The sequence below is a fragment of the Emydura macquarii genome, unplaced genomic scaffold (assembly GCF_026122565.2).
Source record: "Emydura macquarii macquarii isolate MOO-44397 ecotype Brisbane River unplaced genomic scaffold, CSIRO-AGI_Emac_v2 contig_3328, whole genome shotgun sequence".
Classification (NCBI taxonomy): domain Eukaryota; kingdom Metazoa; phylum Chordata; order Testudines; family Chelidae; genus Emydura; species Emydura macquarii.
In genome coordinates this window covers 7,844,330-7,909,831 of record NW_027133465.1, presented here as the reverse complement: position 1 = coordinate 7,909,831, position 65,502 = coordinate 7,844,330, and the positions used below count along the sequence as shown (strand labels likewise).

Sequence of the window (65,502 nt, the reverse complement as noted above, 5' to 3'; positions counted from 1 at the left end):
TCCCAAAATCTGAAAGGGCCATGCCATGTGACAAGGGTGAGCTGACCCGTAGTACCACTCCCTTTACAGGGACAGACTACCCTCCCAGTCCGTTTTAGGACTACTGCATAATGTCTTGACAAAACCTTGTGGGAGGGTTACATTCATCACATCCACGGTCGGTGGAGCCCTGAGAAACCCGTATGACGTTACCTACCCTGGTGCCAGCTCAGGAACAAGCTGCAGGCTAATTCACTCATATGCTAATAGAAATCAAAGGAGTGTCAAAAGGTACTGTAGTGTAATCAGGCCAATTCACTTGTGTGTTAGTTTAGTTCAGAGGAAATGTTAATGGTGTTGTCTTCACCTACCTGTAACCTGTTGATTTCTATCACATTACATTATGTATATCCTTGTAATTAGTTAACCCTTGATCAAAAGTGTGTGTTAGTGTTAAAATGAGAATGTGCTTGATGTGTTAACTTCAAGAAAACCAATGAAGGATTGTTGTTTTCTATTTCATTACACGATGCAAATGTATATCCCTGTAATTAAATTACCCATCAAACACGATTAGAGCCTTGGAAATGTAAATGAAGACAAAGCAAGGGCTGTTGTGTTTGATAATGGGAATTCACAGACTCAGTCTGCATTTCCTCCTCATCAAAACCCATGTGGGTAAAGACACTGTTCAGATTGTTTTCTGGAGAAGCTATAAAATAGATTTCAAGAAATGATCCTGTATCTCTCCAGCTGTTTGGACTCTTACAGGGAAGATACCAAATGCAAAGTGGAAATCCCCAGAAACATCTGGGTTCCCCAAAAAGACTTTTGGGAAACTGAGAGATTACCACATCTCTGCTATCATTCTGGACTTACAAACTTTGATTCACCCGTCAACGTATTTTACCTGCTTTAACCTCTCCATAACTCTCATTTCTTTTTCTTAGCTAATAAATCTTTAGTTAGTTTACTAGAGAATTGGCTGCCAGCATTGCTTTTGGTGTGAGAGCCAGAATGCCAACTGATCAGGGATAAGTGACTGATCCTTTGGGATTGGGAGTAACCTGATGTGGTGCGATTTGTGGTTTTAAGAACCTTTTATCACCATGTTCAGTTTGTCTAGCTGGCAAGATAGGCTGGAGTGCTGAAGCACTGTGGTAAGACTGATCCAGGAGTGCACGGTTGTGACTGGCTTGTTGAAATCCAATTATAGAATCTACCACCAGTTTGGGGTGCCTGCCTTGTTTTCTGACAATCTGACCTAAGATTGGCACTCAGAGCTGTGAGCCACTCTAGACTCTAGACAGCATGACAATTGGTGTAGTCGACACTGGATTCACATGCCACAGGTCAATTGGGCTGAAAGATCATAACCCAATGCTATTTCAAGTTTAAATTTGATATTGAGAGTTTTAAGGGTTAAAGATTAGTTGTAAGGGGTGAATCACAATCCTGTAGGGGTCTTGTCTCATAAGAACTTGAACGCTTTGTAAAGAAAGGGGGTATCTGTTAAGAAGAAAGTTCCAGAACAGGAACTGAGAGCTTTGCTCGTTGACTTTGACCAAAAAGCAGGGTCTCAGACCCCCTGCCCCCCTCCCCCGGTGCCCCAGATGCAGCAGAAATGGCCCGCCTGAGACACCTGGAAGCCGAGTAACAATGCAAGCATGAAAGAATGATGGTGGAACGCCGAATGAGGGAGAAGAAAGACACAGACAAAGCTGATGAAAGAGCCACTCCCTACAGCATGACAACCCCTTCCTCTGTTCCCTTCATTAATTGATGCTCCCCCATTCGTAGTCCCATAAGGCAATACTCCCGCCCCAAACACAGCCCGAGTCCCGTGTGACAATACAGTCTAGCGTCACCAGCCTCCACAAGGCCAAGCCTTCAAACCGCCAGTGCCCTGTCACCGCCCTGCTTCCACCACCCTGCCGCCCGGTGCTCGGTTTAGTTCTCCGTCAGTGAGGGGAGTTTCATAGCCCATAAGCAGGGAGTCACAAGAACTGACGCAGGAGGGAGCAGGATTTCCAAGTAAGTTTGAGTCTGTTTTGTGCCCTCTTCTTCAGGCCACATGCGCCCTCTATGAGATGATCTCGGTGACCAAGTTCAAAGATGCCACAAGCCGTCTCTATCCTCAGCTGCTAATGGCTCTTCTTGTCGAAGTCCATTTCAGCCTTGGACAGAGCCTACCAGGTGATAAGGTCTCTGGAAGGGGAAGCAGCCAGCAGACCGTCCACACCAGGTACTGTGCCTACTGTAAAGCCAAGACTCTAATTACATGGACAGTCATAGTTCTCGTCCAGCACTCCTGTGTACCCGACAGCTTTTCCATAACTGCATCTAATTCTGAGGAAGTTAGCCAGCAGGGCTCGGGTTGCAGGAGTGTCTCTGCATGGTAAATGATGTACCTACCTATGTATTGCAGAGCCATTGTGCAATTGTCGGTAGGATTTGCTCAGAACTCTTTATTCTCCTTCTTATGAAATTGTATTAGTATAGGGCCTAGGAACCCAGTCACGAACCTGTGCATTCCTGAGCTCTATTTAAACCATTCCGGTGTCTTTCCACACACTGGGTTTCCATCACATGGACCCATCATCACTCCCTGACAGAGCTGCTGTGAGTGGGGCTCCTGGCACTCAGTCACACTGGTATGTGGTTTGAATCTAGCTCTGCGGTGGAGGCGATCAAGATGCTGCTTCTCGGTGTGGGCTGCCATTTCGAGCTGACTGTTATGGAGAAGGAGCAAGGCTGGATCCTTCTACAAAGCCCCCAAGATCACCTCCGTGGTGTGAGCCTGCTGGCCAGGTAATACACAAGTGCTTTCCAGGCAGTCGGTCCAGCTCGTCGGGGCAATTCCAGAATGAAGCGTTACTCACTTCTGGGCTGCCGTGTGACCCCAAGGTGACATCCCCCCCTTGTTGCAGCCCATGCTTCTTCCCTTACTAACAAAGGCATTTCTGTTTTATGTCACAGAGCCATGTTGCACGATGCTTGCCCTGAGACCCCAAGGGTGCTAGACCTGGTGATCCCGCTCCTTGACAGAGGTGATGAGAAACACAGGCTGACCATGATGGCCTTTTTTGTAGAGGTAAGCTTCATGAGCTGATGAGAGCAATAGGGCCTTGGCTCCTAGATTAGTGGGCGGCTCCTTAAATCAACACTTGTAGCACAATAATGAGTCTAAACTATGAGCTTTATTGGTCATGTCAGTGTTGCCAGGAGTCCATGCAGCATAGATTAGCCTCCCCCGAGTCCTGTCCCAGCATGCACTGTGCTCAGTGTAAAATCTGAGATGGGGATCTCTAGGGGATCTTTCATTGCTCCAAAGTCGTGGTCGGGAGCCTGCTGGGGATAGCCAAGAAACTGGGGTTCTATAGAACAGCGTTAGCCTGGGCTCTCCCGAAGGGCAGTTTGACCTCCTGAAGGCATCAGCCTCTCTTCAGGTCTATGAGAAATTCCTTCCTGCAAAGTCACTAAGGAAAAGCAAAGATGGGCACTGAGAGGGAGTATGGAGGAGAGAGGATCATAGTAAAAGCTCTTGAACCCCCAGATGCAGGATCATTAGCTCTGGAGGTGGTGACCCATCTTTAACCTTCTCTATTGCATGTGTTAGCTAGCTGCAAGAGGCATGTCACCAAGAATGAGGTGGCTCTGTAGTATATCCAGACTAGGTTGTCTTCTTCTCCATTTCCATGGTTCCTGCCGGGCTAGTTCCTATTGACAGTGTTCCTGGTTTGCCTCCTCATCTAATTCATTAAGGAATGTGGATTAATTCTCTCCTCACCAATCCTGGGCCCACTGAAATCAATGGCAAAACTTCCCCTGCCTTCAGTGGGGTCAGGATTTCAACTCAGGGGTTTGATTTCTCAGATTTCCCCACCGTTCCCGTTCTCGCCGAGCTGCTTGTTCTGCTTCGCAGGTCACCACAAGGGGTTCAGCTGCTCTCGGCAAACCCCCAGACTCGTGCTCCTCCCAGCCAAGAGTCTGCCATCCAAACAGTCACTGAATGTTTTGTTGCCCCAGCTGTTCTCCGGGATAGTATCACACAAGCCGGGGCTGATGTATAGTAATAGACGGAACAGTAGGCAGGTTGTGTTGCCTCTCCAGAGAGCCAACACACAAATAAAGTTCTCTGGTAAGCACCATGCTGCTGATTTGCTTTTTGTTTTTTCAGCTTCTCCCTTATAAAGCGGCCGAGGAAGACACTCTGGACCGTCTCAAGGAGTGGACAAAACACCCCTGCCCCGTTTTCCGTTCACTTGGTTTAAGAGGACTCAGCATCCTGGCAACCCAGCCAGGGAAGGTGAGAGCCCGGGCTTGGTCAACTAGAAAATGATGAGGTGGCTGCGATCTAGTGGACTGAGTTCTGGGCTGGGAGTGAGGCACCGTGTTCTGAGCTGGGCAAGTCACTGACCATCTCTGTGCCTCCATTTCCCCAGCAGTAACAGGATAACAATGACCCCTCAAGCTGTCAGGCATGAAGTTCTTTCCTCTGGTATTAAGGTGCTGGATTTTGGTGGGGAGGTGTAGGCTGGCGATTCTGTCCAGCAGGGGCGTCACAGCCCTTCCTCGGGGCCAGGATCCAAGGAAGGCCACAGCGCCTTGCTACAGAGGGCAAGTTAGCGGGTTTGCAAGAGTCTATCGCCCCCGGCCCCCAGGCAGGGTGGAGCTGGCAAAGAGTCTGTAGACACGACACTTGGTATCCTCTGCGTCTGCAGGCCCAGAGGAGACAAGCACTCCCAGGGTGGCTAGGGAAGGGGTGAGGGGAACGCAGGCCCACCCGACTATACTGCGTCCCAGCCCAGGGCCCTACCAGTGGCGAGGGGTTCTGCCCCTGGGTCAGCGGGGCTCCAGCTGTAACGTGCTGACAGTGGTGCGTGTGCAAGCTCAGCCAGATTGTAATTGGCTGCCCCTTGGCTACTTCCTCCCACCTTGAACCCGGGTACCTGGAGCCAGGGGTCTTCCTCAAATTCTCCAGGTTAGATGGCAAGCAGGAGTCCCACCAGTCCCTCGTCATCAGCCAGTGGCAGGTCTGGGAACTCCTCAGGGCCGTCAGTGGAAGGCAGCTCGTCCAGGTCACAGGGCCCTGGTGGGTCCTCCGGCACAAAGGGCTCAGGCAGCTCCGGCGGGTCCCAGGCGACAAGCAGCTCCTCTATGCTGGCCTCAGGGGTTCCCTTCCCATCAGCGGTCTCCGGTAGCTCTTCCCAGTCACTAGGGCCCAGTAGCCCCAGCAGGCTCTTGAGGGTCCGGTCAGTGGAGGGCTCGCAGGGCCTGGGTCAGGCTCAGACTGCAGCCCAGGGAAGGTTCATCCTTCTCCTGTGGCACCTTCCCCCGACTGAGCTGCTAGGCCGGCCTTTTGTACTTCCCCTCCCTGTCTTGGTCCCGCCCCTCTGCTCCTGGGGTCTGAGGCCTGCAGTTCCCTGATCTGCCCAGCAGGGGTGTCGCAGCTCTTCCTAGGGCCCAGGCTCCGAGGAAGACCACAGCGCCGTGCTACAGAAGGACCCCCGGTGGGCCAGTCTCTATTCCACCTTGACCCCACGGCCCGCTGGGGACATCAGTTGGCGGCTCCTTCATGGAGCTGGGAGCACGGGCGTGTACTTGGCGCGGTTCACCCCTCTCCCCGACACCTGCCCCTTCTGCGGCATGAGGGAGACCCTGGCGCACACTTATCCGGAGTGCACCAGGCTGCAGCCCCTCTTCTGGCTCCTCCAGAACCTCCTGCTGAGGTTCTGGCTGCACTTCTCCCCGCACCTGTTCATCTATGCACACCCCATCCGTGACCCCACAAAGACGCGGGATCTCCTTGCCAACCTCATCCTAGCCCTGGCCAAAGTGGCCATCTATAACACCAGGGAGAGGAGGTTGGCTGGGGGGGGTGCTCTGCGACTGTGGTGCCTACTTCCGTTCCTCCGTCCGTTCACACCTCCGGGCAGAGTTCCTCTGGGCGGCGTCCTTGACACCTGGCTCCCTAGACACCTTCCAGGAGCAGTGGGCGCTGTCCGAGGTTCTCTGCTCGGTGTCCCTTTCTGGTTTCCTTCGTTTCAACCTGTGGCCCCCACGCCCGCTCCTTTTTTCATTAGTTGTCCACCGCACTTAGTTGTGTCCTGGGTCCAGTGACTCCTCCCCTAAAGGAGGAGGGGCCTTTAGCTGTGGGCAGGCTTGCGCCCGCCCACTTCCCAGGTTACAAATAGTACAGGAGGATTTTACTGCTTGGATTTCATGTGGATGTTATCATTCTCCCCCATGCAAATTACCCAGCAGCATTCCTGCTCCCTGCTTGGAAAAGACACTCCTGTGATGTCACAAAGGAAGAATCTGATTAGTCTAAAGATCTTAGCAAGCATGTCACACAAGGCCTTTGTCTCATAGCCCCCCTTTGCCCCCCCAGGTGGCAAGACCTGGCATTGCAGTACTGCCTCAGCTTTCCCCTCCTAGGCTCTTGAACAAGGACTTCACAAATTCCTCGTTTCAATAACACCCTGATTTGGGCTCATTTGTTAAGACAAACAAGCCTTTGATGTCCAAAGATAAAATCCTCAGACTCCAAATCTGACCACTAGAAATCATACCCAGAGGGTCTTGTGCCACTACCCAGGCTCCTCTCTGAGCTGACCTTCAATGAAGGTCTCACTTTGTCCTTACCAAACAGAAGAAAACTTAACTTCGGCCCCTTTCTGAGCACCCCTTCTGCGAGCTCTTTGCCCCTGCTCCCAGGCTCTGCAGAGTTCTTCTTTGCTCTTTCGGCAGAAGAAGGATGCTTCCCAGGACTTCTTCCTTGGAGGCCCTTTTTCCCCAGCAGGTTCCCCCTGCCTCCCCTCTCAAGGGACTCTCACAGCCACTCCCCGCTGCTCCTGCTTCCTCTTCCTTACTGAAGCCTGGATCCAAGCAGAGCATTCTCTTAAAGCGTGTTTCTGACCCTGCACAGAAGTGATATTTCAGTTCCTTACATTATCCCTTCCAAGTTTCTCAAACTTTGCAGAGGGTTCAGCTCTCCCCTAGGACTTCCCATGTGCCAGGTTTGATTTTTCAAAGTTTCACCATTGGGGGGATTATCTGCATGGAAAAAGAAGATGGTTGGAAGTTTTTTGTTGTTGAAAGTGGAAAAACTGCCCCACAGCTCAGAGACGGCTGAAGGGATTTTGCCTAATCTCCCCAGAAAAAAATCACAACCGACCTGGGGAGACAGCATGGAAAATTTCAATCTAAAAAGGAAATGTTTTGGAAAGTTAGAAGCATGTCAAAAGGAGCGACCAATAATGGAAACTGTGTACCACCCTTAACTATGGAGCTTGCTGCCAGCACCTGTTATCATAATAATTAATAATATCTTGTAGGAAAAAGAGTGGAACCAGAAATTGCCCTAAAGCAAATCACAGCTTTGTTCACACTAAACCGTAATGCTATGGGACTGGGTTAGGATTTGCCGATGGCCTCGTCAGGCATCCCCATCGAGTCTAAAGCACCATGAATCAAATAATGGAGAATGAACTGCTCTCCGACTTAGTGCTATGAGGCAGAATAAATGCAGCCCCGGGACTGTGGCTTGTAATGATTAGAATGCCGGGCGATCTGAGGAGCTCTGGGGTGTGTGTTGCGTGTAGGTGGAACAAGTCAAGACCTTGCTGCCAACCATGCTTTGGGGCGACGAGGAGATGGATGATGGGAGCGTTGTGGAGGCCATCGCTGCTGTTCACAGCCTTCTGCAGAGCCTGGATGGGAGTGAGCTCACCAGCGTGGCCAGAAAGCTAATTCCTTTATTCAGTGCCGTAAGTCAGGGGTTCTCGACCTGCCCACCCCCAAACACCCGGCGTTGTGACTCCGTGGTCCTAGTGGTGACATATCTGACCTGATCAGTCTCCTGTCATTGTAGAGGCCTCTGGCACTGGTGACACCTGCGTCTCTCGTGTTCTCTGCCTGTGGCATGCAATAGTTTGATCTCCTGAGGACAGAGATGCTAACCCAAGTTAATGGGCTCAATATAGACAGGGTAATGGGGTGAAATGTAATGGCCTGTGTCCTGCAGGACAGCGGGCCAGAAAATCTAAGGGTCTTTTCTGGCCTTCAATGCTATGACACTATGAAAGCGTTGAGCCCATTAAAGAAATCCTCCCAAGAGCCCTTCCTCGTGGGCGGATACAGCACTTACAGGAGGCCTCCGGGGAAATGTTAAAAACCACCGTCCTAGCCTGTGTGGTCTGCCCCACCACTCAAACCTTCCTGCAAAGGGGAGGCCTCTCGGTGGGTGGATCATGGAGTTATTAGCCAGATTGGCCCTCATCTGTGATTTGCATTGTGCTGAGATCACCCTGTAGGGAGAGTGTAAAGCTCCCTCGGTGACATCCCCTCGTGGTTGTGTGTCTGACCCAGGTAAGACCCCAGGTGCGCTCTGCTGCCATCACGCTCTTTACTGAGTTGCTCACCACAGTGAAGAGGAGACAGAAGCACCTATTGCAGGAGGAAGTGACCCGCAGCCTGGTCCCACTGCTCCTTCATTTACAGGATGAGGACCCTGACATGGGACAGGTGAGTCCCACTGCCGTTCGCTCCCTGGGGTAGTGGGCCCTGACTGTTCCCTCCAGCCCTCCTGCTAGATCCATCTCCAGAGCCACCTCCAAAAGTGCAAAATCTCAGCACCACCTGCTTGCCCAAGCAAGTCCCCTGCCTTCGATGGACACAAGTGGAGGTGTTGTACAGTTCCCAGCAGCCCCTTCCTAAATCACTGAGCTGCACTACTATGCAGATCAAATTCCAGCAGCCTCCATTAATAGGAACAAAGAGGCACCATGAGTCAACTGGATGCCATGTGATCCCCTTGCTCCTTTCCCTTCTTGGTCATTTCAGCTGGCTTTTCACTGCGGAGTGACAACAGATTCCAGCTCTTTTAATGATGGAAACCCTCCTTGTCCCATCTTGTGTTGCAGAGGTGTCAAAGAGCCTTGTCCAGGTGCTTTCAGCTCCTGGGATGGGCTGTGCCTAAGCAGATTAACAGCAAGAAGGCATGGCACGACCATCCCCAGGTGGTGGACAAAATCTGCCGGCAGTCCGTAAGTGAACAACCGGCTTCTCATTAGTGCTGCTTCTAGATTTGGGACCGGAAACATGTCCCCTCTCAGACTCACTGCTCAATTTCACTTTTAGTACTAGCACACTGCACTCTGGCTTCCTCTTAGAACTGCCCGTCCCTTCCCTCCAGTGCCGGTCAGACCTGGCAAGGAGTTGAACACAGAGGTGAAAGCCCAGAACACAAAGCATCAGCTGATAGCAAAAATGCCTTCTGAATCCTGCAGGAAACTGCATTTCCCCATTTTTCACCTTACCCCAGCCCGTTGGCCACTTCTGCACAGTAATTCGTACGCTCTGCACCCTCCCGAATGTCCCATCTCTTCCCCCGATGAAACCCAAACCAACCTGGTTTCAGTGTTCTCTAGTGCCAGGCTCCCGCCCTGCAGTGCCAGCAGCTCAGACACCAGCAGTGTTTCTGGTGACACTTTTAATGACCCCCTGGTACGTAGATTGTCTGATGGCAGGATACATGGAGATCAGAGCTGCGTTCTTCCCACCCCTCCAAGCCATGCAGCCACATGGAGAGGAAATGTCTCTTCTCCTCACCTTTCAGCCACAGCAACAAGAAGCTGTCTCACACATCCCTGGTTTCTATTCCTAGGTGCTGAAGCTCAAGAACGTCTCTGACATCTTGCTCCAATGTCTGGATCACCTCCAAAGCCCCCAGGCTCCAATTCGAAGGGCAGCAGCCATCTTTATCGGTAATCGCTGACTTTCTTTAGCAACTTCTATCTGAGACCTTGTCTCATGATCTGCTTGGAGGTCACTATCAGCAAGAATGAACCCCCCTGAGATCCTAGTGTCTCGATTCCCTGCCCTTGAGGGAGTTGGGCTGGGGATTATAGCAAAAGGCACGGAGCAAATTACAACCCTAAACTCCAGCTGCACTGACTGGAATCCCGGTGGGACTGTCGCAATATCATATGCATTGGCAGTCAGGCCCTCCACGTCTTCCAAGACTGGCGCCTCTTTGTCTTGGAGCTTGTGGGCTGGTCTGATTATCCCAGGGACCACTTGGAAGCTGTTCTGCTCGTTGGAGAGACTGCAGCTTTTTAAACGGCAGCACTAGGGGAGGCGAAAACTCCTGAGGGGTTCGTTTCGATTGTATGTTCTAGGTTGCACTGTTCAAAGTTCAGACCCCGCCACGGTCAGGCAAGAAAAAAGGGAGTTGATACTTCAGTGTAAGTAGATGCCTCCCGTCCACGGGTGCATGAGTCTGTCTGTGACGGTCTGTCTGTGTTCGTGTGTGGAAGAAAAGCTCGTGCTCCCCGTGAACCATTCCAGGAAAAAGAGCTGCCCTCCTGCCAAGCGGCTGCACTGAGCTAGATTTAGATGAGGTCGGAGGTTATTGTCCCATAGCTACTGAGAACGTGTGGACATCGGTCACGGCTTGGTTTCCTTTGGTGCCGGGGCCATCTCCAGCTGCCAGAAAGTGTGATAAGAAGACAGTAAATGCCAGGCAGGGTGAGAGGCACAGCATGTGTCAGGGAGACGGTGATGAGGAAGGGGCTGCCCCATGATGCAGTGGTAGATGGTGTTGAGGCAGCCAAGGCCCCTGGTTCCCTTGGGCAGATGTCACTGAGGACTAAGGGGTTATTGGATAGAGATGACGCTGCGGGTCCAGAGCATCTGGGAGGAGCTGCGGTGGGGAACACCGAGACCTGTTGTGCAGGCGGCCGGGTGTGCTAACCCGATATGGTTTGCACTCTGTGTTTTGACCTGAGCTTCCTCTCTCTGCCTCAGCTCTCGATGGCCTGCAGAAAGATCCAGATCCCTCTGTCCGTGCCAGTGCCTTACGGGCCATTCAGCAAGTCCGGGACGCTGGCAGAAACCAGTCACCTCAGACCGTAGGAGCCAGATTCAGAAACCTGCTCTACTGCTTGACTGGCCAGGAGGAGAGGGAAAATGCTCCTGATAGAGATCTCGGGGGGGTGCCGGGCCCTTCCCAAGCCCACCGATGGGACTCAGGAGCGGCTTGAGTTCCCACAGAAAAGCTGGTGACCAGAGGAGGTCAGCTGAGCCATCGCACCAGACTCGAAGCCAGTGCCTGCGTGATCCTGTGGTAATTACCTGCATTGTTTCCCATGAGATGTAGGCAGCTAGAGATGAGTTGAAGTTGCCCCAGCGAAACAAAAAGGTCACAAGACGGTTAGTATAAAACCAAAGGCATTTGCTCTCACGTCTCTGTCTTCCTCTCATGAGAAGGGCACGAGTGGCAAGATAGCTGCGCCGTTACATCAGCCCTGGCGTTAATGACCTTTTCCCTTTCTTTTGATTAGCCTCCGGTCTCTGATCAATTCTTTGTGACACTGGAGGAAAAGATGGAATCTGCGTATTAGCCCCCTCACGCTAAGGAGACACAGGGAGATTCGACAGCAGTAGTGGGCGCAGTGTGGACTAGTCTACTAGGGACCTGCCCTATGGTATGTTCGTCAGCTGAGCTGCAATCTCGTGCTTTGGCCCCCTCATGCAATCCACCCTTCTCCAGGTATTTATCCAGCTCTTCTCTATCCTCTTGTCCTACACAATCCAGCCCAAATAGGGATCATTCCCCTTCACCGTCCTTATTTTACATGATCCGACCTTTCTCTAGCCCAGTGCTTTCCAACCCGGGGCCCGTGGGCCAAAAGTGGCCCGGGGGGCTTTCAAAATGGCCCTCGCTCCCCTCCCGCTGGCTGCAGAAGGGAACTGCTGCCCGAGGACCCAGGTGGAGCACTTGCCACGGGGCTGAAAGACGGGTGTAGACTCCTTGCTGCAGCCAAGGGGATGGGAGATCCACACATCCCTCCCCTTGGCTGTAGGAGGGAGCACGACAAAGCGCTCTGCCTGGGTCCCTAGGCGCTGGGTCCCTGCTGGAGCCAGAGGGAGGGGAGCCCTGCTCCTCCGTCACCATGGCTGCAGAAGGGAGCCGCTGCCTCGGGACCCAGGTGGCGGGTCCCTGCTGCAGCCAGGAGGATGGGAGATCCTCCTCGCTGAACTCCTTCCCTCTGGCTGCAGTGGGGCAGGAGGGGGGCTGCTGGCAGAAACTGGTTGCCCTTCAGGGTTATAAAAATCATATATGCGGCCCTCGAGCCAAAAAGGTTGGGATCCACTGCTCTAGACAATCACCCTACATGACAGTTAAGTGCAAAGCTGTCTGTGAGGAGTCACAGAGGGATCTCACAAACCTGGGTCACTGGGCAACAGAATGGCAGATGAAATTCTATGCTGATAAATCAAAATTAATGCAAATTGGAACACATAATCCCTATGCAGAAACTGTGCATGCAACATGATGGGTTTTACATTAGCTGTTACCACTCTAGAAAGAACTTTGAGTCATCGTGGAAAACATCTGCTCAGTGTACATTGCCTGTCAAAAAAAAGCTAACAGAATGGTAGGAACCATTAGGAAAGAGATAGATAATAAGACAGAAAATGCCATAATGCCACTCTATAAATGCCCACACCTTGGATACTGTGTGCAGTTTTGGTTGCCCCATCTCAAAAATGATACATTAGATTTGGAAAAGGTACAGAGAAGGACAACAAAAATGATTAGGGGTATGGAACAGCTTCCGTATGAGGAGAGATTTAAAAAACTGGGCCTGTTCAGCTTGGAAAAGAGATGACTAAAGGGGGATGTGATAGAGGTCTATAAAATCAAGAATGATGTGGAGAAAGTGAATGAGGAAATGTTATTTACCCTTTATGTAACGTGAACCAGGGGTTAGCTAATGAAATTAATAGACAGCATGTTTAAAACAAGCATAAGGCAGGACTTTCTCACACAATGCACAGTCAACCTGTGGAACTTGTTGCCAGGAGATGTTGTGATGACCAAAGATATAACTGGGTTCAAAAAACAATTAGATACATTCATGGAGGATAATTTCATCAGTGGCTATTAGCCAAGATGGTCAGGGATACAACCCTGTGCTCTGCATGTCCCTAAATCTCCAACTGCCAGAAGCTGGGACTGGATGATGGGATGGATCACTCGATAAATTGCATTCTTCTGTTCATTTTCTGTGAAGCATCTGGCACCAGCCAGTGTCAGAAGACAGGACACTGGGCTAGATGGACCATTGGTCTGACCCAGTATGGCTGTTCTTATGATCCAGGCCTCTAGTTCCCCTATCACAGTTAAATAAAACCTCATCTCTCATCCATTTACATTATGTAATCTCACTTTTCTTTAGACACTTGGGCCAATGCTTCCAAACACGGATGTCAAAATAAATCCATACTCAGGCATCTAAATATATGGCCTGACCTTTCAGAAACGCTGAATACCAATAGCCTCCCACTCAAATCAGCCAAAGCAATGGCTGCTCAGCTCCTCCGAGAACCAGCCCACTTGTTTAGGTGCCTGAATATGAATTTTTGTGCCAGACTTTGGACAATGACGTATGAAGACATTGGCTTTAGCTTGCACACGGACCCTCATCCTACAATCCAGCCCCCCAATTGACACAGCTGAGCTCTGATTTTGAGCCATTCAGCTACTCTTGACCACGTCTAGATGCTCTAAGGGAATTAACCTCTAATGATAGGTAGATAGTACGTATAAACTACTCTTTCTACCACCTGTGCCCTAAGGATTTGCTCTGTAGAGCTTGCTGTCCCTGTTACCCATGGGTATTTATTTTCCAGAGCCCTGTTTCATTGTGCTGGCCATGGGAGAGGGAAGGATTTCATGCCCAATGCCCAAGCGAGGCAGGGAGAAGCACAGACTCACCCCAGTTGCCTCCTTTGCTGAGGTAAGTTTTGCTGACCAATTAATGATCTGAGATCCCATATTCTCACAACTGGCAGTGCTCCCTATGTATGTCCGGGGTCCCTAGCAACCTGATTTCTTGCCCTTTAAGTGGGGTAGACTAGGGTTTATGAAAAGGCAGGGATTGTGTTGAAACCATAATCATCCAGATACTTCAAAGGAAATCCCCCCGGAACAATGGAAATAGGGCAGCATTCGGCCATCTGTCCCTCCCTCAGGAATTTCCTAGGCCTCTGCCTCTTTCTCTTGGAGGTGTGACTTGTGTCTGATGTCCTGTGAGACAGCTTGAAGGCCACTCTCCATGCTGAGAGACTGAACCTCTGAAAGTTAGTCATCTTCTGTGTGATCCTGAACTCCCTTGACCAGATTCAGGGCTGCACTGCTAGCCTGCAGTGGCCATTAAACCAGTGGATCTGCCCAAAGGAGAGTTCCCCTCATGTTATGGGTGCTGCGGGCCTGTTGGAATGGCTGCAACCCCACCCTTCTCCCAGCGTCAGGAGAGGGGGTGTTCCCCAGGGAGAAGTGGTCTGGGGGCAGTGAGGCTGCTCTGCTTCATACAGGGAACTGGACCGGCGGCCAGATAGCCTTTGAATTGGTGGGGGTGGAGCATGAAAGCAGCTCTAAGGCATATTCACACACAACTGCCACGATCTGCGTTGATTAGGATTAGGATCCATGCCTCTGTCTGCAGCACCATTTCCCAGGCTGGCACTCAAGTCTAGGAGGTTGGCAGATCCTGCCCTGAGCAGCAGAGTTAAAGGATAAAGGCTGTATCCTGAGTCAGGATGCTTTTCTGCTGCTTCACCAATCAGAGGAGCGTGGTAGGTAAATTCAGTAGAATGAAGATACACCTGGTTAATGCAAAGTCTTTTAAGGGACACAGATGGAGCCCTGGAAGCCCATGTTTCCTGGTGTGATGCTGTCTGGATTAGGGGTGACCATTTATAATATTATTGAATACCAATATGACAAAATTGCAATTATTCTTACAAGATATGCCACGACAGGTACCATTAAATCATAGAACCATAGAAGATGAGGGTTGGAAGGGACCTCAGGAGGTATCTAGTCCAACCCGCTGCTCAAACCAGGACCAACCCTAAATAAATCATCCCAGCCAGGGCCCTTCAAAACTTCTAGGGATGGAGATTCCACCACCTCCCTAGGTAACCCATTCCAGTGCTTCACCCCCTCCTCGGGAAAAAGGTTTCCTAATATCCAACTTAGACCTCCCCCACTGCAACTTGAGACCATTGCTCCTACTTCTGTCATTTGGCACCACTGAGAACAGCCTAGCTCCATCCTCCCTGGAACCCCCCTTCAGGTAGTTGAAGGCTGCTATCAAATCCCCCCTCTCATTCTTCTCTTCTGCAGACTAAACAAGCCTAGTTCCCTCAGCCTCTCCTCATAAGTCACGTGCCCCAGCCCCCTAATCATTTTTGTTGCCCTCCGCTGGACTCCCTCTAATTTGTCCACATCCTTTCTGTACTGGGTGGCCCAAAACTGGACACAATACTCCAGATGTGGCCTCACCAGTGCGGAATAGAGGGGAACAATCACTTCCCTCGATCTGCTGGCAGTGCTCCTACTAATGCAGCCCAATATGCCGTTAGCCTTCTTGGCAACAAGGGCACACTGCTGACTCATATCCAGCTTCTTGTCCACTGTAACCCCCAGGTCCTTTTCTGCAGAACTGCTGCCTAGCCTGTCGATCCCCAGTCTGTAGCAGTGCATGGGATTCTTCCGTCCTTAAGTGCAGGACTCTGCACTTTTCCTTGTTGAACCTCATCAAATTTCTTTTCGCCCAAACCTCTAAGTCATCTAGATCACTCTGTATCCTATCCCTACTCTCCAGTGTATCCACCACTCCGCCTAGCTTAGTGTCATCTGCAAACTTGCTGAGGGTGCAATTTACTCCATCCTCCAGATCATTAATGAAGATGTTGAACAAAACCAGCCCCAGCACCGACTCTTGGGGCACTCTGCTTGTTAGCGACTGCTAACTAGACATCAAGCCATTGATTACCCACTGAGCCCGATGATCTAGTCAACTTTCTATCCACCTTATAGTCCATTCATCCAGCCCATAATTCTGTAACTTGTTGGCAGGAATACTGTGGGAGACCATATCAAAAGCTTTGCTAAAGTCAAGTCTTCCCTTGTTTTGAAGATGGGCGCTATATTTGCCTTTTTCCAATCGTCTTTAAAATGGGACCTGCTCCCCCAATCACCACGAGTTTTCAAAGATAATAGCCAGTGTCTCTGAAGTCACATTAGCCAACTCCCTCAGCACCCTTGGGTGCATTGCATCCAGCCCCATGGACTTGTGCATGTCCAGCCTTTCTAAATAGTCCTGAACCTGTTCTTGCACCACTGGGAGCTGCTCGCCTCCTCCCCATTCTGTGCTGCCCAGTGCAGTAGTCTGGGAGCTGACCTTGTCTGTGAAGACAGAGGCAAAAAGAGCATTGAGTACTTCAGCTTTCTCCACATCCTCCGTCACTAGGTTGCCGCCCCCATTCAGTAAAGGGCCACATTTTCCCTGTTCTTGTTGGTAACATACCTGTAGACACCCTTCTTGTTACCCTCCACGTCCCTTGCTAGCTGCAACTCCAATTGCACTTTGGCCTTCCTGATTTGACCCCTGCCTGCTCGAGCAGTATTTTTAATCCTCCTCTCTAGTCACCTGTCCAAGCTTCTACTTCGTCTACGCTTCCTTTTTGTGTTTAAGCTCTGTCCTCATGACTGAACTGGGCTAGTTCCACATAGACCTGGCAAATGGTCGGTGCTGATGCCTCCTTCTCCTGTATTATGCAGCAGCAAGAGTGTGACACACTACAGCGTAAGGAAATCAAAACTCTGCAGAGCTGGGGACCTGCGCCCTCCTCTCTTCCATTCGTACGGCAATTCTCACCCCCCCACGCACATTTACAGAGGAGACTCCAGAGAAAATATAGCACAGGGCAAAACAACTGGTCCCCAGAGGAGAGTTATGGGCAGGGAGTGCGGGAGCTGACGGCAAGGGAAAGGCCCAGAGGGAGTGTGGTCACAGTTATCAGTGAGCCTAAAGGAGTTATTCACACTCTCAGGTGGCAGGGACAATTGCTCCAAACCAAGACAGGAAAGATGGAGGCAGGAACGTGTTAGCCATTAAAGCAGCTGGGCATTGAAGACGCTTCCCCCAAGCAAGGCGGCGGGTGGATGCTTGGGAGAGATCCAAGAGCTCAAAAGTTAGTGAGACCGGGGTAGGAGGCAGACCTGAGAAATTCCTGCCTGACGCCCTGGTCTCCTCATGCTCAACTCTAAATCCTGCTCAGTCCTTGCATGGACAGTGTGAACTTTCCCTGTGCGAGGAGTCAGGATATGGGTCTCTAGGCCTCTAGGCTAATCTGTGGGTAAACGAAGTGATTTTCTATTTATATTGCGGTAGTGCCCAGCGGCCTCAATCAGGATCTGTTCCCCGTTGCGCCAGGGGCTATACAAACACCCTTGGTGCGACGTATATGGTTTCTCTCAATCTGTCTTGCTGCCTTGCTCCATTGCAGGGTTCTCTCATGTGCTGACAGCCCAGTGAGAGGGGCTAGGAGTGGGATGAGCGACATGCTGCCTGGGTCCCCTTTCCACCATGCACCGTGGCAGGGCCTGTGCGGTGCACCTGAGCTCTGAAAGATCGACTGGGCTGTGACTAACCGAGGCATTCAGCCTGCAGCGCTGACGCTTGTCGCAAAGACTAACGGGAGCCGGGGGAAGCCAGGACCCAGACCAGCAAGACAGAGGCTGCACCAGTGTCACTGTGGAGACCCTCCCTTGTCGCGCCCCGACTTGCAGGTCCTTCGGCTGGATCCCGCTGGCCATCCCCATTGTACAGACTCTGTCAGGACCCTGTGGTTGAACACTGTTTTTAAATGTGCTGGACAGCCTGCTGGTTTATTTGGGACAGGGCCAGCCCAGCTCTCCAGATCACTGACAGAGTAGTTCTCCTACAGTCGCTCTGTACTCTGGCTGCCCGTCCCACTGATTGTCCCACCGCAGCCACCATGCACACACAACCCAGGGCGATTCTGGGTTGTTTCTGAACAGCCGCTCCAGGGAGAAACTGACTGGCTGTGAAAGCACAGAGCACTAGAGAGCCAGCTGTGGCCATAATGTGTTTCAGCCTGTCAGCATATTGGATTCAGGCTAACTCTCAGGTTGAACTCTGTTTATACCAGGTACAGTCATTCCTTCCTACGCTAACATCACTCCGCTTTGGGGGACGGTAAGGACAAAGGCCACCGATCTCTAACTAGCAGAGATCTGTATGAGGCCTATCTGAGAGAAGAGATTACCCCACAGCTGCTACTGTGGAAGTCTTACACTTGCCTCTGAACCATATGGTGCTGGCCACTGTCAGAGACAGGGTCCCGGGCTGGATGGACCTCAGTTCTGATCCAGTCTGGACAGACTCAGGAGCGTGTTGGCTGAGGCTTTGAAATGATCCTGGCAATGAGAGAGGGGCTCAGACTGGAACCCCAAAACCCAGCACTTCGGGGAGCTGAGAGCTGGCTGCAAATCCAGAGCTGAATGATGTGGCCTGGGCCAGTGGCTGAGTCCAGTAACCCCCGGTGTGTAGCTGGGCTGTGTGTGTGCTGCTAGGTTCCCAACTGCAGGATTTTTCAACTGGCCTTTTTCAAAAAAGAAATGTTTTGAGGTGCACAAGGAACAGTGTGTCTCCCTGTCCCAGAGCCCGAGCTATTTCTTTAGGACAGGGGTCCCTTTAAGAACAGAGCACCCATCGACACACAGCAGCGAACCCAAAGAAAGCTTCCATTACCCGTAACAAATCCTCTCACTGGCCTCCTTCCATCCATCTGCTCTGTCGCGTAATGCACAAAGGCCTTCTCTACACTAGCAGCAGCGTGTAGGCAGGGCCGGATTAACTCTCCTGGGGGCCCGGGACAAGTCGACTTTTTAGGGTCCCGGTATACAAGCCTTTTTCCTAATTTCAAACAAAATGATCACAATTATGGCATCGAGCTATTCACGCTGTACTAAACTTGCCTTTTAATTAACATAAAGCCGTTCTGTGGTTACATTTCACTCTTAAAACATGTAGAACAGGGGTCAGCAACCCATGGGAGGGAAGGGGTGGGGCCGGGAGGGAGGAGCGGCCGCCACGCAGCACTGATTGGGGCCAGGAACAGGGTGCTGGGCCCACATCATGTGGGAGAGGGGCGGGGAGAAGGGGGCAGGGATTTATTTTTGTGGGGCCCCCCCTTAGCCCCTAAAGCCCTTGCGTTAATCCGGTCCTGCATGTAGGGTACACGTAGCTACAGTGAAAGGCTGTGCTGCGGAGGGCTGTAACAGGGAAAGGCCCTGGCAGAGGAGAAGCAGCAGGACGCTGCACTACTAAATATAGCAGCGCAGACATGGGAGGCATTGCGTGGGCGTGCATATCCAAAGGGTTCTGACATCCCTCCACTCGCCTGAGCTGTGCTGCACCATCCTCACTGCTATTTATACTCATGCAAGCCGGGTATAAATAGCCACAAGTGTCAACCTACCCAAAGTAACCCTTTCGGTTCCTGGCATCTTAACTGGCCGTGCTTGGAGGGGCTTGAGGATTGTAAAGGAAGGCAGGGATTGAGTTAAATCCCTAGCCCAACAAGCAGCCCCTCTGGTCGGAATTGTTCATGAACTCATGAATGAATTTCATGAGCAAGGAAATGGCTCCCGCTTAGGACGCTGTATTGCTCTTCCAAAAAATTGCTGCAGGGGGTTGGACTCGATGACCTCCTGTGGTCCCTTCCAACCCTACACTTCTATGGTTCTATGCTCCTTCGGGGAAGGAATAAACTAGTCATGTAAGCCCCTCACCACAAGGTGGTGCTGATGCTTTGCCTGCCCTAAATTTTGCTCCTATTTCCCTTTACAGCAGATCAGACTTTATCTGGGCCCTGTGCCCATTGACAAAATATGAGGAGCAGGAGCCATTCATCCTTGCAGTGACATGTTCTGTGTTTGCATACTTAATCCTTCCTCTCCCCATTCCAGGCTGGAAGGGCTTCCTGAGGAGTTGTTGCAGGACTAGCTAGGTAAGCACAGACATGGATTGAGGGCCATGTACTATAGCTATAGGAACACACCTGCCCACCTGTAACACTGCGGGAAGGGGCAAGAAACGTGGTCCTTTCAGGTAATAACGATGCTCTTTTTAATGTGAGTGTGGAGTGTTGAGGTACTATGGTTATGGGTGTGATCTGGATGGATGGAAACAGAGAGCGTTTAGACGATCAATATATAGCTGAAGATAATTGCTTTTACGGTGATTTTTTTCTCTTGTAGGAGCTCTTCCAAGCTTCACAAAAGCACGTTCCAGAGTTACTATTATATTAATGTTCCAGAGTTGTTTGTTGCACAATAAAGCTGCTGCTTATTTCCAAGTCTCTGCCGCCTGTGTTCCGCACTGTGTACGGGGCTGTGTGTAGCCGTGTGACTGAGATGTTGGCCTTCTCTTTTCTGTGCACTGCACCTTTAACTGAAGAAGAATCTTCCTGGCTGCAAGTATAGTAACTTTCTGGGAGGAGCCAAAGCAAGGCTGCCCACTGTAGTCTGATCAATGCCTGGAGCTTAAAGTGGCACCTGTTGGCTCACAGTGGATCAAGTACAGTCTTTGCTTTTGAATATTCAGTAGGGCATTTTAAAGGAGAAGAGCAGCTTTCTTCTTCCTTTCTTTCAAGTAATCACCTCTAGCTCTTATGGTTGTGGAGAAATGATTGAAAATGTGAATTCTAAAGGCTCAAAAACCAGAGAGCAAATCATTTATTTGGTTATTTTTAACCTCATGATTTTGGGAGGACATGACTTATGATTTTTGAACCCAGGGGGTTGGCCATACAGCCACCATGTCTAACCCTTGGCAGGGGAAAGGTGCTTCCTCCATGTGGCCTACAGCTATAGTTGCCAATTTTGGATGGACATATTCCTGGAGGTTCCATCACATGACATTATCTTTCATTAAAGATTAATGTTTAGTTCCTGGAGACTTCAGGACAAGCCTGGAGGGTTGACAACCCTACCTGCAGCACAAGCCGCTTTCTCTCAAGAAGAAACCCCAACCCTGCCCCGTCTCTGTTTTCTTGAGCTGTTTTATCATTGTCTTCATCACAAATCTCCCTTTCCCCTGCCCGGTGAATCATTCTATCTATTCCTCTTCCCTGCACCTCTCTCTCTCTCTCTCTCTCCATCTCTTTTCCTCATTCTCTGGTCCACCTGTCTCTTCCCCCAGCCTCCTTCCATCCCTTATTCTTTCCTCCATCTTCTGCTTTGCCCACCCTTGATTCATTTCCTACCTTGAAATTTGTCCAGCACTTTGAGGGTAACCCCCAGTGACCCCTCTGTATCTCAGTGTAGCACCCTGGAACCGCTGTATTCACCACTGTCTTATAATTACAACGTGTTTTGTAAAACATGTATCTTGGGAGGGTATCAGTTGAAAAGTCTTGATCTGTTGAACATGAATGTCCTGGTGGGTTGTATGTGCTGTCATTGTATGTGAAGCTGTGCACTAGTGCTATCTGTATTACTGAAATACGTTGTGTGGTTGGGAACACCCACCAAGAGCCTTTCAGTTATAACAAAGTCAGAAGGGTGGTTAATGGCTCATCAACACCCAATCCACTATCCCCAGAGACTTCTTGGAGAAAGCACTTACGCAATGGAGACTGCTTGGCCAATGGGGACTGCCTGACCCTCACGTCACAGCAAGGATCTTTCTAGCAGCTGGGAGAAGGTATAAAAAGAGAGACAGTGACATCACTTGGCTTCTCTCCCTGCCCCCACATCCCCCATCTCAACACCTGGAAGAACATCTGGAAGACAAAGACTTGGAACTAGGGAGATTGAGCCCAGGCTGCAAAGGAAGTCCAGTCTGTGTACTGAGGGACAAAAACCTGCTTGTGCCATCTGTCAGGGTGAGTCATGCTTGATTCAAATCCTGCTTAGTTTGTAGAACTCAGACTGCGTGTTTACTTTTTATTTTCTTAAGGTAACTAACTCTGACCTTTATGCCTACCACTTATAATCACTTAAAAGCTCTCTCCCTGTAGTTAATAAACCTGGTTTACATTTTACCTTAAACAGTGTGTTTTGGTTGAAGTGCTCTGGGAAATATCAGTTTGCTTTACAGAGGCCAGTGTGCGTCCACTCCACACTGAAGGGAGTGGCGAGCTAATGAACTTTCACTGCCCAAGGGACCCTTGAGCAGGGTAAGACGGCACAGGCCTGCTAGGGAGAATTGGCTGGAGTCTCTCTGTTGATGGTTCATAAATCATTCATGTAACTCAAATGAGTGTGGCCCTACCTGGGGATGTCTGTGCAAGTGCAGAGACTGTCAGAGGTTTGTAGCTTGACACACTGGACTACCAAGGGGGAGGAGGTGGGGGAAAGGCCAGGCCCCCAGGCGCCAACCTGGAGAGGGGCACTGGCCAGGCCCTTCTTGGAGGAGCCACCCCATCACAGGCAGCCCAGGAGGCCTCCTGGCCCCTCCGTCCCTGCACTTGGCGCAAGGAGGGAGCCACAGGGACCAGAGCCTGTCATGCCCAGCCACCCCCCACACCACCGGGCAGCCCCCACCGCCCCCACAGAGGGGAGAGAGTGGGAAACAGGCCCACAGACACCCCCAGGGGACATGGCCGACGTTGCTGCTGCTGCCACTGATGGGGGGGGAGTGGGGGAGAGACCCCCCACGGGATGCTGCTGCCGATGGGGGCGAGTGGGGGAGAGCAGGACACGGGCCCACAGACCCCCCCTCTCCCTCCACCGGGTGCTACTGACAGAGGGCGCCGATGTAAGTATGGTCCCCAGGCGCCGGAGACCCACGGTATGCCACTGGCTTGACATCAGCATCACAATGTCAGAGGCAGCCCAGGTTGGTGCACTTGGAGGGCTCAGTGGTCCTACAGCCCAGGTTGGTGCACTTGGAGGGCTCAGTGGTCCTACAGCCCAGGTTGCACCCCGGGGACCCTACCACACACCCCAATTCTGGGAAAAAGTGGCATAGGATCTTCAGCAACCACACCTGGTTGGGAATCTCAGGTTTACAGCTCCTCTAGTAGGTGGTCCAGCAGCACAGCCTCCCCTCCCCCGGCACCCTTGGCTCAGTACTGATGCCGGAGAAGCACCAACTCCTGCATCCTAAGCAGCATAGGATGGAAGGTTCATAATTGGCAGGAGAAATCAGAGCAAATCTGAATCCTATTTGATAAGGCAGTAAACAATCATGAATTAAAAGCTATTGCTAAAACAAATCCTCAAGTGCCTGAGGGTGTTCCTAGACACTGGCATTCTCTGACATCACCGCCTAGTCCTGTTCCTTTGTAGATAAAACCTGCTGACACGTGGAGCTCTTTATTTTCCTCTGCCCCATGAAGAGGCTGCATGATAAATGATCCACACCTCTGCTCGCTCCGCTGTGGGAAAAACACACCCACTCTGCATTGCTCAAGCCATGGGGTGACTCATGGGAGCGCAAAACGTTCTCGCTGACATCCTGAGAGGCACAGCGAACACACGGCTGTCTCTGGAAACAAACCGCCCAGGCTGTAGGTCACGGCAATTTTGGCTCCGGACCGTTATTTCACCTGCAAACTGTCGGTGACACAGGCAGCCCCAGAGCGAGTGCTACCAACATACCCACGGGTCAGCTGTGTGTCGACAAGAACAGTACAGGATGCGGACAATAACAGACCCATAGCTAGGTCTTGACACCACTGGTCCCTTAGTTCAAAGGTTTCTGGCTCTACGCATGGTACAGTTCAACTCTGTAATATATTGCTATTTATTTGGCGTTCAGCAGGGCTTAACAGCCCCATCCATTGGCCCAGGTGCTGTAGATGTGTTATTTGTATTATCCCGCCATCTAGGAGCCCCACTTATGGGCTAGGACCCCATTGTGCTAGGTGCTGATGTTATGCTGACTGACTCCAGTTGTCAGCAGGCAGGATTGAACCTGGGACCTCTGATGGTTAGGGTATGAGCCTCCACTGCATGACGTAAAAGCCCCATCGCTGAAGTGCACGCATCAATCACCCGTGGGCTAGGTGCCACTAGATGGGGCTAGAGCATGCAGTGTAACTCAGGCCTACTTGCTGTGGCAAACAGAACAAAAGACAGTCCCTGCCCCGCAGAGCTTACAATCTGTACATGGGAGACTCGCTTTGTGCACCCGAGCAAGTCCCCTAACCTCTCTGTGCTTCACTTTGCCAGCTGTACGGTGGAGCGAATAACCCTGCCTCCGAGGGGGCTGCGAGGCTGACAGGTACAGAGGTTTGTAAGCACCCTGTGGACATTGGATAGATGTCCCCTCAGAAATGCAAAGTAGTCTTAGCTTATTCATTCAGGAAAGCTTTGTGAGATACAGTGGTAAGACGGACGCTCCCTTATATCCGATTTATGAATATCACATAGGGCGCAAACTGTCGGGGGGAAGCTGAGAAAGAAAAAAAAGAGAACCAACATGCAGGCCATAAACGAGACGGGTGAACCTTCAAGTGACGAAACCTGGCCCCAGATTTGCACCACCAGAGCCAATACACCCTCCAGCAGGGGCCCGCCGGGAAGGGGCAGCTTTCTCCGAGCAGCAGAGAAGAGCCAATAACTGCTCCAGACCAGCTGCACAAATGGGATTGCATCTCTAAGGGACACCAGGTCAAATCCAGGCTAACATCACGACTGAACGTGGCTCAGAGATCCCAGGAGTTTGAGTAAACACCAGGAGTGAGGAATGGGCATGTCGGACGCTGACAAGCCAGCCACTGACCACCTGAGGTTAGGGAGAAACTTCTTCCCGGGACATGTTATTGCAGCCATTAGGGGAGAGAGGAAGGGGGGTAATACCTTCCACTGAAACCCCACTAGCCTCTGTCAGAGGTGGGCCACAGGCCATAGCGGGCCACTTCTCTGCTCGGGGATGGCTGTTTCTATGTGCCGAACCCTTTGGCTGGTATAAATCCACAGAGCGCCAGGGACTTCCTGGACCTCCCAGCTGAAACCAGCTGAGGCATCCAGCCCGTGACATTCACTAGAAAAAAGTGACATGCCGCTAAGCTCTGATAGGGCCCGTGGGGTTTAAACGATGCACCCTCTCTGCATGCAGAGCTGGCGTCTCCCGGGAATCCACGGCACGCAGCGGCGGGGAGTCTAGCTGCACCGCCCTGCAGAGCAAAGGGCCAGAGTTAAGTGCAGGACCTGGTAATGGATTTGTGGGTCTCTCTGCCGCTGAGCAGGAGAGGGCAGGCAGGTTGCCTGTGCCGATGCCCCACTCACTCTCCCTCTCTCTGAAGCAGCCTTAGCAGCTGACCCCCTGAGAAACCTGGACCGGAGGACGCAGGCACTAGCTCACCCCATGAGGAGGCCTCCTCCGGGGGGTGGACAGCAGGCCCCTGGATCCATAGGTTTGCTGGATGTCCACTTTTGGACCGGAAAGGGAACCTGGCAGTGTCCAGACAGCACGGCTGACCGGACGCTAACAGTGCGGCTACTAGTAACCAGCCTCTGCCCCCAAGGGGCAGGAAGAGCTGCACAGAGGCTGGACTGGGGGGCACCCTCCGGAAGTGCCTGGCTCCGACAGAGAGGGGTACCAGCGGCTCCCCCATCCTGCTGTCACCCCTCCCCTTGGCTCCCTGTCCTCCACCCTGCCCCAGTCACCCCCCTCATCCCCAGAGCACCTCTCCTTCGCCCATCTTGCCCCAGTCACACACCCCTGGAGCACCACCCTCCCTTGAACATCCTGCCCCACTCACCCCTGCACCCAAGAGCCCTGCTCAGCTGGCAGGGGGAGTGAGGTGGAGAAACCAGCAAGCGAGGGGTGGGGAGGGGAGCAGGGGCGGGGCCTCGGGGGAAGAGGCGGAGCAGGGGGAGGGGCCTCATGGGAACAGGGGAGGGGCCTCATGGGAACAGGCAGTGCAGGGGCAGGGCCCCGGGGGAAGAGGCGGAACAGGAGGCGGGGCCTCAGGGGAAGAGGTGGAGCAGGGGCGGTTGTGGAGCTGTGTGTCGGGTTTTGGCAAATCAGGAAGTTGGCCACCCTGGGTGGACGTGAGGCCTGAGTGAATGCGGTGGAGACCAGAGGAGGCTGGCTTGGCCCAAAGGGGGAGGTCTGACAATGCCTGACCCCTACTCTCCCCCTCCCACCCAGCAGCTAGTGCCACCCCCCTCCAGCCACAGGCACGATCTGTTCGCAGTGCCCCTGCTGCTGCCCCAGCGGCTCTGAGCCTGCCTGTCTGACACTGCTTCTGCTGCAGCTTCTGCCGGCCCTGGTCTCCTCCCCGGCTGGGCGTGCAGCTTCCAGGCCGCTTATTACCTTCCCTTCCTCTGCTCCAGCTCCCAGGATGCTGCGTCCCCTCACGGTCCTCTGGCTTCCTCCAGCCAGCCCGAGTCCTATACCCCCTGCCTTTTCCTCTTCCTTAGGCCATCACAGCACCTTCTAGAGGCTGAAATGGGTCCCTGCCCCTCCAGAACCGACCCATGGCTCAGTCCACTTGCCCCCAGCCCCTTACAGCCACAGTAATTTGCTCAGTCCAGAATGGGCCCGATTTCGAGGGCTCCCTCCCACAGTAACTCCTCCCAGGAAGCCCAAAATCCCATATTCCAGATGCCTCCCACCCACGCTCGGACTAGGGACAGCCCAGTGCCCCCGGCTGGGGCCTACGCTGCATTGTCTGACTCCTTCCCTCAGGTCCTGCTGCACTGAGTGAGGAAGGGGGAGCAACCGGGAAGAGAGGCCTGGAGGGGACGGCAGCGCTGTCCACGGGGAGTCCAGGCAAGCAGAGGGGCAACTGAGCGTCCCATTAGTGGCTGTTCTGCAGCCGTGGCAACTCCTCCTGGGTTCTCCCCATCACCACATGCAGGCGGAGCTCAATGTTCAGCCAGATTCCTCCTCCTCCAGCCCTCGGCTCCCGAGCCCAGCTTTGCAGATCTGTGCTCAGCCCCATAACTTGGACGCTGCTGTCTCTCCGCTGCGTCTCTCTCACCTTCAAGGAGACCAGGGTACAACCATCTCCGCCAAGCACAGTCACGTCTTTCAGTATCCAGAACACAGCCCTTCGCCGCTCCTCCTCCCTCCCCCCAAATCTCTCTTGAACACCCTCGTTGTTTGTGAACCCTTCCTACGCTGACTGGGGCGGGGATGGAGCCCTGGAACTGGGGTGACGTTCGGCTCTGGGTACTACGCCTTGCAGTCTGCTGTGTGCACGCAGGCAGCCATTTTGAGAGGCCGAATCTTCTTCAGTGTTCTGGGCACATGACAAATCTATTTGGTCAAAAAAGGTCAAACACACCTGGGCCTGTTTAGTCTTGAGAAGAGAAAACCGAGGGGGTGACCTAATAACAGTCTTCCACTCGGTTACGGGCCTTTGTGAAGAGGACGTAGATCAGATGTTCTCCGTGCACACTGAAGGAGGACAGGAAGAAACGGGCTTACCCTGCAGTGAGGGAGATTCAGGTTAGATGGGAGGAGAATTTTCTAACTAAGGGGACTTAAGCTCTGGGACAGGCTTCCAAGGGAGGCTGGGGAATCCCCGGCACGGGAGGCTTTTAAGAACAGACGGGACAAACCCGTCAGGGATGTTCTGCCTCAGTGCGGAGGGCTGGACTGGATGACTTGTCGAGGTCCTTTCCTGCCAAACATTTCTATGATTCTATGAGGTTCTACTGTACACGACTGGGTACATTTAGCCACTGGAAAAGGTAACGAAGCCACATTGGTCTTGTAACCAGCCATTTCGTGGTCACGAAGAAAATCCCTTCTAGAAACACCTGCATTTTTAAGCACCAGAAAGGTCCGTGCACCCCTGTCATTCTGATCCTCTCTAACCATGACCTGAGAACTACTCCTACAGGCCATATAACAAGTCAGCTGGGTCCTTAGCTGGTGGAAAGCAGTGTTGCTCGGATGAATTTGACCCCATATGTTTAGTTTTACAGGAAGACCGAACTTGGTACTTCTTTCCACCAAGAAGTTTCAACCTGCAGTCCACAAAAGCAATCAGCATTCTAGCGAAGTTTCATACTGCAACAGACTGGTTAGTGCATGTATGTGCACCACCGCCCTCTCCTGGATGGAATCAGAACTGCGCCAGTGTGTATCATAGGCCCTATATTGCTAACAAGTCCCTTTCAGCTACAGCTGTAGAAGCCTGTGCTTTTGGAATAGGAAGATCGGAGCTCTACCTCCGCTGTCCCAATGAAGTTCTGAGTAGCCATTGTGTGCAACAGAGCGATAATGGTGTGTGCTACATGGCCAGGGATTTATTAAAATGCAGAACAGTTCACGCAGTGCAGGGAACACAGCTTGGCTCACTGTGCCCTCAACCCCCGGGGCAGAGACCAGTGGGAGCTCCATGTTCTCAGCCCCACTCGAGATCACCCCCCCCCCCCTGAACATTTCCCCTTCTTCCAAATTTGTTCTCTAGCTGCTGCCCTGAGATTGCCATTAGACTTCAGGGCGCACATGCACAGCGATTGGCTGACCGGATGCGGAGGGACAAACTAAACAATCCGATTCGCTCAGCTGCCAGCCATTCCTTCTCTGCTAGAGGTATCTTGACAGAGGTCTCTCTCCACACTGAGGCCGGGTCACAGCACCAATGTTCTGGAGTCTAGGTGGAGACAGGAGGGGGTGCCCTCCCCTACTGCTCCCACCCAGGCCCCTCACTGTGTTGGACTCTGTGCTGAGCCGCGTGCACCAGGCAGCTGGATCTCCGCATCCCTTTATCTCGGATATCACATGGCATCCGGCATCACAATAATTGAGAACGTGTAGCGCCCCATGCACCTTCACACTGGAGCAAAGGATTGTGGGACACACGTAAGACCTTCCATTCGCTTGTCCCTGTGCCCTTTGGAGGAGGACGAGGTAGGCAGGAACTTTGCAACTGGCGCAGAGCAAGGCAGGACAGGGCCTGTCGGCGAGTGTCCAGAGCCGTCACACGACTATTCTGCGGCCTCTAAGATCTGGCTCTCTCTGCCCATGTGCAAGGCCACGCCTGCTAGTGTCCCTTTGCACTAAGCGTGTCCACGGGAGCAGGCTGGAGCCGTGCGTTGGCTCCTCCGAGAAGGGTTTGATTGGACCAGGGGAAAGGGCTCCTCCCGTCAAAGGAGGCAGACGCCCGCGGCTGCACACGTCCTTGCAACGGCGTCCCTGCCCGGCTCAGATCATAGACACCCTGTTCTTAATGTAGACGTGATAGGGATCGCTCCGCTTGTCCACCTTCCTGGACTTGGTGTAGCCCAGAATCAAACTCCCCACCGTGGCAGCAAACAGGATCATAACGAACAAGATGTACAAGTAGGAATAGTCGTCTTTGCTGGCCAGCTTGGCCTGGCTGCCGTTGGCCTGGTCGGGTGGGCACAGGAGGGCACCGTGAAGTGTTTGGTTCAGGGCCTTCAGCACCGAGTGAAGGCTTTGGTACCACGTCTCCGTCAGGTTCCCCACCTCCATGGCCTTGCAACGTCCAGGGAACTTTCTGCCGGGATAAAGGGGGGAAAGTGAGTTCAATCTGGCCTCTCTGGGGGAAGAGAAGGGGGTGTGCACACAATATAGAAAGACCCACTGCAATCAGTCTCAGAGCCCGGGTCAACTCCCTGGGCTTGCATTGCAGGGCTAAATATAGTCGTGTAGACGTTTGGGATTGGGTTAGAGCCTGGCGAAGGGGTGGGGCTCAGAGGCTGGGCTCTAGCCAGAGTCAGAATGTCTACACTGCTGCTTTAGCCCTGCAGCAGGACCCTGAGTCTGCTGACCCGGGCTCGGAGACGCCCTGCTGGGAGGGGGCGCGTTTCTGCAGCTTATTTCGCAAAGGTTGGAGGGAGCTTACAAGTCACACTGCTGCCAGACAGACCCTGCGCTCGTGCTGGCTGGCAGGCACCCGTGTCCAACTCGTGCATGTGAGTGAGAGGGGATCGAAGTGCCGGTGGCAGATAACGTAACGCTGTGATGTCACCATCCCTCAAAGGATCCCAAAGTCTAATCCCAATGTATTACCATCCACAGACATGCCAGCAGCCCTGAAATGCAGCCACCCCGGTGCACAGCACAGCAACCAGACTGCGCAGAGTGGGGACATTTCGGCCAGATACATTTTGGAAAGCCCCTGGTCTTAGGTAGGGAAATCCGGCTCCCTTCCTCTGGGGATGCAGAGGGCCCCGGCAGCAAGGCAGTCACAACACATCCATTGCAGGGCAGAGGGGGCAGGATTTGTGGAGTCTGTAGGGAAGCTTTGATGTAGGCCTTAGAGATCAGGACTATGGAGGGGTTCTCCATGCATGGCTCTGAAGATGGATTGAGCTGGGGCAGGTGGGCTATCTACCAGAGCCCTAAGCTCTGGTGAACAGGGGACTCGGGGTGGGTAAGCGGAGCCCACTGACAGTAATGGCCATGTTGCCTCTTTAGGCCAGACGGGGCAGGAAGCTGTCAGGGTCTGGCACAGGAGGAAGGATCTTCCCCCACCAAAAGTGCCACGAGATCTTCAGCGTCCAAGAGCAGCTGTGAAATGGCGCAACGCTCCGTTCGGCCCACCTCGGAAGGAGGAAGGGCTGGGCCAGCCTGCAGCCCCAGGCCTGGCCTTCCAAGGAGGTTCAGGGTCTCCACCCCACGGCCTGCTTCAGGTCCGTGTCTCTCACGCTGCGCTCCACCAAAGCGCTGGTGATTACCCACCAAGCAGGGGCCCCAGCAGAGGTTCTCCTCGTATTTTGGCTTTGCACCGCCCCTCTGGCGGCCACCCTAGGACTTTCCTTCAGCCACTCAGGAGCGACAAGCTACAGATGGGTCCCTTCCTTCCCCAGCCGGCAGCTCTAGCTCCAGCCGGCCCTCCGAGGACCCCAGGAGCAGAGCGCAGCAGGGTGACGACCACCCGGCAGTGCAGGGTCTCCACCTCCACCCAACACGGCCCCTGTACCTGGGTGAGCTCCAGTGCTGACCAGCACACTCCCTTCATTGTGCTCCCATTGTGCGATATAAGACCCTGGCTGGACAGATGCACACTCAGCCCCTGTCCATTGTGGGCTGGGGCAGCCAGAGAGCAATCCTCCCCGGGGACCTGACCCCACAGCAGGTAAGCAAGAGCCAATCCTTTGTACTTACACAGGGTCTCCCATCCAAAGAAGGGGCCATGTGGCGACAGCATCAGCCCCGGCGTGGAGATGGGCAGGGCGCGGTACAGAGATCCCGGTCACACAAGAAGTCACAGATGGGCCCCCCTTGGGGCAGTCCCTCTCAGAGAGGCCGGAGACCGACTAGGCCTGCAGCGCGCGTAGCCCTCTCCCTTCTCCAGCGGCCCATTGGCGGGGTGGGGTGGCGGAGCTGACCCTGTCGCTGCCTTCACGGGGCCCGTCCTGTGGAGAGACAGAGGATGAGGGCTGTCAATCGGGCACCTCTCACTGGTGCGATCATTCACTGAAACATTAAAATGGGAAAAGCTCTCTGGGGCAGGCACCATCCTCTTGGTTCTGCGTCTGTACAGCACCAAGCACAACGGGGCCCTGATCTTGGACTGGGGCCCTAGTTTAACCCACGCCACGTGTGGTTCTCTGCCCCCCTTTAGGGGCGAGACCACAGAGATTTAAGAGGGCGCTATGGATCTGATCATTTAAGCAGGAGAGGCTGATGCTTCTGGATTCAGAGCTTCAAGTTCACAATCCCAGCAGACAATCCACCCAGGACTCCGGCACGCGAGGCACTGTTGCAACGCAGCAAACCAACCCGCTGATGAAACCTGCCGAGACTTCAGAAAAGCTTTTGTCTCACTCAGGGGCTAGACTTCGAGTCTGCTCCAGTTCTCGCTGCTCCACGGCCCTGAGCTGGTCTCCCCTTCCCCACGGATGGCTATTTTGTACGAAAACCAGAGAGGATGTAAAAGCCAAACTGACTGAACAGTGAATCTGGGGAAAGGTGAGCCCCCGGCATGGGTGGAGGTGCAGGAAATCCCTGAAATAAAGACGGGTGGAAGGGTGGACACAGGGATCTTGCAGGAGGGGACCGGAGGGACACCAGAAGCACTTGACGTGTGCAATGCACTCATCCTACAGCAGCACCAAAGTGTGTGCCTCTCTAGTTAAACTACCCCCCAGAAACACCGCACAGTGGGGCAGCATTGGGCACTTGAAGCTTCAGCTGGGGAGTTAATCACAGCTACTTGCCCGGGCTCGATCCTTCGAATTGCTGAGTGGCGCCAAATGCCCTCGAGTCCCAAGGACGTGTAGGGCATGCAGGGTGTCCCCAGGATCAGGCCCGTGGCAGTAATTGGGCTGACAAACTGACCTGAATTGTGAGCCCGGCTGTAAGGAGGGAACGTTCCTACAACAGCACGACCACCTCTGGTATTCAGTGTTGATGGGAAAAGGGGCAAAGGGAAGACAGGAAGAGGGAAGTAGTCCAAACAAAAAGGCCTGTTGATATAGTTCAGGGGCCGTGTTAACGCCATTCCTGGTAACCGAGAGACGGGTGAGACTGAAAACCAATGGACCAGAATTGGTGTGTTGGAAATTAGGTCTGTTCGGCAAAGCAGCTAATGCAGGGAGGGGCTATTGCACCATCACTCCCTTCTGGAGCCCCCAAAAGAAAAAAAAAACTTGGGGGGAGGGAAAAAGCCGGCTGGCAACCATCGCTGGCTGAGAGACCAGAGAACAGGAAAGGAGTGAGATTCCCCACTTCGGCTGCCACCCCCACCGTCTCTTGGGGCCCAAGATCCACCATGACACCGTCGGGCCTCCGTCTTCCTCAGAAACATCCCGACAAGGCCCCGCCGTCTCCACCGGCTTCGGCTAAATCCCAGCGACCACCTGGGATGCGCGACTTTGAGTCCTCCCTCTCTCCTGTGGTGCTCTTCTCCTTCCCCGCCTCATTTCTTCTCTTTGTTCGCGCCCTCCTTTCACCTTCTGCTCAGTACAAGCCTGGCTTAGCCAGCCGAGACGGGGTATTTTGCCACACAGTTGTAAGCCTGTGACCACAGAGGCAGAAGAAAGCCCTGCACTAAACAGCCCGACGCTGGTACCAGCTTGCCAGGTCTCTGCGGGTACGTCAACACTGCAGCGAAAGACCCGCAGCGCAGCCGAGACTGGCCCGGGTCAGCTGACTGCTCAGCTATCAAATGGCAGCATAGGAGATCAGGCTGTGCCTGGAGCCTGGGCAATGAGACCCCGCGAGGGAGGGTCTGAGAGATCGAATGAGGGCTGTGCCGAGTGGCTCTGCCTGGAGCCTGGGCAATGACACTGCTATTTTTAGCCTTGCAATCTGAGGCCCCCTCTCTCGTCCCCCCCCCCCCCCCCCCCCCGAGCCCAAGTCAGCTGACCCGGACACTGAGACTCAGGCCACGTCTGCACTACAGACCTCAATCGGTATAACTACATTGCTCAGGGGTGTGAAAAATCCACACCCCTGCACAATTTAGTGATACCGACCTAACACCTGCTGCGGACAGCGCTGCGTCATCAGCTGAGCTTGTCCTGCTGGCATAGCTACCGCCTCTCGGGGAGGGGGATTAACTACGCCGATGGGAGAAGCTCTCCCGGCGGTGTACGAGTGTCTTCACTTAAGCGCTACAGAGGCGCAGCTGCATCAGTGCAGTGTTTTAAGTGTAAACCTGCCCTCAGTGGCGTGGGTTTTTATTGCAGCATGTACTAGGCCCATGTTTCTCTAGCTGCCAGCTACAAGAGCCAAACACCAGGGACAAAAGCTCCATTTTCTATCTTTGCTTTTCCGTCTCCCTTTTGTGCACGTTTGTCGTGTTTAGTCTCCTGAAGAACGGGACCAGACTTTAACAAGAGCCGTTCTCCAACCCAGAAAGAACAGTCAGGACCATCTTTCATATTATCGAACACTGTCGCATGGGGATGTCCCTCTAAAAACTCTCCAGCTGATGGGAACAAGGAATGAACCGCTTTAACTGTTTCTCCTTCTTTTCTGAATGTTCACAAAAGGATTAAACAGGGTGTTCACGGATGTGTTTGCCAAGATATTAAGCAGACTGAGGTCCGTGTACCCGAATCCCGAACCTTGTTTAAAACTGTTTAATGTTGAACATTAACACCTTTAACTCTTTGTGCCCACATGTTCCATCAAAATAAACACAATCAGCTCCAGGACTGACCATGCCAGTGTCTAACAGTCCCACAGAGTGAAGCCAGCAGCTTTTGGCAACAGGAGATTTGTTACATGCTTCTCCACTTAGTCTAAGACTAACAAAAAGAAATAAGCCAATGTTCCAAATTCCTCCCTGGGGTGAGCCCATTGGAGTCAGTCATGCCTGGAGGGACTGGCTCCTGGTAGCATTAAAGGGTGCTGGTGTCCTGGCTAACACCTCCCATATTTATCATGCACCATGAAAAATGGAGCTTAATTTTCCCTGGTAAACTCCTCTCTTATTTCCCATTGTTCTTCTTTAGTCACTGAACATGGATTGTGCAACTCCCATCACACTGGCAACTCTCCCAGTCCCAGGATGAGGGCAGGAGAGCCTCACATCATCTGCCATGAATTCTGAGCAGCAGGGGCATGAAGATGTGCTCTAAGGAAGTCCCATCCCATCCTGCCAAGCCAAATGCATCACAGCTGCAAAATGAGACTTGCGAGGACACGGCGGTTAAAAACACGGGGTTATCAAATGGGATGTAGGCATAAAATCCAGGCATAAAACTGAGCTCCCAACTACCTGTGGTTCTACACTGTTCGCCAGGGCAGGGGCGATAACCCCAATATCTTGGCCAAACTCAAATCTGGGTCATCACATTCTGCCTGCCTCCATCCCTGCTGCAGCTTCCACTGGACACTGGAGTGGCCTTTCCTTCCTGTCTTTCTTGTGCACTATTAAAAAGCTAGTGTTCCACCCCCAACTAAATCACCCCAGCCAAGGCTTTGCCAAGCCACAGCTTAAAAACCTCTAAAGAAGGAGATTCCACCACCTCCCTAGGTAACCCATTCCAGTGCTTCACCACCCGCCTAGTGAAAAACTTCTTCCTGATATCCAACCTAGACCTCCCCCACTGCAACTTGAGACGATTGCTCCTTGTTCTGTCACCTGCCACCACCGAGAACAGCCTAGCTCCATCCTCCCTGGAACCCCCTTCAGGTAGTTGAAGGCCGGTATCAAATCCCCCCTCACTCTTCTCTTCTTCAGACTAAACAAGCCTAATTCCCTCAGTCTCTCCTCGTAAGTCATGTGCTCCAGCCCCCTCATCATTTTTGTTGCCCTCCGCTGGGAACTCTCTCCAGTTTGTCCACATCTTTCTTGTCGTGGGGGGCCAAAACTGGACACAATACTTCAAATGTGGCCTCACCGGTGCCAAACAGAGGGGAATAATCACTTCCCTCCATCTGCTGACAACGCTCCTGGGTAACAGTGACAACAGCCCTTTGCCACATCACAGTCTTGAAGCTTAAACCAGGGTCGGCGTCCTTTGTTTGCCTGGACTTGGCTGCCTTTACAGCCGCATGTCCCGCCCTGCCAAGGAACTGCCCAGCACCAGAGGCACTCGCGAGGAAGCAGATCAGTAGTTCTCAGACGTGCCCTGCTGAGCTGCTTTGGTGGCCTGGGAAATTCAAGAGACCAAGGAGTGAAGCAGCAGGGGAGCCATGGGGCGTTGAGACGGAAGATGATCCATTAGAGGAAGCTTTACACCACCCGCATAGCGAAGATGCTGGTAAAGCCCTGCCCAAGGGGCTTCTATTGTCTGGTGGCAATATCACTTCTTCCTATGGGCTGGTGATCAGACGCATGCTGGCTTGCACCCACCCTGGTGGGAGGGAAGATTTGACGGGATACCAGCCTCCAGAGATGGGCAGAAGAGACCTTGGTTTAACACCTCATCTGCAGCATGCCGCCTCTAAGGGCTTGTCTACACAGGGAAATTTGCCGGCATAATTATACCTTTCCAGTTATACCCGGGAGCCATTTTCAAACGACTCATGCTGCTGACAGGGATCGGGTGGCCCCTTCTGGAGACTGAAGCTGGCTTCCCACAACAGAGGCAACAGTAGAGCAGGCATCCCCGTGCCATCCACTTGTATCCCACACTTGCATGGTGTGACTCTCTGTGCCACTCAAGCAGCCGGACCACATTGAGGTTTATGAATCGGCGCCTGGTTTTGAGCTCAGAGGGAGGGGTCTTTTAGATCAGACTTGTGTGTCAAGCTGCAGTCTGATGCTGGCTGACCAGGTGCCAGCTCATGCGATGGTCCCCAGGCCTCTGCGGAACACAGACCAATACCAATACAGACGGAATCGGTCTGGCTTCCTCTGTTAGTATTTAGTGTGCTCAAAAATGTCCTTCATGTTTAGCTTTCATTGAATGCTTGTAAGTTGCTGCATGCATCAATCTCACTTAGAACATCTGTGTCCCATAGTGTAAGGTAATATTAAAGCATTTGTATTACAAACCTCTGTCGCTGCAGAGACATTAACTAGTCTGAAGTGCTGATCTCCAACAGAAGGTGTTACTTCCTGCCCAACAAGGAAAGTCCAACACCAGGCGAACCATTGTGGAACATTAAAGAGGACCAAAGACTTTGGTGATTGTTCTGCTCCCCACGAAGATGAGTCTTGCAAGTGAATTCCTCCCATCAGTTGAGTTTGCAGCTCAAAGCACAAGGAGGGGAAAAGAATAAACCCTAAGAAGAAGGAACTGTATATACTGCTTGGACTCTGGAAGGCAAAGATTACTAGGCATAAACGGAGGAACCCCAGTGCACAGCCTGGGTTAACCTAAAGGACGTATAAAGCTTGCTTATTATAGAATCTTCTATTACTTTTTGAAACTGGGTTGGAACTCATTTGTGTGTATATGCATTCACCTGCTTTAGCCTTGTAAATAACTCTGTTTCCTTTTCCTATATATCAAATCTTTATTATAGGATGGGCTACAAGTGTCATCTTTGATGTGAGACCTACAGTGCAACTGAACTGAGGGTAAGTGACTGGTCTTCTGAGACTAGGAGTAACCTGAATATTGCTGTGATTCTTTGTGTAAGGGACCATCTATCACAAAGGTAGGCTCACTTGGGTGGTGAGACCTATTGGAACACCCAATTAATTGTCTGTGACTCCACGTTAAGGCTGCTATAGTGCCTGAGGAGTTTCACACTTGATAATTGGTTGGTGAAATCTCAGTATAGAACTCACCATCAATTTGAGGCTTGTGCCTTGGTTCTTAACAGACTGCCCTGAGGCTGGTACTCAAGATCTTGAGTCACTGCAGGACAGCTTGACAGAGGTCGCAGGTTCAAGCCCGACTGCTGTTTACATGCTCAGGGGTATCACTTTACAAGTGGTGGCTCTTTGAGGAAGCTCAGCAGAGCGGAGCTCAGAATGAAGTTCCCTATAGAGGGGGAGGGTCTCTTAGCTCAAAGCCAGCAGGAGAGTCATAATTCTCTGTGGTCCAGCCACTAGAGGAAGAAAACCACACTAAGCAAGCATGGATTGATGGCATACTCCGTGCCCCAGCCATACTCTAGAGGAACCACCAATCTCCCCACTGGGGGAAAGAGGATAATTCAGTTAGCCCCTGACCTCTTGTGGTGGTTGTTGTGACCTAAACCCAGGACCAAGACCACCGAGTTTATCTCATAGGTCGCTGGGTAAGCCATCAGATGGTAACAACCATCAGCCAACTCCTGACACAGGCTATTGACCTGGTGCTGGGAGGGGCTGCAATTCACGATCAATCCCATCAGTGAACAAGTTCCCAGCTACGCCTCTCTGAAATGACAATAAGGCTCTGTACTTCCAACAGGGCTGGTCGGCCCAAGCTTCCTGCCAGGGTGAGAAGCTGGCTTCTGCGGCTCCAGCACCAAAGTAAAGGATAATTCTCTCCGTCATTCAGGGTCTGGCGTGGGTGTGGAGTTGAATACCTGCTGATGTATCCCACGAATGCAGCAATTGTTCTGTGTCAGAGGGTAAACGGATTGCTCGGGACGTCACCTGCTAAGGAGTTGTGTTGCATACAGCTCTTGGGCATTTGTCAGGCCTATTGTTGCAATCCCCTTTCTAATGCCTTGGGAAAAGTGAGGCCTGGTCTACACTACAGAGCTCGGTTGACGTAAGCTGCCTTGGCCTGACCTAGCTGTGGAAGCGTCTTCAGTTAAATCTGCCTCCCTTCGACATAAGCGCCTCTCTACACAATTTAGTAACACCACCTCCGCGAGCAGCAGAGTCAAAGTCAATGTAATTAGGTTGATGCAGTGTCAGTGTAGACACGGTGTTGCTTACATCGACTGTTACTGGCCTCCAAGAGCCATCCCACAATCACCCACACTGACTACACAACCGATACAAGCACTCCTGGTGAGGACACACACCGCCAACACAAGGAGCCACATGTGCACACACACAAGCTATTTAATAACTGCGGTGGCTGTATGCCGATGTAAGTTAGGTCAACATAATTTCGTAGTGTAGACATAGCCTTAGACGGACAGGGTGGGTGGACCAACTTCTGCTGGCGCAAGAGATAAGCTTTTGAGTTCTACAGAGTTCCTCTTTAATTCTGGGAAAAGTTTACAGAGAGAAGTCGTGGGCTGGCTGTGGGGTACAGGATAAAAAGGTACAGAGGTACAGGATACAGGATCTGATGTCATGCCCTTCTTTGCATGGAACCATTTCAACTAAATGTTTGCTCACTTCGGCTTGAAAGCCCTTATTTCAGTGGATCTTGAATCTCCTACTTCATGTGAACGGCCATACTGGGCCAGGTGTACGGTCCATCTAGCCCAGTATCTTGTCTCTCACAGTGGCCAGTGCTGGATGCTTCAGAGGGAATGAACAGAACAGGGCCATTATTGAGTGATCCATCCCCTGTTGTCCAGTCCCAGCTTCTGGCAGTCAAGGTTTAGGGACATCCAGAACATGGAGTTGCAGCGCTGACCATCTTGGCTAATAGCCACCGATGGACCCTGTCCTCCATCAACATCTCTCTTTTTTTTTTTTTTTTAACCCAGGTACACTTTTGATCTTCACAACATCCCCTGGAGGTAAGGGAAAAATGTGCCATTCAGATGATGGATCTACAAGAGAGTTGTAGGCCTGGCTTCATATGAGTAATTATACATGGGGGAAGCCTTATTTCTTGGAGGACAGGATTAGAGAAGTAAATGGATCAGCAGGCTGGAAACAGAATGTCTGGACTAGCTAAAATAAGGGAGAACACCCAGGGAACCATTTATAATGGACAAGATAATGGATAAACGAAGCCTGGAACAGAAGATGAGGTACAGGGTCGTGCATAGACAATGCGGAGATTGGTTCCTACAAAGTGACCAAGCCAATCCCAAATGTGTGATGTGACATACAGTAAATGCCACATGACGTGTAGATGTGTATAAAGGAAGAGGTCTGCTGTGTACCTTTGCATGTGTGGTGCGCCCTGTACCCAACCCCCTATACTTGGGGCTGATCAACTCAGCCTTGCTTTGCTGAATGCTAAATAAAGGAACCTAAGTGACAAGACTGGAGTCAAACTGAGTTCTTGGGGAATCAAGGGGAAGAAGTCTCAGGGGAAGCCCAACACAGTTGTGCCATGACTTAGACCCACTCGTCTGCAGCAGGTACCCCTTAAAATAAGGGTCACAACCTAGCATTAAGGGAAATGGCATTGGAAAGGTTTAAGGGTTAATTATAAAGAAGTTAGCACCACGCTGAAGACGTAGGAGTTCTGTTGAATGCCACTGACATTTTCAAAAAATTGGGCCCAATGGAAAAAATAGTACCTAGTTTTTCCCCTAAGGCAAAGACGAGCCAGATCAAAGCAGTTATTTCACGAGAATTATTTCTGGTGGCTAAAAATTAACAGTCAAAATGCGTCACCTTAAGGAATGAATGTAAAAAAGCATAAAGAGCAAATAAAAGTTGTAAAAGAAGAAAACAAGTGAAATGGAAAAACTTCCTAAAAGTCAGGAAGAAAACAATGTCCGTTACCTATTTGCATAAATCCAAAGTAAAAAGCAGCCTTCCTTCCTTCCAGGACGGTATTTAGTGAGTACAGCTTTGCAGGAAAAGTGTACTAAGTTAAAAAACAATTGCAAAACACACAAAAAATACGCTTATAGCCCCCCCAAAAAAGTCACTTTAAAAATAAGTAATTAAAAAAGCTTTTGCACAAATAAACCTTGCAGAGTTCAGAGGGAATTCAAAATTTGGATTTTTAATCACAGGGGTTTGAAGGCTGGGGGTTTTGTTTAAACCAATCCCTAATGCACATGGTGCCAGGCTTTACATGTATGTCAGCATTTAGTCACTGAAATACACAGTTCATTTCAAGGGGTAACGACCCACATAGGGTAGGTATCTGCATAATTACCTTCAGTATCTCCGTAAATCAGTCTTTGTCTTCTCTTGTGGTTGATTCACGTAACAGGTTTAGGAGTGCGGCTTCTAATTAAGGGTATACCTAGACTGGCATAAAAGGCAGCTTTTTGAAGTGAGTTAGCAGACAGACTTTAAAATCCTGGTGTGGACAGGACAAGCTGTATTGTAATATGGGTCAGCTGGAATTGTTTAAATACCTCTTGTTCTGTCCACAACACTGGGGTTTTAAAACATGTTGGCTAAATTGTTTTAACCAACCTGTGTTGCAAACACACCTTTTTTCCTAGCTTAGACAAGCCCCAAGGCTTTAATTCTTTACAAAAAAGTAAGAGGTTTATGCTTTCATTACTGAAAGTCACATCTAACTCACGTGATTGGCCCATGTTGGTTCAAGCTACATATGCCCAATTTACTATTTCCAGTCTCCTGTAACAAAACCATAGTCACCTAGGATTTCCTAGTTCCCATTATGCTGCACACCACGGCCACTTCAAATTCACAGTGACAGGTGAAAGCCCCGATCCTCCTGCTCCAAAAGCATTAGCCCACGCCACTTTTTATTATTGTTTGTATAATAGTGCCCAAGAGCTCTAGGCATGGACCAGGACCTCATGGTGCTAGGTGCTGTACAAACACAAAACAAAATAGTCCCAGCTCCCAAAGAGTTACAAGGAGAATCTCCATTAGCTGTTAGAAGCATAATGCTTATGACATAGTTTAGTGGCTCTCACTCCATCCAGTGGAGGGCAGTCAAGTAACAACTAATTATTCAACCAAACTTAGCAGGACCTGCACACCAAGAGCTACCTCTACCTTCCCCCCGTTCCCCTGCTAATACAAGGCTGGCTAAACAAGGCTTTACCAAGCTCTCAAGAGGACATTCAGATTTGGGGAGCCAAGAAGGAGGAACATTTTTTTAGCCCAAAGGTTAAAACTTTCTGAACAAAAAAAAATCAAAGCCCTGGAAAGGGGGCGAGGGGTTAGGAGCAGCTCCTCAGCCCAGCTCCAGTGCAGTGGGGGTTCAACCTTTTTTCATGTGCAGACCCCTAAACGGTTTTGAAGGGCAGTGCAGAGAACCTTGGACACGGTCTAGGGACCCTCGGGCCTGCAGACCGCAGGTTGCAAAGCACAGCTCGAGCATCAGTGCCTGGCTTTGTAGCAGCGCCGGGTCCCAGGCACAGGCACAGGCAGGCTGCACAACACGGGCAGGGGCAGGGGCAGGGGTACGGCCAGACCCGCTCCGTTAGGACAAACCCCCCTTCCCCCAGCCCCACACACACATATCTCCGGTGTTTCATCTTGGGAGTCCCCGGAGCAACCCTCCTGCAGCAACCGGCCAGGGGGCTGGGGGGTGGGAGGGATCGGGGGTGCGGGACCCGGGGTCAGGAAGGAGGTGAGGTCTGAGGCCAGGGGGTGCGTTTGGGCTCTTTGGGGGAAGGTGCGGGGGGCTCCCTAGGGAAGGAGCAGGGAGGCTCGGGAGGAGCCCGGGGGCAAAGCGAGGATCCCGGGGACCCCCAAGCAGCGGCACCGAGCGCTGGCTCTGCGCTGCGCCTTCTCCCGGCCGGACCGGGCCGGCCCCGTCCCGCGCCCCGGCCCCGGCCCCGGCCGGTCACTCACCCGCCCGCCGCTCCCGAGTCGCTCCCCACTGGCCGCCGGCGGCTGCGGCACGGGGAGGCCGGGCCGGGCCGGCCGCGCTGGGACGGGGAGCGGGACGGGAGCGGCCGGGTTAGTCCCGGCTCCGCCCCTGCCCGTCCCGCCCCGATCCCGGGGGCTGGGCCACCTCCCGCTGCTGCCCCACACTGCCCCCGCGGGGAGCCCCTGCCCCTGCCCGGGGCGCCTCCCACCTGGCCGGTGCCCCTGCACCTGCAGCCTCGGGCGGTGGGTCCCTGTTCCCTCCACCACCCAAGGGGCACCGCACACGTCCCTGGCCCCCAAGGCTCCTTGCCAGGGGTCCCAGCTCCCTGCCATGTCCCCTGGGGTCCCAGCTCCCTGTCCTGATCCGTGCCCGTGGCCCCTGAGCAAGGGGTACCAGCTCCCTGCCACATACCCCAACCCCCGGGCCAGGGGTCCCAGTTCCCTGTTACCATCCATGGCCCCTAGGCCAGGGGTACTGGCTCCCTGCCACATACCCCAACCCCCGGGCCAGGGGTCCCAGCTCCCTGTTACCATCCATGGCCCCTAGGCCAGGGGTACTGGCTCCCTGCCACATGCCTCCGGCCCCTGCTTGGCCCGAGTCGTCACCCTGACGGATGCAGAAGTCTTGGGGAAGTCAAGAGGCGCTGAAAGGGCTGGCCCAGCATTTCCCCCATCTGTGCTCTTTCCGGTTCCTCTTCTCCCTGCCAGATCACCCCTGGCTGCTGCCTCCAGCCTCCTCGTCCTTTGGCCTAGAGCGGGCTGGGTCACCCACTGTTTTTGGTACCTGGAAAGAAGTGACCCCTTTGTGCTCTGCTGTGGCTGGCAGCGCGGGGAAGCATAATCCCCAGAAAGCAGGGGCAGCAGCCAAGACCCTGGAGGTGATTAAGGGCAATTGATGATCTAAGCCCAGGGCTATCTTTGGAAGGATGCTGCACGGTTGGTCCCCTTGTTTGTTCAGTGTGTGTATAACAGGTGGGTTGGCACGGAGATGTGGGCCATACCATTTGCTGTATGTGGAGAAGATCCACGTAGCTCCATTATGGATGACCCTACTGGTGGAGAGGCCTGGCTACCTGCAGCCTGCTGGAGACTGGGCCCAGGGTGGGGTCTCTTTGGGTGAGACTCCGTCAGGACCAGGCACAGGTCATGTTGTTAGGGTGGGGGAAGTAGCTAGAAGAACTGGCTGGAATTTTTTCAGCTCTGCCAACTGATGGCAACTGGTCACGTGTGAATGAGCCTAGCGAGTTAGGGGCGTTCTGAGACTTGAGGCTGCTGCCGGGGGCTTAGATAGCGGAGGGGACACATGTCCCTTGAGCATTCTCCAGGAGAGCCCCTCACCTCTAGAACCTGCTTCCCGCCCGGCTCTGCCAGGACGCAGGGGCTGCACTGCCAGGCTCATGAGAGAAGTAGACAGGGGATTGGACCTAATGACGGTTGGGGGAGGGGGGGGCAGTGGCGTCGGATCTAAGCTATTGCATGTAATATTGTAGTTACTTTGAATAAGGCATCTGGTAACCCCTCACCTTTCCCCCTTCACCCCCCTCGAACTTGGGATTGGCTTTTCCATTAGTTGTGTTCTATAGACCCAAATAGACACGCTTCCCCTCCTTCCCACGCCGGGCTTTGTGCGCGTGGGGTTTGCCCATGTGCATTTGGAACTCGATCTAGGCCTGTACCCCAATGACCCCATTGACTTCAGCGTGACTACCGCGAGCCAGGACTGCTCCCCTGGTAGAGGTCGTGGGGCGGGGTATCCAGGCGGTGGTGTAAGGTGTTTTGCGCACATAGGATTTGGCAGGCACGGATAACTGTCTGAGGTCTGGGAGTGGATGTCTGAGAGCACTAGTATTTAATCTCTTACTAGAGAAACCAGCATTTCACAATCCTGGCTTCAGGCAAAGGAAGGGAACAGCATGTGGGTCCACTCCCACTCCCATTGAAAACAAGGTCAAAACTCCCATTGACTTCAGTGGGAGCAGGCTGCCCTGTGCTATTTGTGCTTTGTGGAATGACTGTAATCCAAACTGAGTCCGATCTCCATGGACCCTAGCTCATTAATAGACAAACCTAAGAGATATACCCGAGTTACTCTCCGTTTTGGTTGTCTGAAGTGTATCTAAGAATCTTTGGGGATGGGTGCTCAGCTGGTAACCCGAACATGTGCCATACAGACTTCTTGAATGCACCTTCGTCACAATCTGTAATGTATTTATAGTCAGGACACCCCTGGGAGGCAGAGCAGTGCTATTATCCCCATTGCACAGCTGCAGATCTGAGACTCAGAGGCCAAGTGACTTGCCACAGGTCACATAAGAAGTCTAGGGCAGCGTAGGGACTTGAGAATGGATGTTAACCTTGGTGTCCTGGCTAAGTTCCAGTTGGTGTAGTTAATAGCCATTTGTATCCTTACATTTCCCCTGAAGTTTCAAATGGATCCACAATTCTTCTTGGCTCCCTGTTCTAAAATGTTAATGTTGCACTGTGCTGTGAAACAACTGCCGAGTTACACCCCAGAACTGGCTGCATTTCTGTGATAGTGGAATTGATACCTTTGAGCAAATGGTTGCAAATTGATACTTTGAGCAAATGGTTGCAATGGAAAAAATTATTCATAAACATTCCTCCCCTGATGGCTGCCGGTCAAACAATGACACGTCAAAATTGTATTAGTGCTTTAAGTAAGCTGAGGCCACAAACTCATTTCACCTGTGACCTCCATCAAAGTTGAAACTATTGGGCCATCTATTTAAAAACTAGTGTGAGAACAGAAGACTATGTGAGCAAAGAAATGGACCAAGGCAGAAGAATCTGTTGAGCTATGCTGCCTCTTAATGATTTTGTCCTAAGCACTGTCTTTCCCCCCCACATCATTTTTGGGATCATGGGGGGCGGGAATTTGGTAACCTCTTTTGAATAGAAACAAAGATGAAAGCCGCTGTGTCAGGACAGGGAGCTGGAAGTTGGCAGGCGCAGTTGGAGGTCATGGGGCCTGAGAGCTCAAATGAGTAATGCATCATCTGTCTTGTGCATGAACTTGTAAGACAAGAGCACATGAGGTAATATCAGCTGACCTATGGACATCCCTGATGCCCCAGCTAACCTCTGCCTAATAACACAATAACAATCCTGTGGCCACCCAGGAAATTCTTGGCCGTAGATTTGTTACATTGGCAGGATTGAATGTATGTAAAACTCAGACGCAGGAGCACAAGCTTTTCCTAAAACTGGGACTGTGCAATGAACTGGCTAATATGTATAGGTGCCCCTGCATTCTATGGGATGGAATTGCTCAACTCTTTGTCATAGGCCCTATACTGCTAACATTAATGGAGATTCTCCTTTAGTTCAAGTGGCAGGGGCCTGTGCTTTTTGAGTGGGGGGATCTGAGCTCTATCACAGTTGTGGCTGAGATAACCCAGTGGCCCTGGTGTCTAACATAGTGCCGTGGCAGACGTGGATTTGCTACAGTAGAATAGAATAATTTACCAGTGGGGATCACCGTGATAGCATCCCCTGCCCCAACAATAATACAAACTGCATGTGCTCCCTGTCGGGAACCATTTTCCTCTGGTGCAGCTAGTGACCGTGATGCAGAAATGAGAAGTTCGGTTCTGTCCGGCTTCCCGGGAGCTAGAATCCCACCCCCTCCTCCGCCAGTGAGAAATAACAAGCTGGCACTAGATCCTCCTCGCTGGCATAGCTAAGCTCTGCACTCATTCCAGTGATCGATTAGCTTGTCCGGAGCTCTGCTTTGTTCTCCAGCCCAGTGGACGTTGGACACTGGGCTGCAATCACCGCCGGCATGGAGCCAACACAGAGATTAGAGTGGGTAATAATTGCCGACCGCAAAACAGAGCAGGTTCAGAAATGCTTCGGATCGGGGAAGCTGCTGCCTTTGCCGTGTGACCTGTGCTGTCCGCTCAGCGAGGTGTAGGACCTCCACAGGCATCGTTGTTTTGTCCCAGATTGGGGATGAGGCCCTGCCCCGATTTGGTGTGCTGATAACTGGGGTCTTCTTCCCCTCCCAGAGAGCAGCTGCATGGGGCCCTCCGTCCCCACCCTGGAGTGGCAACAGAGAGGCAAGAGAAGCCTCAAGGGCCCCCTCCCGCAGTACCTAACTTAGCAGATGGGTGGATCCACTTTGGTGGGTGGGCTGGGCCTGCCGTATTCATGTGCTGCACACAGGGTCTAGACAGCCCAAAAAGCCTTGCGGCAGCGAGTCTCAGAGCCCAGCTCAACGGATTAGGCTCATGCTCTGGGGATAGAAATAGCAGTGTAGACATATGGGCTTGGGCTGGAGCCCAGGCTCTGAAATCTGGTGAAGGAGGAGGTGCTCAGAGCCCAAGCCTGAATGGCTATACAGCTGCTTTTAGCCCCACAAGTCGGGCTCTGAGACTCACTGTTGTGGGGTTTTTTTTGCTGGCTGATCATCCCCATGGAGTCCTCTGTCGTGGGGGGGTTTGCAGGACCTTTCAATCCCTCACTTCTGGATGTCAACAGCCATTCCAAAGGCTGGACGCTGACGGGAGACAAATGCAGATGAGAAAGAGTGTGCACGTTTTTATCAGGGATGGGAAGTAATCCCTGGAGCAATGTATCTAGGGAGGGGGCGGATTTCCCATCACTTGGAACCTTTACATGGAGATTGGATGTCTTTCGAAAAGACATGCTCTAGTCTAATTCCAACCAGATGTCATGGGCTCAGTGCAGGCATCGCTGCGGAAATTCTCTGGCCTGTGTTATGCAGATCAGACTAAGGGAGCATGATGGTCCCTTCTGGCTTTAACATCTCTGAATCTCTGACCACCCCTCGGAGATGCAATTCACATTTCCGAGCTGTTGTTTCAGGCTCTCTGCAGACTCAAGCAGATGTCACTGCACTGGCTATAGTCAAGTCATGTTTTCACGTTTGAATTTGCAGCCATGAGCTAGACTTGAACACAATCATTCTTAAGGCCTGGTCTACACACAAAACTTGCACTGGTTTAATTAAAATCAGTTTTAAAATTAAACTGCTGCAAACCCCTGTGTGAACACACTTAAATCACTTTACAACTGGTTGACCTTGAAATTATCTTAATTTCCTTACCAAATTAAGCTAAATCGATATAAATCAGTTATAAACTGATTTAAATGTATCCACATGGGAATTTGCACCAGTTAAAATGACACAGTCATCCAGGGGTTAAATGTGCTCATTAGCCTTTATTTTCCATACCTTAGACTTTGTGTCCTGACTATGGGAAGGCAATGACTATCTCAGTCCTCTCAAAATACAAGAGGCAATTACCATGATTTTGAACAAAAGGCGCAGCTGGCGCAGTGGCCATGTGCTGCAGGATTTGGATGTAAAAGGGTCTGGAGTGTTTGGCAGAAAGGCTCCATGCTGTAACTTAGCTGCCTGTTAGCTGGTATGGAGGAGGAGCTGGTTTTCTAGCTGAAATGGTGGCACCACCAAAGATTATTGTCTTTTGTGATTTACCCGTTTAACCACCGAGTCTTACACGCAGGCTGGATGATTTAATGAGCACTTAAAAGTGATGACCCTTCTCTGAACTTATTAATAGACTGTCTCTAAATTGCACCAAACAGAGGAAGGGAGGGAGGAGTTTTATGGCTCACCTTGAGAAACTTTCTTGTCTTGTTTCTTCTAAAGTAGCCCAGGGTTTTCTCTGGTGCTGATCACAATTCACCAATTGTTCTTCTGGTGGGATGGTCAGAACATCAGGAGATATGAGTTCCAATCCCGGCTCAGCCTCTGGCTTACTGCCTGACCTGTAGGATGACTTCTTAGTGCCTCCATTTACACATGTGTAAAATGGGCGTAAGGACCAATGGGGGATTATTTCTATGGCTTTCTCCTATAGATTTGTGACTCAAGCAATATAGCTTCCACCAGTTCCTTTGAGAGACTCAATCTACAGTCAACAGAAGCATGATCTAGTGGTCTAAGCATAGGACTGAGAGCCAGACACACTTCTTTCAGAAGAGCCTAAGGTTAAGTCTGCTTTGTTTGACACTGAAGATCCCATGGCACTTCTGGTATGGGAAGCGGTTTGTCCTAGCCAAAACTGCCTCCTTGTTTCACTTCCCCACCCATAGTACTATTGTACAATATGCTGCATGCCTGTTATTCACTGAAGAATTGCACACATCCTGTTGGTTTTGTCACCCTCTTTCCTCCACCATATCACTGAACCCCATTTTTGTCTCATCCATCTGCCAGTACTTTGTTTGGGGCTCTTTGGGGCAGGGACTCTCCTTTTCCCTATGTATATTGGTGCCTGTACAATAGGACTCAAACTGGATTGGGATTTCTAAGCACTAAATGTGTATAACGCCTGCTGATACTCAACCCTAGAGGTGGCTGCATTTCAGTGCTGCCCTCTGCATAGCAAAGCTTTTGGGGTACATCAGGGTGAAAGACTTTCTATAAACCTCAGTTGTTGATGTGTCTTTCGGCAAATCATGCAAAAAACATTTGGAAATTCCAAGCAAAATAAAGAATGAAACACAGAAGCCATCAGTCAACTCAGATGAGGTCATTTTAAATGTGATTGCTCAGCACAAGTTAGCATCTTCCCTCTGTGACAGAACATACCCCTGGGTCCACCCCTTACAGGCTATTGTAATAATCTTTGTACAAAGTAGGCCTTGGAAGGTAGCATTTGAAAACTCAGAATTTGCTGGTCAGTATGGTCCTGGTAAAATATGTGTGGCGATGTTGTATGTGAAGTTATAAGATTCCGCTGTATGCTGTTATTACACATGTTCCAAACCCCACAGCCCTGCCCAGGCAGAAGTCAGGTTTGAAACTCAACATGAAGAAAAAGGAAGAAAATCTTAACACGGACATCTACTTCCTGAGCAAATGCATTAAACAAAACATCATCCCCAGAGATCTCACCATCTATAACCCTTTGAGCAGCTAAACAATCTGTTCCAACTTGCATTTTGCTGTGATGCTGGGAATTCCTTTCCCAGACCTGAAGAAGAGCTCTGTATAGGGTGACCTGATGGCCTCATTTTATAGGGACAGTCCCAATACTCAGGGCTTTGTCTTATATAGGAATTTATTATCCCCCACCCCTTCTCGATTTTTCACACTTGCTATCTGGTCACCTTAGCTCTGTGTGGTTTGAAAGATTCTCTCTCTCACCAACAGAAATTGGTTCAATAAAGGTATTACCTCACCCACCGTGTCTCTTTAAACAAAGGAAGGAATGTGCGCTTGCCTTAATTTTCATTTAAAAAGTAAGCAGAATCATCAAGCAGGGAGGGAAAACATTGGAAGTTCAAACAGGTGAAAAAACCCAGCAGGGAACATCCTTCCACCTAGACTCTTTGTCTCCTGGGTCTCAGCTGGAAATGTTTTTCAAGAGGGAGACTGATCCTATGAAAAGGAGGGACAAGCCCCAAGACACCCTTCTCTCTCCCTGCCTACCTCATTTTCTGCACCTGAAAAGACAAAAGGCAACAGCCATTGGACTCTGGGGGAAGGGTGCTGACTGAAAAGATTGATCAGTAATCTTGCTGGAAATGTGGTGAGAAAACTTGCTGTGCACCTAAGTTAGATTCTTTAAATAGATACTGGTGAGCATTTTATCTTTATTTGTCTTATAGTCATTTCTGTCTTTTATGCCTTGTCACTTGTGCTCGCTTAAAATCTCTCTCTTTGTAGTTCATAAACTTGCTTACACTGGATTAGATCAAACAGTAATTTAATTTAGAGTGTCTGGGTACTCTATTTAAAATAATAACCTGGCATATCATTCTCTTAAAGGAATAACAGACTTCGTATATTTGTACTGTCCAGGAAAGGGCTTGGTAGTACAGGCCATATATTTCTGGGAGAAGATCCAGAACGAGGGGTGTGTTGCGGTTACCCTGCAGTATAACCCAGGCTGGTGGGAGCCAGGGTGTAGCTGGCAGGTTGCAATTACACACAGACGTTCAAGGTGTGACTTGCATCCTGGAAGGTTGTTTATGAGCAGTCCAGGTGGAAACCACTACAGCAAGGCATTGTAAAGCACCTAAAGTTGCAGGGCAGAGGTGACACAGTGCCCCCTTCCCCCCCCCCCCAGTTTGGATTGTACCCCTGGTATGTCTAGTGACTGCAAGGCCACTGACTTGGGAACAAGGAGACCTGGATGTGATGCTGGGTTGATTGGGGGGCGCTTGAGGTGTATTCAGGAGCTCTGATTACTCCCTTCTACACCAATCTTGCGTTGGGGCTGTCACACTGGCTGGATGGAGGGGGGGAGGCATTTATTATGTTATTTAACATCAATATGTCAGAATCATAGTAATGCATGTGGGATATGCCATGTCAGGTACTGTTAGAAAGGCTGTAATGTGCTAAATAAGATTATAATGTTTATGGTTATGTTCATGTGTTATGTGTGTAATGGAAGTTATGGATATGTTTGATATATCTGTATTTCAAATTGTGCTGTGTCTGGGTGCCACCCCAGACAGGATGGCTGCAGCACTAGCCTGCTTAATGGCCCATTAAGAAATTCACAGGTACAGGGGACCCAGGGGGAGAAGCCAGGGATATACCTGATGAGTCACCAGGACTTACTCATGTGATGCTGGACTCCATTTTGGTTCCTGTAAATTTCCGCAAGCAGCATAGAAAAGGTCAAGGGTGGGGACATAAAAGGCAGCTGCACCACATCCATTTTGTCTTCAGTCTTCACCTACCTCTGGATCAATTCACCTACAACTGAACTGAACTGAACTGAACTGAAGCTGTGAAACAAAGGACTGAGCCCCATCCAGGTACTGGATGTATACCAGAGGGACTATACAAGCCTGCAAACTCCACAATTATATTAGAAACCTGATATATATGGACTTTCAAATCAATTGTATGTGTCTGATTGATTTAATCCTTTAACATTTCTCTCATATTTTTTTTCTTTCTTTTTACAATAAACCTTTAGTTTTAGTTACTAAAGGATTGGCTGGCAGCGTGGTATTTTGGGTAAGATCCAAACTTCTATTGATCTGGTACTGTGGCTGACCCTTTGGGGTCAGGAGAAACCTTTTTGGTAAAGAGCACAGAGTTTAAATAACTGGTCTCTTTACTGGACCTAGTGGCTGATTCGGAGTCAAAGGCTGAAATACAGTAAAGAGGGCTGTGTATATTTTTATTTTGGCTCCTTGATAACCAGTGTGGGGAATCAGAAGCACTGTTTGTGGCTGGTTGGGAAGTCTGACTTCCGTGTCACCCACCAGTGCTGGGAGAATCTGCTCTCCTTTTGCAGCCTGCCCTGACCTTGGCATTTTCAGGTGGCTACCCTAGGCACGGACGGGTCACACTGGGTTCTGTTGCTTACTCTCCCATTGATCTCCCAGGTGACTTAGGGCAAATCCCTTCAGCTCTCTATGCCTCAGTTTCCCCTCCTGTCTGTTGCCTATTTAGACTGTAAGGTCTTTGGGGCAGAGACTGTCTCTCACTGTGCACAGTGCCTAGTACAACAGGGCTTTGATCATAGTTGGGACCCAGGGGCGGGCAAGCAGAGCAGAGCTGTGCCACTCGGCTTTTTTTTTTTTTTTTTGGCTTGCCTCTCTGCTCGGTGGCCAGCAGAATGACTAGGGCTGTTCTTGTTGGGACTGCTAGATGCTACTGTAATATTAATAATAATGTTAAAAAAGGCATCTTCTCACACTTCCTTTCCAAACAAACCGAAGGAACCAGTGCAGCAGAGGTGCACATTTTATACGGCGGTACCGGATCGTTCATCCTGGCCCGGATCGTTAGTTGGTGCAAATCAGCATGGCGCTGCTGAAGTCAGTGGCGCTATGGGGATTTACACCTGCTGAGGAGTTTATCCTGGGGAAGGAAGACGCAGTGGGTGGCAAACAACCAACCTGGAGTCTTTACAGTCACAGATTCCAGGTCTCAAGAGCTTGAGGTTTGGGTCTCGGGTTTGGTTTGTTTTTTTGGGGAGAGTGGGGGAAGGGTTTGGTGGCTGGGAACAACAAGCAAATGCTGCTCTTGGGTTTTAAAAGTAAGAGGAGAAGCCTTCTTTTGCACACACACTCTCCCCCATCCCCTCAGCCACTGTTCATGGAGTGACACTGCAGTATCCGAGTGTTCCCTGAACAACCGAGTTCAGAAATCATAGTTGTAGCTATGAAGGGTATTGAATGCCCAGAAACTTTGTTTGTGCAGAGCTCAAAGGGCCCACTGGTGCCTCGTGCCCTTCCGAATGTTGGGAGTGGCTAAATGTAAACCTCTGAAAGCCAGGAAATGTGAAGTGAAGGTACATGCCAACTCTGCAATGCAACCTTAACTCTCGCCTCTGTGAGCAATGCCCCCAACTGCCAGGAAAGCACATACCAGGCCTCTCCCCTTGCAGACGCTATAGAACACTTTGAGCACACGGCACATGAGCACCATAGGACAAAATCTAAGTCCTTCTCTTTGCTAAGGCAGAACTTGGACTTAGGTCAGGAGCTACCTACCCTCGACCCCTGAGCTTACACCACCCTGTGACAGAGGTATATAAATGCTGCACTAGCGTGCAAGGGGCTAAGGAGCTGCTTTGGGTTGGAGTGGTTTTGCCCCGCTGTACCTGCAAATCATGCCAGGGCTGGAGGAGGAGCTAAAAGGAGGGAACTCCACTGAGATGGGGGCATTATTGAGCTTCTCCAGCCTTGTAGGGAGGACTGACAGCAGAAGACAGGGGCAGAACCCCTGGGCTGAAGGGGCAAAAGGACTGAGACGAGCCCAGGAACCCCAGTGGACTCTGAAGTGGGCAGTGATACTCGCAGGGTCCCCTCTGAAGTAAGAGAGGCCCAGAGCCTGAAGGGAACTGCTTATAGGTTTTTCTTTGGCTGAACCCCATGTGCAGACTGTGGGCTGTTCTGTGATTTCACCTGGCACCCCGAGAGGAGAGGAGATGGTCGAGAGGCCTCAGCTGGACAGTTAAGCGCTGGCCTGATAGAAAGACACCCTACAACACCTGTGGGAACGAGGGATTGATTGAACTTGTGCGTGTGCTTCCCAAAAGGTGAATTCTACCATGGAAAGATTCATGACACCCCTCTTCACCCTTGCCCTGAGGATTCCTTCTGAAACACTGCCTTCGCCTACCCTCACTAAGCCCCACAGACCACTGTCATGTCTGCCACCAGACTGCTGACAATCACCATGGCAAGAAGTGACCTTGGTAGATCTCTACAAACACAGAAATGAGGCATACTTGATCTCTCAGGGTGCACGTCTCAGTCCCAGTCACATCTGTGCCAAGCTGCTCCAACTAATTCCTCCTCCATTCAACAGCTACGCTTTGCACAGTGAATGCAGCCGGCATGCATGCAAACAAATGCTGGAATTCAAATTTGTAGAACGCAATACAAACCATGGCACATTCTTAGTCCTTCCTGATATCTATGTGTAGAAGAGCCATAGATTTGTATGTCCGTGATCTCCTGTATACCACAGGCCAAAGAATTTCACCCAACTGCTCCCATACTGAGCCTAATATCTTATAATTGACTAAAGCAGCTTCCCGGAAGGCATCCAGCCTTGATTTGAAGACATCAAGAAACAAGATTCCATCACTGAATCTTACCGAACCGTTCCCAGTGGTTATTGCCAGTTCTAGGGGCGGAGTTAAGTTTGCACTGCAATGGTGGCATGTACCGTCACTTTGTATTTCCTGGTTTTCAGATGTTTAAGTTTAGTTGTTGGAAGGGCACAAGGCACCACTGGGCAACCTGAGCTCTGCACAAACAAAGTTTTGGGGCATTTTCTGGGACAGACTTAGGAAAAGCCCATTTGATCAAAACGTGAAGAGGGTTTTAAGGCTGGGGCTCCACTCATTTCTGTAAAGAATTCAGCCTCAACTTACAAAGAATATTCTCTCCTGAACACATTCCGGCGGTAACGTCCTTTGTTTAAATTTTTCCCTTCCAATCAATCAAAATGTTGGTTGTCGGTTACTGAAAGCAACAGTCCTGAGAGATTGAATTCCTTAACTGAATCACAACTAACAATGGGGGAGGAAAACAGATTAACGAGAAAGCTTTTAATTTGTTTTCAAACCAAATATTGACCTTGGAACATGTCATTTCAAGCCACCCTCCTATTTTCTGTTTACTGTGTGTTTCTTTTCTATCACTCTGTCATTTTTCCTTTTGCTTACTTTTCCCACCATTTAGCTGTGCTAGTGGAATTTTTTTAACTACCTTTTGCAGATTTTTATCTGCCTTTGGCACCATTTTTCAGCCCATTCTGACAATATAATGTAGATCCTTTTGCTTTTCAAAAGAAACCATAGGAGTTTCTCTGGATGGACAATAAAAATAAGCTGTTATTCATTGAACATGTTCTCAAGAGCTTGGCTGATGACCTCAAGGTAAATACACAATGAGTTACACAAGCTAGCATACCAGGACTCTATGTCAGCAGACAAGCAAAATAACACCTGCTTTTTTACTTGTTTAATTATATTTAATCTTATTTCATTACTGCTTTATCCATTTTTACAAACAGGTGAAGTGAAGAGACTTTAAAGATAAGTGGCATTTTTCTTCTAAGGTTCCCCAGGTGCTGAAAGGATGCATGTTGTCTCCAGCATTTCTGAATAAGCCCTTGGACATCAGTAAAATTTATTACTTGTATAACTATAGGACTTAGGACCTCTCAACATGGACCAGGACACCACTGTGCTGGGCACCATACAAACACAGAACTGAAAGATGGCCCCTGCCCCAAAGAGCTTACAGTCTGGGGATACATCTACACTTAAAATGCAGCAGCGCTGCTGCAATGCCTCAGTGTAGAGAATATCTACGTAGACAGGAGGGGTTCTCCCCTCAGCATGGGTAATCCACCTCCCTGAGAGGCGGTAGCTAGCTCTAGCTAGACCTAACACAGTTTACACTAGTAGGTCAATACAGCTACATCTCTCAAGGGTGTGGATTTTTCACACCCCTGAGACATAGTTGTACCAATGTGAGGGTATGTCTACACAGCCAAGGCTGCATGGATCGATGCTGTGGGATCGAATGGGCAGGCATTGGAGACCCACTTAATTGATCCCATCAGTGCTCTCTGGCAGACGCAATAAATCTACCCCCTTGAAAAGAGTAAGGTTGCATCGACCGGAGGGCGTCTCCCGTCGACGCAGCGCGTTGGAGATGCAGCGGTAAGGGAACATAAATAAGTCGACGGGAGATACGCAAGCTACAGTGCGTATAACTGGGGGTTATAATGGATCACAAACTAAACTTGATTCAACAGTGTAACACTGCCAAAACAAAGCAAACATCATTATGGGATGTATTAGCATGAGTGTTGTAAGCAGGACCCGAGAAGTAATTCTCCCATTCTACCCACCCCTGATAAGGCCTCAACTGGAGTACGGTATGCAGTTCTGGCACCACACTTTGGGAAAGATGTGGACAATCTGGATAGTCCAGAGAAGACAAATAAAAACGATAAAAGGTTTATAGAACTTGACCTATGAGGAAAGGATTAAAAAAAAACTGGGCTTGCTTAGCCTTGAGAAAAAACGACTTGGGGACTTGCAGAGTCTTCGAATCTGTTAAGGGCTGTTATAAAAGAGGATGGTGATCAATAGTTGTCCATGTCCACTGAAGGTAAGTTAAGAAGTAATGGGCTCACTCTGCAGCAAGGGAGATTTGGGTTAGATGTTAGGAAAAGCTTTTTAACTCTAACGGTAGTTAGGCTCTGGAACAGGTTTCCAAGGGAGGTGTGGAAACCCCGTCACTGGAGGTTTTAAGAACAGTTTGGACCAACATCTGCCAGGGATGGCCTAGGTTTACTTGGTCCTGCCTCAGCACAAGGGGCTGGACTAGATGACCTCTCGAGCTTCCTTCCAGCCCTACATTTCAATGATTCTCTAGAGTTACTAAAGTTAAAGTATGATTAATATCTACTTTCTGTGAGGAGGAAAGGTAGTTTCATTAAAAAAAAAAAAAAAAAAGACATTCAAAAGACATAAACCCAGCCTCTTATTTTATTAGTGCTGGTGAAAGGTGCTTGATAGATCAGGAAGCTACAATCCCCTCCTGTCCAACAGAACAGACACAGCACAGACAGTGCAAGCTTCTCCATAATATGCTTCAGTGCTTAGCCTCTCTGCTGGAACTGTCAATAGGGCCCAGTTATGGTGGTGGTTCTGAAATGTTCACATGGACTGAGACAATCATTCAGATATTAGATAGCCACAATTTCAATCAATACTGACCTAGGCTAGATGCAAACTAGCAGATCCAAAGTAAAAGGCTTTATATCCCATTACCATTCCCTTGATTCATTCATTCCCGTCATAAACCAGCTAAAGCAGTATTTTAACACCCAGGAAAACACTAGCATGCTCACACAGCCCTTCCTGTTTTAATTTCAAACTTACTCCCCCAGGGAAGGTCAGCTCAGACACAGCATCTAGTTTGTCAGTGAAATTCCCGGGCTTTATCCTCATTTATGCTATGACCCCTTTACACTGCTTTGGCAGTATATTGGGGACTTGAAGTGGGAGTAAATTACACTTACACCCACTTTTAAACATTGTAACACTGCCAGAGTGGTGTAAAGGGGGTTTAGTGTAAAGGAAAATTAAATCCCTTTTGGTTTTTTGGTCCTATTTTGTATGTCATTGATTAAGACAAAGAGCTCAAATAAGGTGGCAAGAAATACATTTCAAATCCTAGGGGTGCAGTTTGTTACAAGCATTTAATTGCTGAAAGGAAGATGGAATGAGCAAGCTGGATTTCTAGTAACACCCTGAAAGCACCAAGAATATTCACATTTCCACAGGTAACTGAGGTACTGGGAGACCTTTATTCCATAGATTCCTCATGGGAAGTTAGGGTGCATTTAAACACTTCTTCAAAGGCATCCAGAAAAGGCTCAATGATTTCATCAACTGTGATATGTCTCTGGAGTTCTTCGCTCAGGGAGGTGACACCCTTCCCTTCGAGACCACACGGAACAATGTGATCAAACCACGTGAGGTCAGTGCAGCAGTTCAACGCCAGACCGTGAGAGGTTATATGCCTTCCACAACGGACACCTGAAAAGCAGAAAAACGTACATGTTGTCTACTTCAGTGCTATTCACCACACACAGCCCCCCTCAAAGTCTGGCCTATTTAAAGCAAGTAAAGGTTTGAATGAGGGATAACGGCTCCCAACACATTCAACAGCTGCGAGCAATGATGTCAGGGCGGACAAGATGCAAACGGCCAAGCTAAACTACACCTGCGGTTCTCAAACTTGAGAATCATTTTGAGGACAAAGAAGGAAAATGGGGAGGGGAAGTGGGGCCTTTGGAGAGGATTTTGCCTTATGAAAACGCTGGAGAATGATTGACATACACCAGTCATCTTAAATGTCAGATCCCAAGCCAGAAGTGACAACTGCGATCATCTTAGTCCAGTGGTTTTCAACCTTTTTTCATTTCCAGATGCCTAAAAAATTTCAAATGAAGGTGCAGACCCCTTTGGAAATCTTAGACATAGTCTACAAACCCCCCAGGAGTCCGCAGACCACAGGCTGAAAATCACTGTTATACAGACCAGATCACAGGCTATAGAACTTCCCAAAAATAACTCGTAAATCAGATCTTTCAGAAAAACATTCAATCTTGATTTAAAAAATTGCCAGTAATGGACAATCCAACATGACCCTTGGCAAGTTGTTCCAATGGTTAAATAACCCCTTCACACGAAGAATCCTCTCCACCTTACCATATATGTTGCCCAACTGATGAGACAACAGTGCTGTGGAGCTTATCAGCTGCTAGGGAGCTGAGACCATAGTTTATCATGTTCACGGATACATCTCAATGTCTCCTTGTACTCCTCCACCATCTGCCAGTCTGCATCTGTTATCTCATCTTATACCTAGATTGTAAGCTCTTTGGGGCAGAGACTATCTGTACATATTTGTGACTGCAACTCCCAGGCCCTATTATAATACAAATAGTAAATTACAATACGTAGGGTAGCCCAGGACACTGGGTTCATTGTTATTGCAGAGACATGCATGCATGGTATGCAGTCCCTCATGAGGAAGTGAAATTCTTATAAATATCTGATTGTTAGCCAGGCAAATCCTGCCTATTAGCAGGATTGGCTCTGCTAGTGAATAAGGACAAAAGACAGCATGCTGTGGATGTCCACAGTGATACATACTAGATGCCTGACTTTCCTGCTTTCGGCTGCCCACCAGGAGAGCTGTGACTCTACACTGTTTTGAAAGAATCATACAGCTTTTCAGTAGCAGAAACGTTCCAGGAATTATTAAGGCCCACATCCTGCAAAGAATTATACATGTGCATAATTTTACTCAGAGGAGTAATCCAATGAGACTACACATATGAGTAAAGGTATATGTGCATAAATCTCTCCAGGACTGAGGCAGAAAAATGTAGTACCTAGTGATTTACAAATAACACCTAAGATTATTAGAACTGAGATTAGAGGGGGGGAAAAATCTCTCATATTTCAGTGTGCTGACTGCCTTTATGTATAATCAGTTTCACTGTGTCCCTCTGGATTGTAAATTCTCTCTGCTATTTTCCGTGAATCTTTCACAAGGCAGCACACAAGATGAGAAACAGTTTGATAAAGGCCTCGTCTATGCTAGGAAGGATATGCCAGTATAGCTATACCAGCAAACTATTTTAGTGCAGATGCCATTTATACCAGTAAAGGAGTGCATTTGCTGGTATAATTTATAGCTTGCTTCATTCAGGGAACTGGAATATCAGCAAAAGCATGTTTGTGCTGGTAGAACTGCATCTACACTTGTGCTTTTGCCATCACCATGTCAGATAAGGGGTGTGATTTTTTTTCCGCACTAGATGACATACCTACACTGGCAAAATTTTTAAGGGGAGATCAGGCCTACACTATTAGCTACTGTCAAAACCATCTCGTGTGGACATAGTTATATCGTATAAAAGTGCTTTCAGGGTTCCCTGACTGGAATAAGCGACACCACTATAAACACGGTTATATCACTATAACTACATCTGCACTCCCGCTTTTACTGGCATAGCTACATTAGTGAAAATCACACCCCAAATTGACACAGCAATACCAGTAAAACTCAGCAGAGCAGACCAGGTGAGACAGAAAAGCATGGCCCTGACCCTGCGCTGCGAACCACACGGGTGGGTCCCTGCATCTGTGCTGAGCCCCACTGGAGTCCACGGGGTCCAGTCCAGCACTACAGCCTGTGATCGTAAAGCCATAATTATTGGTGGCACACTTGGGACAGGTGCAAGACCTCAAACTACTCTTAACTCACTCAAGGCCCCCGCAGCCCCATCTCCTGCCTACTTCCCAAGAGCTCCCTAGGTCTCCCCGATTTCTGCTGCCCCCATGTCCCCCTCCACCCATCTTCCTGCCTCCTCCCCAGGGACTCCCTGAGCCCCTCCACATCCCCTAACCATCCCCCCACACACCTCTCTGCTGCCCACGTCCCTCTCGCCTCCCCTTCCTGCCTCCACCCCAGGGACCCCCGGAGGCCCACACATCCCCAACCCTCCGCTGCCCCCCATGTCCCCCTTGCTCCTCTACTAGAGACCCCCCTGAGCCCCCCATATCCCTCCTCCCCAGGGACCCCCAGAAGCCCACACATCCCCCAACCCTGTGCTGCCCCCCATGTCTCCCTCACCCCTTCACCAGGGACCCCCTCATCCTCCTCCCCAGGGACCCCCTGAGCCCCGCATCCCCTAACCCTCCCACACCCCACGTCCCTCTCGCCTCCCCTTCCTGCCTCCCCCCCAGGGACCTGCTGAGCGCCCCACATCCCCCCCCCCACCTCTCTGCCCCCCGAGGTCCCCCTCACCCCTCCCCTAGGGACCCCGAGCCCCCCACGTCTCCCTCACCCCTCCGCCCCAGGGACCCCCGGAGGCTCGCACCTCCCGCACCCCGGCCCGGCCCGGCGCTCACCGACGGCGCAGAGCTTGCGCTCCCCGAGCCAGACGCCGGTGCAGGGCGGCGGCAGGGCGCGGGCGGCGGGCAGGCCCAGGCGGCGGCAGAGGCCCAGCGCCGCGGCCTCCAGCGCCGCCACGTAGGCGCGCAGCGAGAGGCCGAGGCGGCGCAGGTCCAGCACCGGGTAGGCCAGCAGCTGGCCCGGGCCGTGGAAGGTGAGCAGCCCGCCGCGCGCCGCCCGCCGGAACTCGGCGCCCAGCGCCCGCAGCCGCCGCTCCTCGCCCGCCGGGTCCGGGCCGGCCCGCAGGCCGCGGGTGTACACGGGCCCCGCCGGCTCGGAGAGCAGCAGCCAGCCCGCCGCGCCCGGCCCCGCCGCCGCCCGCTGCCGCCCCACGCAGCGCTCCTGCGCCGCCAGCGACTCCGCGTAGGCCAGCCGGCCCAGCCGCAGCAGCCGCACCGCCGGCCGGGCCCGCATCGCCCCCCGCCGCCTCTCACCCAGCCCGGGCGGCCGGGCGGGGCTCAGCTGAGCTGCGGCAGGATCCTGGGCCGGCCGCGGGGTGGGGTAGGGGCTAGAGGTGGATCTAGGGGTGGGATAGGGGTCAGAGATGGATGGGAGGGGGGCAGCGGTGGGGTAGGGGTCAGAGGTGGATCTAGGGGTGAGAGGTGGATGGGGGGGACAGAGATGGGGTAAGGTGGGGTGGGGTCACAAGTGGATCTAGGGGTAGGGTGGGGTAGGGGTCAGAGGTGGATCTAGGGGTGGGGTAAGGTGGGGTGGGGGGTCACAGGCGGATCTAGGGGTGGGGTAAGGTGGGGTGGAGGGTCACAGGTGGATCTAGGGGTGGGGTGGAGTAGGGGTCAGGTGGATCTAGGGGTGGAGTAAGGTCGGTGGGGTCAGGTGGATCTAGGGGTGGGGTAGGGTAGGGGTCAGTGGTGGATCTGTGGGGTGGGACAGAGGTCAGAGGTGGAGCTGGGGTTAGGATGGGATGAGTTGTGTGTGGGGGTCAGAGGTGGGGTACATTGAGGTGGGTGTAGAGATCAGGTGATGCTGGGGATAGAGTGGGATGGGGTTGGGGTGTAAAGGGACTCAGGGGTGGGGTTGGTTTCGGACAGAACGGGATCTGAGGTAGAAGTAGGGCAGGGATGGGAGTCTGGGGGTGGAGCAGGAGGTGGAGTGGGGTGAAGATAGGTAAGATGCATTAGTCTGTGCTCTTAGCCCAGTGCCCATATGCCAAATGTGGGACCCATCGAGCAGCTGAAGCTTTGCTTTCCCCACCATCATGTCACCTCTTATTGTTTAAAGTGGAAGTGATGCTTTTCAGTGCTTTAAATGTAATGTGCTTTTAATTGACTCTGGCGAGTTAGAGTCATAGAGATTAAAGTCAGTAGGGACCATCAGATCAAGTCTGCCCCCCTGGGTATCACAGGCCATCAACACCACCCAGCACCCGCACGCTAACCCAAATTAGACCAAAGCATTACAGCTCACAGGAGACTAGATTGTTATGTGTCACAGGGAGACCATACAAAGGACCAAGGTGCACCAGTGCCCGAGGCCCCTGCAATAGCAGGGACATGATAAAGTCAGATATATCCAGGTAACCCTGGCAAGTGATTTTCATTTCACACTGCAGAGGAAAGTGAAAAACCCCAAGGTCACTGCCATTCTGACCTGCGGGAAAAATTCCTTCCCTATCCCACCTGTGGTGATCAGACCCTGAGCATGTGAGCAAGAATGACTCATGCTTGATGCCAGAGCTCTGGCCCTCCCGATCCAGTGTCTATTTCAGTCAGGGCTGTCTCTGATGCTTCAGAGGAAGGAAAAAAAAAGACTCCAAACCTTCAAAAAAACCAGAATATATTGGGTGCAGGAGAAGGAGAATCCCTTTCTGATCCCTACAGGTGGCTGACTGAAACTCTCATGAATGAGTTTTGGGGAACATAAAATGTAAATTGGAAGGGAGCCCCAGGACTGCTAAGCCCTGCCCCCTACCATCACAAGCAACCCTGTCGTACAATTGCACTCATAAAACTCCTACTTGGAGTTCGCTGCTCTGAAGAGTCTACACAGTGCACAGCCCCTGTTCTGTGCTCCATTGCGCATTAGAACAGGACAGAGAGTGGCCATCAATTCCTAAGAGCAACCTCAGCAGACAAAGCTTTGGGGTGCATGGCACATAGAATCGTAGGACTAGAAGGGACCTCGAGAGGTCTTCTAGCCCAGTCCCCTGCACTCAATGCAGGACCAAGCATTATCTAGACCATCCCTGATAAGTCTCTGTCCAACCTAACTGTTAAACATCTCCAATGACAGAGATTCTACAGCCTCCCTAGACAATTTATTCCTGTGATTAACTACCCTGATACTGTAGTTAGGAATTTTTCCTAATGTCCAACCTAAACCGCCCTTGCTGCAATTTAAGCCCATTGCTTCTTGCCCTATTCTCAGAGGTTAATGAGAACAATTTTTTTCCATCTTCCATGTAACAACCTTCTGTGTACTTGAAAATTGTTATCCTGTCCTCCCTAGTCGTCTCTTCTCTTAGACTAACCATATCCATTTTTTCAATCTTCCCTCATAAACCTTTAATCATTTTTGTTGCTCTTCATTGGCCTTTCTCCAATTTGTCCACATCTTTCCTGAAATGTTTCACCCAGAACTGGACACATTACTCCAGTTGAAGCCTAATCAGCGCAGAGTTCAGCGGAAGAATTACTTCTCGTGTCTTGCTTACAACACTCCTGCCAATACATCCCAGAATTATGTTTGCTTTTTTTGCAGCAGGGTCACACTGTTGACTCATACTTAGCTTGTGATGCAGTATGACCCCCCAGATCCCTTTCCTTCCTACGCCCTCATTTCCCATTTTGATTGTTCCTTCCTAAGGGAGTACTTTGCATTTGTCTTTATTGAATTTCATCCTATTTACTTCAGCCCATTTCTCCAGTTTGTCCAGATCATTTTGAATTTTAATCCTATCCTCCAAAGCAAACTTTGTAAGTGTACTCTCTATGCCATTATCTACAAGAAATTTAACAGAACCGGACCCAGAACTGATCCCTGCAGGACCCCACTGGGTCCGTCCTTCCAGCTTTACTGTGAACCACTGATAACTACTCTCTGGGAACAATTTTCCAACCATTTATTCGCTCAATTTATAGTAATTCCATCTAGGTTGTATTTCCCTGGTTTGTTTATGGGAAGCTCATGTGAGACAGTATCAAAAGCCTTACTAAAGTCCAGATATATCACATCTACTGCTTCCTCCTCATCCACAAGGCTTGTTACCCAGTCAAAGAAAGAAATGTATTGAGTTATCACTGTGCTAGCACCACAGACTGCCATTGGCACAGTGCAATTTGTACAGTTGTAAGCCATGTAGGTTTCATTTCAAGCAGAAGTATGGAAAGGAGCTTCCCAGCCTGAGAGGGATATTCCCCATGTGACATTTGGTATAGATTAGTTCATATGGTTTTTTAGAAGGCAGCAAAATGTACTGCTGAGTTTTTTCTTAAACAAAAACAAAAGTGCAAACAGTTCATCTCACAGCAACAACCCTACAGCAACACTCCAGTGTTCCCCTTACCCAGCATTCACAAGCATTCTCCAGGGGCGCACCAATGTGTGCTCTGCCTGGCACGGATGAGTAACCCTACCATAACAAACCAGAGCAAAACTCCCAAGCGTTTATGAGCAGCCCTACCGTTACAAGCCTGCCTGTGCAAAATGGAGCGAAAGATTTTAGGAACAAACCCAAGACTAGGATTATAGTGTAGTGAAACATAAGAGCTTGATAAAGTGTGTTTTAAAAATCAGGACTAAGATCCTGTGTGGTTGAAGCTAACCATGTCAGGCCTTTAGAGCAATGGTTCCCAACCTAAGGGGGCGGGACCCCCTGGGGGGGGGGCGCCAAAGATTACAGCGGTCCATGGGGCTTCAGTAATATTGAGGTCATTTAGCCCCTCAAGCTCCATGCTGGCCAGGCGCAGCCCCCCTGATCACCGTGCTGGCCAGAGCGGAGCAGCAGCCCCAAACTTCGCACAGAGAAGCAGCTGCCCCCAGCCTCGCACTGGCCAGGCGCCTGGCCAGAGAGGAGCAGCGCCACGCCTGTAGAGGCCTGGAGCAGCCCCGGCCAACCCACCAGAGCCTGCCTCTATTACCCTCCGTCCATGAGAGATGGGAAGAGGCGGGGCCACACGGGGCGTGCAGTGGTGGCTGTGCTAGGGTAAGAGTAATTTATCATTATTATGTAATTTAGTGCTTTATTATTATCATGTGTGTTTATAGGGGTTATATGTGTTTATTGCTGGTGGGGGGGTGGTGTAGGGGGGGCACATGTTTTACGTAGTGTTAACTAGTGGGGCTTTCCCTCAAAAAGATTGGGAACCACTGCTTTAGAGAATAATAAAATGATCCAATCTTAGCTTTTAATTACTATTTTATAAAATATTCAGATTTCACCCAACTGCTAATGAGTCAACCATTAAAAACAAAACAAACTGTACCTAGTGGGCTCTTGTAAAGCTGTTGTTTCAAGTTATCAATTAGATTAACCACATAAAAGTTAATTAATGCATTCAATGTTTATAGAGCAATCAGCTGGGTTAGTAAACTCTTGCTTTATCAAAAATCTTTTTTCCTGAACATCTATCCTTTGTAATTCTAAACAAATTAGCTCTCACCCCAGCCAACAGCCTTTGTGCAAGTACTACTGTGCAGTTACTATATTGGAACAACTGCAAGAAAAGCAAAGGTGAGCCATAAAAGGCACTTTCTCCTGTTTACCTACTCCTTTGTTGAAAAGGAGTAAAGGTAACAAGGTTCATAAGATTAGTGTAGCCTGGGAAAAAGCACCGTCAAATAAACACAGTTGTACTGTGCCAGGTCACGCTCGACCACAGTTAGCCCGTTTCCTTAAACAACTGCACTGGCTCTCCTCCATCCAGTTCAGGATCCAGTTTAGTTCCACACTGCTCCCTTACCACCAATTCCCGCTCTCATTAATTGACTTCAGTGAAGTTACTCCAGATTTACACCGCTGCAACTGAGGGCTTACCTATACTTAAATCGCTACAGTGTAGATGCCAGGTACGCCAACGTGAGAACCCCTCCCATCAGTGTAGGTAAATCCACCTCCCTGGGAGGCAGTAGCTAGTGGATGGAATTCTGCCATTGACCTAGCGCTGTCTACATGGGGACTTACGGTGGTTTAACAATGCCATTCAGGGGTGTGGATTTTTCACACCCCTAACCAACATAGTAAACCGATCTAATTTTCTAGTTGTAGACCAGGCTTGAGATCAGAATCTGGCTTGCTGTGTCTGCCCTTAGCAGAAAAGATTTGCATATTGTGCCAAGATTTTGTGTGTGTCTATATGTGTATCAAGTTATTTCCTTTTTTGTGATTAATCATCACATTTTTGCTGGACATCAAAGCCAAATGCTCTTCCTTTTTGGCTTGCTGTGATGGTGCATGCGTAAGATCAGGAAAAGTATATGTAATAGGTCTGGGATCCTTTGTAAGTAAGAAGCCAAGAATTAGCTTGTTCGTGTACTTACAATATTTACTGTCAATATGCGGCTTTTGAAACCAAGTTCAGACAATGTTGCATTTTACCAGAAAATAACTGCCACTGGGCAGCTGCAGGGTACCTGGAGCTGTATTCCCCCCAACCCCAAGGTCCAGCAAGGGCATCTCCTCTCAGCTTCCCTAGCTGTCGCCTGCGTCTCATTCCCATCTGAGCAGAGTATGGCTAAGCTGCACAATTCTCTGCCTTCACTGTGTTCCCCAGCAAAGGCAGTTTGCCTAAACAG

General features: G+C 50.8%; 2 protein-coding genes across 8 annotated transcripts; both read right to left on the bottom strand.

Moving 5' to 3' along the window:
• Positions 1–28,062: 28,062 nt before the first annotated feature.
• On the bottom strand, positions 28,063–42,232 carry KCNE3 (potassium voltage-gated channel subfamily E regulatory subunit 3). Of its 7 annotated transcripts, XM_067533271.1 has the most exons (4): positions 41,746–41,844; positions 40,121–40,215; positions 30,918–31,168; positions 28,063–29,304 (listed from the first exon to the last, which is right to left on the bottom strand). In XM_067533271.1, the coding sequence occupies exons 3-4, from the start codon at positions 30,929–30,931 to the stop codon at positions 28,989–28,991; spliced, it is 330 nt and encodes a 109-aa protein (XP_067389372.1). In that variant the 5' UTR covers positions 30,932–31,168; positions 40,121–40,215; positions 41,746–41,844; the 3' UTR covers positions 28,063–28,988. The 7 variants fall into 7 exon arrangements, with proteins under 7 accessions (XP_067389372.1, XP_067389377.1, XP_067389374.1 ...); XM_067533276.1 differs by lacking the exons at positions 40,121–40,215; positions 41,746–41,844 and adding an exon at positions 42,213–42,232; XM_067533273.1 differs by lacking the exon at positions 40,121–40,215 and having other exon boundaries at positions 41,746–41,839.
• Positions 42,233–56,568: 14,336 nt separating this feature from the next.
• Positions 56,569–60,196, bottom strand: LIPT2 (lipoyl(octanoyl) transferase 2). Its single transcript, XM_067533258.1, has 2 exons — positions 59,709–60,196; positions 56,569–56,819 (listed from the first exon to the last, which is right to left on the bottom strand). Exons 1-2 carry the CDS (start codon positions 60,163–60,165, stop codon positions 56,587–56,589), a joined length of 690 nt encoding a protein of 229 aa, XP_067389359.1. The 5' UTR covers positions 60,166–60,196; the 3' UTR covers positions 56,569–56,586.
• Positions 60,197–65,502: the final 5,306 nt, after the last annotated feature.

Bases quoted from the DNA above. Each gene is read 5' to 3' on its own strand.
- LIPT2 (XM_067533258.1), bottom strand. From the start codon at position 60,165: ATGCGGGCCCGGCCGGCGGTGCGGCTGCTGCGGCTGGGCCGGCTGGCC. The intron at 56,820-59,708 runs GTGAGCGCCGGG...TCTGCTTTTCAG, and splicing joins GCGCAAGCTCTGCGCCGTCG to GTGTCCGTTGTGGAAGGCAT.